This window comes from Telopea speciosissima, chromosome 1 (genome assembly GCF_018873765.1).
Source record: "Telopea speciosissima isolate NSW1024214 ecotype Mountain lineage chromosome 1, Tspe_v1, whole genome shotgun sequence".
In the NCBI taxonomy this organism is placed as follows: Eukaryota; Viridiplantae; Streptophyta; class Magnoliopsida; order Proteales; family Proteaceae; genus Telopea; species Telopea speciosissima.
This window is the reverse complement of record NC_057916.1, coordinates 30,192,662-30,251,277: the sequence shown is the minus strand read 5'-3', so window position 1 is coordinate 30,251,277 and position 58,616 is coordinate 30,192,662. Positions and strand designations below refer to the sequence as shown.

General features: G+C 38.5%; 3 protein-coding genes across 3 annotated transcripts; all 3 read right to left on the bottom strand.

The window, feature by feature from the left end:
- Nucleotides 1–2,292: 2,292 nt before the first annotated feature.
- On the bottom strand, nt 2,293–15,884 carry LOC122644849 (repetitive proline-rich cell wall protein 2-like). Its single transcript, XM_043838226.1, has 6 exons — nt 15,737–15,884; nt 15,500–15,643; nt 15,388–15,442; nt 15,237–15,282; nt 2,642–2,677; nt 2,293–2,560 (listed from the first exon to the last, which is right to left on the bottom strand). The coding sequence occupies exons 1-6, from the start codon at nt 15,840–15,842 to the stop codon at nt 2,378–2,380; spliced, it is 570 nt and encodes a 189-aa protein (XP_043694161.1). The 5' UTR covers nt 15,843–15,884; the 3' UTR covers nt 2,293–2,377.
- A 17,029-nt stretch (nt 15,885–32,913) lies between these two features.
- Nucleotides 32,914–33,916, bottom strand: LOC122643938 (L-ascorbate oxidase homolog). Its single transcript, XM_043837548.1, has 3 exons — nt 33,820–33,916; nt 33,374–33,719; nt 32,914–33,283 (listed from the first exon to the last, which is right to left on the bottom strand). Exons 1-3 carry the CDS (start codon nt 33,887–33,889, stop codon nt 32,914–32,916), a joined length of 786 nt encoding a protein of 261 aa, XP_043693483.1. The 5' UTR covers nt 33,890–33,916.
- Nucleotides 33,917–46,740: 12,824 nt separating this feature from the next.
- LOC122648664 lies at nt 46,741–51,663 on the bottom strand. Its single transcript, XM_043841883.1, has 7 exons — nt 51,512–51,663; nt 49,235–49,378; nt 48,774–48,841; nt 48,605–48,655; nt 48,422–48,481; nt 47,834–48,289; nt 46,741–46,904 (listed from the first exon to the last, which is right to left on the bottom strand). Exons 1-7 carry the CDS (start codon nt 51,633–51,635, stop codon nt 46,866–46,868), a joined length of 942 nt encoding a protein of 313 aa, XP_043697818.1. The 5' UTR covers nt 51,636–51,663; the 3' UTR covers nt 46,741–46,865.
- Nucleotides 51,664–58,616: the final 6,953 nt, after the last annotated feature.

Genomic DNA, 58,616 nt, shown 5'->3' with positions numbered 1-58,616 from the left:
CATGGGGTTGGGGAGAGAGACAGACTCAGGCTGAGCAGCCTAGCGGTGTACAATATATTACAATATAATTAAACAAAAACTTAAATGAAAGAAAAAGATTCATGAGAAAATCTATGTAATTTCAAATAGAACCCTTCATCACAAACCCTACTATATATGGCTTCAGTCCTTCAACATCAACCCTAATTAAGTTTTTGTTTTCTCCATTTCTCCATTGGTCAATGCAAACATATAAGGATGTAACAGAATACTCGAAAATCCATATCTGATTCGTAGTCGTACTTATTTAGGAAAATCCATATTAAAAAATTGGTATACATAAACTACGCGAATCTATTCGAAAACTAATCGGATGCAATTGTGAATAATGTACGTTGATCTTTTCAATTCCCCAGTCTATCCTCTATCCTACCTATACCTCCTCATGTTTACACAAACGCGGTTCAAATGTTAAATAAAAAAGGTAAGGGTTTCAAAAGCAAACCGAAACCGAAATCGAACAGTTTAAATCGAAACCGTGAAACCGTTTAATAAATGGTTCGATTATGGTTTCAAAAAAGGCCGTTTAGTTAAACGATTTGAATCAAAACGAAATGTTTAACCAAAGAAACTGTTTAACACTCTTAATTGTACATAAATGTGCCAAAATCAAACAGAAACCATTTACCGAACCAAACCGTTTTAAACCGAAACGTGAAACCATTTAATAAATGGTGCGGTTATATTTTCAATTGAGATCGTTTAATTAAACGTTTGAACCGAACCAAACCATTTAACCGAAAATGGATCGTTTAACACCCTTAAAAAAAGGGTTGTTCCTGGTCGGGATTGGCCGATGATGATGGAATGGGTTCCACCTAAAACTGGATGCCCAGTGTGAGGCCCAATCAACGGAACGGAAATTCCTTTGCTGGGATTCTAAGGTAACATGAATGCATAATCAAGTCCAGTTGTCTGCGGGACGACCCATAAAAAAAAAATCCAGATGTCTGGGTCAATGGGCTTCACCAAAGTCCATCTGTGTCCAGGACGTGGGCTTGGATACCATTCTAGAGGATAAATTGTGAAGCCAGATCACTTACCCGTATATTTTTGCTATACGTACAGCTAGGTGATGACATCTGTGTTTTTGCAGTCATTAAAAGTGCATGGAGAGGCATTTATTGTAGCGAAAAGGATTCGTGTCATCACTTAATGTGTGATCTAGGGTCATAACTGTCACCTTGTTTTAAGCGATTGAAGATTGTTGGGACCGTCCTATTGTTGAATCTCACAACAAACTATGGATCTCTACATTTTTCGATGCGACGTGCATGCTGAAGTGTCAATTGTAGTGATCTTATTTAGAATCATGTATTTTTGCGTTTATTCTAAGGGGAAAACAGTTTGACTGACTCACTTAACAAGAAGGACATGCATGCTGAAGTGTCAATTGTAGTGATCTTATTTAGAATCATGTATTTTTGCGTTTATTCCAAGGGGAAAACAGTTTGACTGACTCACTTAATAAGAAGGCCTGATCCTTGACATGTAAGAATGTTTAGTCTATTTCCACTCCATGACTTTAGATGCTTGTAATTTAGAAGTCATGTGTACTATGTGTTTTTTATCAATGAAGATTTAGTACCAAAAATTTTTAAAATTGTCGCCTTGTTTTCCAGTTGAGGGTCTAATTAATTAGTTCCATCTTTTAAGAAAAGAAAAGGCAAAACCATCCGATCCCAACTGATATGAGGTGATCAGGATCGGTATCAACAGTAACCGATACTATGAACGTAAACTATGATCCCATCCCGTATAGGCATCAATTACTTCCTCTTTTTAGTCTTTAAATCAGTGTTTGTGTATAGCCAATGCCATTTTTTCATACGTTTCATATTTCAGTCAACCTGCACAAACGTCTCTCTCTCTCTCTCTCCCCCCACCACACACCTTATATTGTCAAAATTAAGGAAGAAGAATAAGAACAAGGACCGAGGTTCCCTCTACCCACAGTGAATGGGGCAGGAGAGGGCGGGAATGGATATCGGAAGAATATTTTGGAACATACTAAAACCTAGGAGGGGTTTGTGAACCCTAGGATAGTGGGTGATCGTCTTCTATGAGTGGAAGAAAACTTCATCCTAAAACATTAGGAAAACTGCAATCTAACATATGATTTTGGGCTGCAATGGCTGGCTTACATACACATTACACACAAAAATGCAATGCTTTACGCATACTACACATAGTAATTTCCATAAAAATTAAAAAAAAAATGACAGAAGCACCTCCCTCGAGTAGGAGAAAATGTAACCAAAGTAACTGCAGCACCTCTTATTTATATAGCTCCAACTGAGCATCACTCAATTAGACTGGGTAGGGTGAGGGAGGGTAATTAATGACCATACGGAGGAGCTGGCTTGTATTTAGGTGGTGCTGGTTTCTCCACTTTGGGGGGTTTGTACATAGGCGTTGGTGGCTTATACTCTGGTGCTGGCTTCTCAACCGGAGAAGGTTTGTAGACGGGAGTGGTTGGTTTGTATTCCACTGATGGCTTCTTTACTGGAGGAGGCTTGTAGGTAGGAGTGGGTGGTTTGTATTCCACCAGTGGCTTCTCCACTGGAGGAGGCTTGTAGACGGGAGTGGGTGGTTTGTATTCCACCGGTGGCTTCTCCACTGGAGGAGGCTTGTAGACGGGAGTGGGTGGTTTGTATTCCACCGGTGGCTTCTCCACTGGAGGAGGCTTGTAGACGGGAGTGGGTGGTTTGTATTCCACTGGTGGCTTCTTGTAGACAGGTGTGGGTGGTTTGTATTCCACCGGTGGCTTCTTCACTGGAGGAAGCTTGTAGACGGGAGTGGGTGGTTTGTATTCCACTGGTGGCTTCTTGTAGACAGGAGTGGGTGGTTTGTATTCCACCGGTGGCTTCTTCACTGGAGGAAGCTTGTAGATGGGAGTGGGTGGTTTGTATTCCACTGGTGGCTTCTCCACTTTGGGGGTTTGTATTCCACAGGTGTTCTTCACTGGAGGCTTGTGACGTCTGGTTTGCTGGCTTCTCCACCGGAGGAGGCTTGTAGATGGGGTGGGTGGTTTGTATTCCACTGGTGGCTTCTCCATCGAAGGAGGAGGCTTCTTATAAACATGAAGGCTTGGTGGCTTGTACTCTGGTGGTGGCGACTTCTTCCCTGGAGGAGGCTTGTACTCAGGTGAAGGTGGTTTTCCATATGGGGAAGAAGGCTCCTCCTTGTAATAATCGGCCAAGGAGGGAGTAGTGAGAGCTACTAGTACTCCCAAGAGGAGAAACACTAGATGAGTGAGAAGGGACATCTTTGGCTTGGACTTACTACTTACTCAGATCTGCTATCTGGTGCAGAACTCAAAGACTAGGGTTGCCCTTTTATAATAGAAGTGAACCGGCCTTTATCAACCAACTTACCTACCACGTACCCCACGCCATGTATGTATTCTTTGCTTTCAGACGTAGTAGGGTGGTAGGGTATAGAAAGTAGAAATATTTGTGGTAAGATTTGTTCTCATGCGGCCCATTTAATGGAAATGGATCCAAAAACTTTTTGGCCCATTGGGTAGAAACTTTGCAAGCACATTGTTGATTGGACCAATGTGGGTCAGGTCGGTCAGGGCATCTTGCTTTTCGTTTATTGCGTCCGATGAAAGGGTGGAATCCATTTAACACGTTTTTCCTTTTTTCTAAAGATTCCATTTTTAAGCTTGTTTTGCATGTATTAAAGGAAAACTTCCAGCATTAACTTAACCCTAATATGACAATGATGAGCTTAATCACCCCATATATGCCACCATGAAAGTACTTATTGTTTGTTACCGGCAAAAACAGAAAGTACTTATTGTATAAGTTAAGCACTTGTTTCCACCTGAGACTTACAAATTGCCATACTGGGTACGACTTTATGGACACGGTGGTGTATAGTTAATGTGATTATATCGTATTTCTTGGCTAAATTGTTGCTTTATTTGCATTTTGCTTTGGATTCTACCACGTTTTATACTAAGTGCATAAGAATTGTTATTGTCTACGGTTTCCTGACCGGTGCGGTTCCCTACTGCCTCTCACAAGAGGGGGGTGGGATCCACCTGGGGCACTTGACGGAACACTCTGCCCAGGTGGGGTCCACCCTCCTTTTGTAAGAGGCACTAGGGAACCGCAAACGATAAAAATTCATAACTTATCGGTATTTTCTAAGGTGTTGAATTCTAGGCTTGGAACTTTTAGGTCAAATATCAATCAGTTTGGATTATCAGAAAGAATTTCTTTATTTACTCTCTCTCTCTCTCTTCTTGAATCAAATGATTATTTCAATGAAATATTATAACCACTAATATAGAGTTGATTGGAGAAAAAAAAGTTCATGTAGCCGAGCTCATGTAGTTGAAATAAGACTAAATTGAGTTGTATTATAACCACTTATGGTTGTGACTATGAAGGAAACTTTTGCTCATTGGTCTTTTTTATTTTTCTTTTTTTTGGTTCACAATGAATATGAGAAATTTTAAAAAGTGAGAACAAGAGGAATATGGGATGGTTAGATTCATCATACAGAATTACAGAAAAAGATGAAGCTATATTAGAAGAATCTAAATTTGAAGCTTGTTGCCTATAAAATTGTAAACAAAGCATAAGCTTGAACAGGGAGAGAATCCGTTACACATCCTCAATGGAATGTTGATATTGATGACTGTACCTCAATTTAATTTTGTTCCAAATCCTGTTCCCATGGCATATAATAATGGGAGAGATGTACAACAAAAAAATGGAGATGTAGATGGTGATGATAGTGATAATAATGCTCTTATAGTTGGTATAGGTGATTTGAACAAGGAGAGCATCCCCTCAAGAGACACCTGTTGAATCTCAATTAATTAGAAGAACTATCAAAGAACGACAACCATCTAGTAGAGTTCCATCACATCAGTATTTACAGGTAAACCAAAATTCTTCGAAGAAGCAAAGGCCGATGACTAAGTAGAGTAGTTGCATGATGAAAGAACAAGTTTTGACTAGTAATATGTCGAATTCACGCCATGACCGAGAGTCATCGTTCATTCGAGATACTAACAATTCAAAGGGTGAAAAATGAAGCGAATAAGCCGTTTGCAGTAGAAAATGAATCACAGTGTAGCATTGGCACAATGCAAGTGGATACTCCTACAATGTGAAAAGTTTGATATATGTCATGATGGAAATCCCGTATTGCAGGAACTCACAAATATTGACTTGACAGGTTAATTTGATAGATCTTTTCTCGTGAATTGGAAGGGGATTTGTTGGGATTTCACTTCCTTAGGAAGTCCTACATTAGAGGAGTCGCACAGACCAAGGCTATGAGAAACGGGAGTCTTCCACTATATTACGGTATGTCGTTATCTGATATAATATATTATTATAGGAGAGCGATAGGCACACTGCCTGTGTGGGTAAGCTTGTGGGCAACACCAATGGGAGCACGGGATGGAGCATCATACAAGAAAAGTAGGGGAGTCATTTCATAGGGAGGAAAAAAGTGAGAGAGAGAGAGAGAGGGTGCTAGCTTATGGTACACCAGTGGTGTGCCTAGCCTTTTCCCACTATTATAATACTTATAAAGGGGGAGAAGGAGGCTGTGAGTCATGGCCAATAGAAAACCTTTCTTCTATCTTGAGTATAGATACACAATTTTTTCGTTTGGTTTTACAGAGTGTGATCTCTTTCCTTTCATGGGCTTGTTTCCATGAGTGGGAATAAAGAGAAGAAAAGAAACAAAAACTTAGGCTTTTTTTGGATGTTCTCTCGTGTTCCACTTATGTGGGTTGCGATATGATGTCATTCTCTGTGTCATCGGAAAAGGACAAGGTATTACAACTTTTCTTTTCTTGTATATGTTACATTGGGTATTGAGAGTACGGTATTCTTGTGGATCCACCTATTTTGTGAGTTGTTCTGTTATCCAAGAAAGGTTATTATTCTTGATCTTTGTTTTTTCTTTTTCTTTTTTAATGAGATTCTTGATCTTTGTTAGACACTAGCAAGAGAAGATTTTGGATTCCCAATATTGAGAATAGTAGAAGGTTTTATATGGAAAAAAAACTCCAATTCCTTAAAAATGCAGTGTGGTGCAGTTCGGGACTTAGAGCCCGACACATACTGACAAGTGCGACGTCCAACGCTGCTGATCTCGAGAAGAAAGAAGAAAAAAAAAACCTGACTCAATCGGTCTTGGATCATTGGATGTTGCGTCTGCCAGGTGCCGACCTCTCAACCCCGAACTGCACTACAATCGGCAACCAAGAAATTGGAGAGAATTTTAATCCGTTTTATATGGATTAGATCTAGTGGTTTTTCCTTTTGACATTGAGAAGGGTTTTGTATGTAAAAATTGATATGTTCATTTATAGTTGGTTTGATTTGTTTCTCTGTGTTATTATTTTGCGCATACTTTGTTATCATTATATTCACCCCAAAACTGTGATATCCAACACCTACATCTCCTAGCGTGCAAGAGAATTATATGCCAATATTTATTTTCAACCCTTTCATTTTTTTATACTTACTTTGTTATCATTATATTTCTCTATTAACTTTCACGTGTAAGATTTAACATCCTTATACACACATTAAAGATCTTGTCTATTGTGTTTTTTGAATTACAAACATAAGGGAGGAAACAATGGTTATTGTGTAACGATGTAAGAGAAACATCTATACTTGACTTGAACTAGCCATAGTTTTTTATTCATCTCTCTCTGCAACGAGCAATGAAACTTCTAGATTTCTTTCTTTTGGTCTTTGTTGATGTTTTTCAGAGATGATGCCAATTTGAAACATTGAGATAGAAGGACGGCCGAGAATCTTATTTGTATAAAGTCTATAATACACCCTCCCATCAAGCTATATGATATGACTTTATTCCCTTAGTTGACAAAGACTTCGTTTTTATAATAAATCCAAGAGAAAGAGAAGGCCACCTTTGGACGCATGGTGAGCTGGCCTTACACCTAGACGTAGGGGTGTTTGGAATGATTGTCATGTCCCCATAAATTTGTCTTTATATAGGGGCATGATAGTCATTCTACTCTCATGGACACAGGGGCAGCACGTGACACACACCCACGTAGCGTTCTTTCTCCATAAATCCATTATATTAGAGATAAATTTGGGATTTTTATTTTTTATAATGTTAGGGACATATTTGGTCAATAAATTAATTGATCACGTAAGAAAACATTAGAATTAAATGATTCCTACAAATCGATCACATCTTTGAGGAAAATGTTGATTTTTTCAATGCTTCGGTTATGTACATTTTTTCCAGCTGTCGTACCTACGTCAAGATATTCGGACCTTCTAATTTGAATATTTGACCTCGTCAGTCGCATCTCCACCACAGATTCAGATTTAGGTGTGTTTCTATTCTATCTTTTTAGAGTTTAGACTCCATCTTCACTTATATTACTTTGTAGAAAAAAAATAAAAAAATAAAAGGAGTTAAGCCGTGGACTTTGAGCAGTTTATGTTGTCGATACTTGAAAGGACTTCTTCTTCTTCTTCTTCTTCTTCTGCACTTCTATATATAGACGAGACTGAAAAAGGGGCAGAGACCTAAGTTAATTACTCAGAGAGACAGTAAGTAGAAGAAGAGTTGGGAGAGGTTTAGCTGCTGTAGCAAATGGAAGGACGACAACGTTCCAATGTCAGGATTCTTAGCATGTTGGTATTTGGGTTGGTCGTATATGTTGTGAGTGCATCAGAAGACTTAATGGCTAGTTTGGACTCACACAACACTCTCTTCCTGGAGCTTGCTGATTCGGTTGAAGCTGCTAATTCCAATCGTTTCACTTATTACAAACTGAGGAGGAGAAACCCATCTGCTGGACAACCTAGCCCTACTCTCAACACTCCAGTTCACTTTAAAAGCCCTCCTCCGGCTCCCATGCGTCCTCCTCCTCCTCCTCCTCCGGCTCCCAAGCATCGTCGTAATCCTCCGCCTCCCAAGCGGGGCCCTCCTCCTCCTCCGGCACCATTGTGTGGTACTCCTCCGGCTCCTCCCATTTGATCGATATGATGTTAGGATATATATACATCAGTTAGTTAGGAGGTACGTCATCAAGCAATGATCAAGAAAAGACCTTTCAGCCTGTCAGGAATCACAAAGTGCTTTTGTGATAATTTATGATCTCCAGCTACTGATGATGCCAGCCTAGAAGAAGTTGTTGTTCTCTCTGCTTTCAGAAAGTTGTAGCACTGATGAGTTTTTCTAAGTTCTTACGTTCTGGGTTTTGATCAATTTGAATTGATAGTTTTTGTTTTTTTTTTTTTTTTTTCTTTTCTGTTCCTTACATATTTTGATTTCTGGAGGATATCAAAGGGTTTCAAATCGGATGAGAAAAGGTTTGGGATTTGAATTTCGTCTCAGTTGTAAAATTATTCAAGCTTTTCTTGTTTGGAATATATATTCCGGAAAGATAAGAGGTTTTCCTACTTTCTAATGGTTTCCTTTCTAAAAAAATTGAGGAAAAAAACCAAAATTTTCTTCTTTTTTATTTATTATATATTTTTGCTTCTGTTCTGTAAAAGTGGCTTTAATGTTGGTAGTCAGAATTGAATAAACTGTCAACAATAATTGAATTGAAAGAAGAAAAAAAAACTCATCACTTCCTCCACAATCCACATGTACGCATTGAATTTGGAATGAAGTATTCAAAGAACAATAAATGTAATTAATTAATGAATTGCATGACAATTGAATGAAGAAGGAAGAAAAGAAGAGCGCCAGCCATGGTCGGCACAGTCCTCACCTAACTCGCATAATAAAATGGAAAAATCGGAGAGTCAAGCAGCTACGGCATTTTAAGTATCGAAGAAAAACATAGAACTGAGTATACAAAATGTTTTTTTTCTTATAAAGGTGAGTTTTATGTGTAGGAATTCTGTGTGTTAATTCTCTCTTTATTCACTTGAGGTTTGTGTGAGTGAAATTGTGAGTAGGAGTTTTCTTGTTGAGTGGGTCTCACGGATATTGAGTCATTGATTAGTGAATTGCTTTTGCATTTTTTTACTTTTTCATGTTTATCCTACTAATATGTTTCAAGTTCTGTACCCTCTGCTGATTAATCTTATGTTTTTTGCTTTTAATCATATATATATATATATATGTTTCAAGTTCTTCCACACCACGCACACCATTGGTGGCACAGGGAATAAACTAATAGCATCTACATGAGATGAGGCCCACATGATCAGGAGAGGAGAGAGAGAAAAAAAATAGGAACAATTATTATCACTCCCTTACACTTAGTCTATATTTATTAAAACCACTCTACTTTAAATTTCTTTTCTAATGCTCTCGCTTTTAAAGTTTTATATGTCCTTTTACCCTCATGTTTGTAAAAACCCAGATTACCCTTTTCTTTTTTTCTTTCACCTAGTAACCTACTAATCTATTTAACATACCATTCTTCTTCTATTTTTTACTATTTTTGTCATTAAAATAGTAAAAAATCAAAACACCCACCCGCTTCTTCTCTCTCCCATTTTTTATTCCATTCGGTTTATTTCTCTCTTCAATTTTTCTATTTAATTAATTTTTTATTCAACATTTTATCCTCATCTTTCTCTTCGAAGTCATAGTCGAAAAACCAAGTTTTTTGACTCAACTCGCTTTTTAGAAAACCTGGTGACTCGGCTTAGTTAAAAACCTGGTCAAGCCGAGTCATATTCTTTTTATTATTAAAAAATAATAATAAATGCTACATTGTTATGGATTGGATGATGAAGACTGCAATGTGGAGAGAGAGATGACTTCTTTTCATTTATCTACAGAATTATAAATGCTATATGGCGATTTCCAAGAAGAAAGAGAGAGAGAAATCTAAAATGTTAGTTTTGATAAGCATTTTTTGTCTTTATTGTTTTACACATTTCGTTTTACATTTATTAGTTGTTAGTTGTTACTTATTATATTTATATTGATATATTCACTTATAATCAAGTAGTATTTATACTACCAAAAAAAAAAGTCAAGTACCATTTATGAATTTAAAAATTGACAAGACTCGCCTAGTTAAAAGTGACTCAACTTAAAAAACCGAGTCTTGCTTGACCCGGGTGATTCAATACCGAGTCACATCATTTTTCACCTTCGCCAAGTCTTCATGACTTTTGATCAAGTTTTTCAAAATTTTGACTCGACTCGAGTGACTCGATCAAGTTAAAACTTGGTCTTCCAACTATAAGTTCGAAGTAACACGCCAAATTTTAAACCTTTTAACTCCAATACCTAGATGTTTACCCAAAAAAATCTTATAATAACGGACAATAAATATATATTTTTTTGGTAAACAATAAATGCATATTTTGACCCCAAAATTTAGGGACCGGCCAATTTCGGTTGGGACTAAAAGTGGGTGTACTAGTTAGTGCATTGGGATCCAAGGCCTATATGGCTAGGTATGAGCGTAGCTCCCATCTATTAATCAGGGACTTGGGCTGATAACAACCTATTTATAGATCAAGCCCTTAAGGTCAATAACATGGCTTGGCTTCCAAACAAATTTTTATCATTTCTTCGTGAAAGCAGGTTTATACTTCAGAAGTTCAGAGTTTAGAATTCATTTGGTTAAGGGGAAGGAATTCATACACGTTCACATATGACGATGGAAGGCTTCATCAAATAGAGTTGGGGAGGGGGGGTGTTCGGTCATTTAGACCCTTGCATTGTTTCCATCGCACGGTTATATATACGACCATGTGCGGCCATACATATAACCTTTGGCCTTTGATTAAAGTTGAAAAGAAAATCTATTGTGATTTGAAGCTATGATTGAAGGTATGAAATTGTAAAATTCAAAATAGTCTTTCTTTCCTGTTCTTCTTTATTTGATTTTTCTTGTACCTTGTGGTGGAAATTCTTTTGGAAGCTTAACATTCATCCTAAATTTAAAATTTTCTTCTGGCGTGTATTACATGCAGGGATTCCGGTTAAGGATTTTGTATCGAAATGGAAACAGGTCGATCCCACTTGTGCTCTCTATGGCACTTGTAATGAGACCCTCTGGCATATCCTCCTCTCCTGTGATTGAGTTAAACATATCTGGGCAGCTGATCCACTTGGTTTGAGGACGAAATTCATTTCTTTCTCCTCTATCGGTCAATTCTGCATTGCGACTTTTCTTAGTCGCCAGCTTGATAAGATCTCCCTTGTTTGGTTTTTCTCTGTTTTTATAATAACTTGTTATGTTGTCTGGTCTGTTCGAAACAATTTTATTTTTAAAAATGTTAAGCCTGATCCCCTCGCCGCCTGGAGGAAGATTGAACAATGGTTATTGGAGCTAAATATAGCTCCCCCTCATTTTAATTTGGATCCTGCACTTTGTACTGATAATATTCTCTACTCATCTTGTTCTAATATTTGTTTACCTACTTTAGACTTTCCTGTTTTGTTATGCGCAGGGTTTGATCCCAGAGACATAGGAGGTATTGATTACTCTGGCTGGGCTTTTTGCATTTTGCTACATGGCAAACCCTTTTTGTTGGCTGCAAGGAAGATTAAATCTACACATCCTCTGAAACTGGAATTACTTGGAGTCCTCTATGGGTTGGACCTTGCCGCTAAGAGAGGTGTGAAGCTGAAAGAAGTTTGGTGCTCGGACCCGATGTTAACTGGACTTCTTCCAACTCCATTCCGTTCTCCTTGGCCTTTGGAAGTTCTGAACCTCTTTTTGTCAATAGTGGATCACATCAAAGGGGTGTCTGTTTTATCAAGTCCTCCTCTTCGTCACTGGTTAAAATGTTAGTCATCTAACTCTAATGGTTGATACTTGTGCAGTTGTAGATTCTTGTCCTTTACATTTTTAAGCTATAAAAACTTTTTCTTTTCATAAAAAGAAAAAGGGAAAATTACACTGCCACCCCCTGAGGTTTGTACTAAATACTAAGCGACCCCTTGTGTTTCTAAATTATACAGCCACACCCCTTGAGTGGACCCCTTGAGTGGATGGCATTAAGTCTAAAATTTAAATGACAATTTTACCCTTCAATTAATCATATTCTAAATTTTTTTTTCTAACATAATGGGACCCACCACTATTTCATTCTTTCTTCTTCTTCTTCCTGAACCACCGCCCCACCACCACTGCAACCTCTGTCCGCCATCCTCTACCCTCTTCCAGTAACCCCATAGAAAGCGAAATCTGTGGCCATTTCTCCCTGGGGAAAACCACCCTCTTACACGTGTAACCCCTTTATTTTTGCTTCAGTTCTGTTTTACCAGGAAAAAAAAGGAAGGAAACCCAAATAGTCTTGAATCAGAAGGGAGAGTATACGAAGAAGGAGAAACATTGTGCCTTGGGGACCCAAAATTCAGTTGGATTGAACGATGGGGGATACAAAAACTATTAAATCAAGTTAAAACCCCTATATAAATTTTCTATATAATGATCAATAGCCCTCCATAAGAAAGAAAAGAGCATGAAATCACACGGATGATGGAACTCTTATTTTCATGCTTCACCCAGATTCAGCAAATATGGATTTTTAGAAGGAGGGAATGAGGAAGGAAAGATGACAACCAAAACCAAGTTGAAACTCTGGACCGATTGCAAAGGGGATAACAAGGAATGAAACCAAAGAAAACGAAAATTGGAAAGAAGTTCTAGCTAACCAGGAGAATATTAAAAAGAGGAAAAAAAAATCCTCAAATGAAGATCGGGAATAACTAATCGAAGAAGTGAGCAAAAAATATACAAACTTGGAGCTGCTCTTGATCGTCAACGGACGAAACTTCTTCCACCACCTCATCAACGGCTTCACCTTCACTCTCCTTCATTTCCTCCCCGGATTCTCCATTCACAACCTGAACACTACCATTGGCATCTTGTCTAGTTTCTTCCCTTTTATGATAAAAAAAAACCTTGACTTCCTCAATTTCTTCTTTTCTCCTCCCTCTCTCTATCATTTTCTTGGCCGCGACTTTCTTAAGCTCCAAAGCAACGTTTTCTATAGAGTATTTCTACATCTGAAGGATCGGGATCCAATTCAATCGCCTCCTATGTATCGCAGCAAAAACCGATTCATACTTAGCACCATGGCCATCGAGTCCATCAAGTTGAGTCAGGTGGTTACAAAGAGCGTTGATAATGGCGTTGGCCACCGCGAATTGTCCCCTGAACCATGCGAAAATGGCGTCTCTTGCGAACATCTCCAACGGCATCTGTGCTGTCAGGATAGGCATCGTTGAAGCCATCAGAGCTTTATCGGCCGATGGTACTGGGCTGGTGGCCATCGCCATCTGAACTGATTTTTGTCTTCTCCTGTCCTATTGTACCGTGTCATATCGGAGAAAGTAAGACGAGAAGAGAATAGAAGTCGTTCAAGAGTAGAGAGAAAAAGAGAGGAGAAGAGGAACAGGAGCAGAGAGAGAGGACTGAGGCAAGTCGTCGGTGATGGCCTCAGCAGATCGCCATAGCAAGAACTTGAGGCAGGTCATCGTTGATGGACTGGAAGATGGCCTGAGGTTGATCGCCAGAATCCTAAACCTTGATTCAAGTAGTAGAGGAAGGGGGTGTAAAGTTTGGATTGCTCTATGGGCAAAATGGTAAGTTCACACCATATCAAGGGTATATTTGTCATTTTAAGGCATCAATGGCCAACACGTCAACAACTAACGGAATACTTTAACAGAGTGGGGCTGAGTGTAACAAATACCCTAAACTCAGGAGGTCTAAGTGTATATTTTGAACACAAAGGGGGTCGCACTGTATTTAAGGCAAACCTCAGGGGGGTGGCACTGTAATTTACCCCCAAAAAAAATACTCTTTCTAAGTCCAATCAAAAGTCAAATCTGTGGATTAAGATATTCTCTCTATCACCATGAATGGAGGAAAACTGAGAAAATTAATACAAATTTCATTTTTTTTTCTTCACCCATCATTAAGAGAAAATCTTTTGACTAATGGGTTCGGATGGTATCCAAAAGGGAACAGTAAAGAAATTATCGATCATTTGTAAAATAGGGGTAGAGAACAGGGCTGCAATAGGGCTGATTGGGCCCGGCTTTTTAAAACGTAAACTTAACCCTAAATCCCCTTAGCTGGGTCTAGGCCTGGCTCCAACTCTATACCTGAAAAATCCAACCTTGACCCATCCTCAAGGCCGGGTTAGGCTGACCCTGATTGGCCAACCATGGGGAGGGGGGAGGGAGATGCAAAGATTGGGCCAGGCCAAAAAGAAGAAGAAGAATATAGAGGCAGGCCTAACTCAACCCGAGACCTCAACCCTAGCCTAACCCGACCCTGACTCAAGGTAAAAAATTCCCATCCCTAACACACCCTCAGGGCCAGGGTATCTCAGCCCAAGCCCTGTTTGGGCTCAAGGCAGGCAGGGCGGGCTCAGGCCCACAGGGCCAAACTTGGACCCTTTGGTACAGGAAAACCTTTCCTTTCATTTTTTTCTTTCATTCGTGTTTAGATCTTTTGAATAGGTTTCTTCGAACACTACAAGTACATAATTACCCCCATGTTAGCGCTAGTTTCTCAAATTTTTATCCTCTCAATTTGCCTGCCCGTACTTGACGTTAAGTACATCTAATAGAGGGAGGTAGACCCCATGTGGACCCCACCTCGGGCAGTGTATTCAGGCAGGGGGTAGGATAGTCATTTCTGCCCCCTCTGTTAGATGTACTTGATGTCAAGTACGGGCAGGCAAATTGAGAGGATAAAAATCCGGAAATTAAGGAAGAATAGAAGAGGAGAGGAGAATGGATCAAATGTAGGCACAAAAGAGGAAAGAACATTAGGAAATCTGCAATCTAACATTTGAGCGGGGGCTGCAGTGGCTTGCATACATACACATTACACACTAAGTGCTGTGCTTTACTCTTACTTTACGGTCTCATACAGATATAAAAGCATACCACACTTTCCAAGTTAAATGTTTTTAAAAATAAAAATTGACATAATTAAGCGGCACCTTCCCCTCGGGTAGGAGTAGGAGGGATATCATTACATTACATGTTGAATTGAAGCACCGCTACGTACCACCACTGGCCAAAATCTAAACAAAGCAACAACTGCACCACCTCCATCTTATTTTAATAGTTGATGAGCATCACTCACTCAATTAGGCTGGGTAGGGTGAGGGAGGGTTACCAGGGTAATTACCATACGGAGGAGCTGGCTTGTATTTAGTTGGTGCTGGTTTCTTCACTTTGGGGGGTTTGTACACAGGCGTTGGTGGCTTATACTCTGGTGCTGGCTTCTCCACCGGAGGAGGTTTGTAGACGGGAGTGGGTGGTTTATATTCCACTGGAGGAGGCTTGTGGACGGGAGTGGGTTGTTTATATTCCACCGGAGGAGGCTTCTTGTAGACGGGAGTGGGTGGATTGCATTCCACTGGGGGCTTCTCCATTGGAGGAGGCTTGTAGACGGGAGTGGGTGGTTTGTATTCCACTGGTGGTTTCTCCACTGGAGGAGGCTTGTAGACAGGAGTGGGAGGTTTGTATTCCACTGGAGGATTCTGTTTGGCTGGTGGCTTCTGTTCTGGTGATGGTGGTTTATTCATTGGTGAAGGCTTCTTATAAACAGGAGGGCATGGTGGCTTGTACTCTGGTGGTGGCCGCTTCTTCACTGGAGGAGGCTTGTACTCAGGTGAATGTGTCAGGCATAGGGATGTGTGCGACATAGCCCAACGGCTGGATGCCCCTCTGGGCACTTCTTGAGTGCCGAGCTCCCTGGAGAGGAGCTCATTCCGTTTTCCATAGGGAGAAGAAGGCTCCTTCTGATAATCGGCTAAGGAGGGAGTAGTGAGAGCTACCATTCCAAAGATGAGAAACACTAGATAAGTGAGAAGGGACATCTTCACTTCGGATTTGCAACTTACTCGATCTATCTGGTGCACAACTGGAAAACTAGGGTTGTCCTTTTATAATTGAAGTGAACCCTCTATTAACCTGCCACGTACCCCCTTAAGCCATGCATTCTTTACTTGCTTTCAGACATAGGATGGTGTAATAGAAAAGTAAAAAGATCTGTTCTCATGCGGCCCATTTAAGGGAATTAATGGGTCGAATAAAATTTTGGCCCGTTGAGTAGAAACATTCCAAGTACCTCTTAAGGAGTTAATTGTTAATTGGACACATGTGGGTTAGGTCAGGTCATCTAGCTTCTCATGTAGGAGTAGGGGTGTCAATAAAGCCCGCTCGGCCCGAACCCGCCCTGAGCCCGGCCCGGACCCGACCCTGATTTTTCAGCCCGAAGGGCGGGTCAGGGTTTAAAAATTGCTTGACCCTGGCAGGGTCGGGTCGGGATCGGGTTTAAGCCTCGGATTAAGCCCGGCCCGGCCCGACCCGACCCTGTATTGTTTATAAGCATGTTTATATTTTTTTATATATACATAGGCAAAAGGTTTTCTGGTCGGCAGTGCAGATAAGGGAATCCATGGTCGGGAGTAATCTGATCCGTGTAAATGGTATCATTAAATCTCGTTCGTTAATTGATTTTTTAAACATCATACGGCATACGCTTTGTTTTTTTCTTTTGTATACTACGGTGTATATGATCCCAAATACGCTCTCTCTCTCTCTCTCTCCTGTCGAACGCTTGGTTCTCGGTTGGGCCTACTCTCGACTCCCAGATTTCGAACCCCAATCTCTCTTATTCTTCTCTACGCGTTCTCTCACCTGTACCAGAGAGCAATCTAGATGCTGTAGATGGTTTCTGGTGATGGCGAAACTAGAGGGAAAACGGTCGTATTTTTGTTGAATAGTCGGCGGAGTATAGAAGAGAGAGATGAATCACAGTGCCGCTATCTTAATTGCCTAGCCCCCGATCTTGCTGCCTTACACTCTCATTAGCAATTTGCAGAACTTGAGGATGAATAGGTATCCTGCCTCTGCGCTCTCTGTCTCTCACCTTTCATCTTCTCTTATTCTCTCTTTTCCTTTCTAAATGCAGTGGGTTAGGAATATCACTCTTTTTTTTTCGGGGGGGGGGGGGGGTGGGGGGGGGTGGTTAAGAATTAGGAATACCTCTACATTCATTCATACAGACAAAAGTTCACTTATTGTATGGATTACTCAAATATCTAAATACCCTATACATCCATACATATCTGTGGATTTGTCGTTCTGAATTTTTAAAATTTTTGCACATGATAATATCCAAATGTATTTGTATGTGTTTGTACAGGTCATGTTAGTGCCCAATGCCTGAAAAATCGAAATGAACTTGTTGGCAGTCTATCCCAATTTAGCTGCAGTAATTTACTTCTTGCTGATATTGACTTGGGATGTCACCAACTTTTCTTCCCCTATCAAATAGAAGGTTTTTTGCAGATATGGTAGGACCTCTAGTTGAGATAGAGTGTCCAACTTGGCAATGATACAATGGTGTTGAAGGTTGATTTGTTGTTTATAAGTTTGTTTTGCAGATCTTCTTTATAACTTAGTGATGCTCATAGTAATTGATTTATTGCATTTGGACAAAGACCCCAAAAAAACACCCTTTTTCCTTGGTATGCTGGTTCTGTATCATATTGAATTTGAATATGGAATCTTGGGTGTTCTTATCAATTGTCACAGAATGGTTACAGGAAACCAATGTTGTGCTTAGGAAACTCTTGCATAAACTCTAAGATAGAAGGGTTTTCTACTTTTTCTTTATGATAGGTAGAAGTTAGATTCAATATGCCTAAAGTGATTCTCTGCAAAATTGGGAAAAGTATGGGTCCTTGCAAAGGAGAAGCAGAAGAGTGAGGATTTGTTGAAAGATTCTAGTATTCCAAAAAGGAAAAAAGATTAGTTGGAGGTAGAATTTTTTCATTAAAATGACTTGTGTAGGTGATGAGTATTCAGATGATTTCTATAGCATTGCAAATGTTGCAAATCAGTTATTTCCTTCAGGTTGCAAAACATTGGATTGATGGAAAACAGATATGCAAAGGTGAAAATGCACATATTGTTGTTAAGAGTTTCTTGCCCTATCAAAGATGCTTCTGTTTGTTACTTTTTGGAGAGCTTCATTAGTTCTTTTTCTTTTTAATCTGACAGCCTTGTTGTTCAGAGATTGGCTAAAGCTTTCATGGCTACTGCTGCCGGATCTGCCTCTATCTCTTTCAACTCTGCCACGGTTGTGGCCAAATCTGCCCTTTCCGGTGGTCGAACTGGTCAGAGGATTGTGCAGTTTCTGCAATGGCATAATCCGAAATATAAGAACATATTTATGAGATTGAGAGATTTATTTGAGATTTAAGATTATGTAGAATTCATGAACATTGAAGAGATTCTGTTATTTTGGGGTTAAAATCTCTCTCTCTCTCTCTCTCTCTGCGAGCTACGCATCAACGACTTGTGTTTTGGATGGCTTATTTTTATTTGCAAGTGTTTTTTGTTAGGCTTCAAATTGCTAACCCTTACTGTTAAGTTAATGTATTGCATGTATTTGACCATTTTGTTGGAGTGGCTTTGTGTGATATTGGCTTGAGTTGTCATTAATTCCTATGATGAAAGATTAATGTTTATGTTGGCTTTGAATGGTTAGTTGGTCCATGCTAGATTTTGCATAATTATGGACTGTGCACATCAGCACTTTTTCCTTGTAAAAATTACATCATTTTTAATGTTCTGATATCTGATATATGTATTGGTATAATCTGAGAAGCAAACCAATTCCCATTTCACTTTTCGTAGTTGAGATGGATCACTTGGGCTGTTGTGCAACATCAGTCCAAATACTTAAAAGTATTTCACCATAGCAATGCTCGATTTATTCGTTGCCTTGGCATCTTGTATTGAACCTGAGATTCCATTATTGCCTTTCTCAATGGTTATTGAAGGCCAGCGTGGTTCCTTTGTTTCTGTCTTAAAAATGCCACTAGTTTCAATATACTGAATTTAACCCATCAACTGGAACGATACCCAAGCTGCTTCCTCTGCCTCTTTTTTTATAGATGGACCCTCTCTTTCATATGGATGGTTTTTTAGGTGTGGACCCTCTCTTGTCATTTGGATGGTTTTGTAGGTGTGGTTTCTATCATCTTCATCTGTTTCCTACAGTCCTTAATTTGTTTCATAGTATTTTAAAGAGGACTGATCTGTGCAGGTATAATTTTTTGTCAACTAGAAAATGCTTTTGATTCGTCTTAATTGCAAGGTCTAGTCATTGAATTCATTATATTCTTAGTTAATCTGGTTTTGTAGTTTCTTGTTTAAGGTGATTCAAGGACAGATGGTTTTGTTTAGGAGTAATACATTTATATACCTTCAAGGACAAATCTGATTGCTTAAGAATTATACATTCATTTAAGAATGATATGTCAATATAGCTAATGGAACACCCAAATGGTTCTTTCTGTTACATTCATTTAAAAGTTTATATCTATTGACAAGTAAAAATTTTCAGGTCTCTCTATCCTTATGTTCTTGGCTTTTGTTTTTTTTCCCTCTCCTCCTCCCCCATCTGATGGCCACTAGGCTGAGAAATTTTTTGCACCTTTTTATAATAAGTTAGTAATCTCTTGTCTTGGACTAATAATATGTCTGGGATGATGTCTTGAGTTAAAACCTGATTGACATGTATGCAAAAAGTGGTCGGTTTGATTTTGCTGGAACAGAATACAGAAGAATGATTTTCTTTTCATGGAATGCAATTATTACTTGGTGCTTATTGTCAGGAACCATGCCTACAATGTATGCCTTAACCACATGATTTTTGTTGATCTCTTTCATTGATTGCTTGTGGACTATCATGTTTGACATGATTTATATTGATCTCTTTTCATTGTAGTGGATGATGCACTATCTCAATCTTAGGTGTTAACTCTATTCAATTTATGAATTGTGGTATATATAATTAATGAATTCCATTTTCAGTTCTCTAGACTTATTTGTTATTTTTGTAGGGCAGCAGGATAGTAGTTGACTAATGATTTATGAGAGTAGCTGAGGATTGATGATTTATGATAGGGGCTGTCTTAAGACTTTCTTTATGAGATGTATCATGCGTGGCTGCATTTGGAATTGATAATTTTCATTTCAGTAGGTTTTAACTTATCAGTGTTGAATAGTGGATTATTCACATTCAATGGATGAATGGTTCATGGACGCTTTACTGCTATTTCTTATTTGAGATATAGATCATGATGCAACCACATGATCTATTTTAATTGACATTGTAAAACTGAATTAACATGAAACCGTTTCAGTCATCCAATTCAATGTATTTGATGTTTGGTGACTTGTGAATCTTCTCAATGATAGTTGCTCTCTTTTGCTTTCTTATATGAGAGTCTTTAGCTCAAACAGGTAGAGCACTTGGGGATTCCCCAATATATGGTGGTTCGAATCCACCAAGACTCATTTATTGTTATTAAGTCTAGGGTAAATTACTTTGTACACCTGCAACCCCCCCCCCCTTGCGTGAGATCGAGATGCATAACAAACGGATATCGATCAAGGATTGTGGTGAGTAGCTCATAATGGAGGGGCTTCAGAGTCTTCCAGTGTTGAGCTTCAACAGCGTAGAAGGATTTGCAGACTATAGATAATGATTTCTTGTCAAGAGGATTTTCATAGAGGAATTCAAGAATCACATAGAGAATTTCTTCAGTGAGGAGATCAAAAGGGTTGAAGCCCAAGCCTTTCATGTTGAGGCATCATAAGATGCACAGTATATGACATTTTGGTTAGTTCCCCTCATCCACACATCAACGCATGTGACAAGTGTCCTCCCCCTCCCCCCCTAATGGTGGAGTCGGACAACAAAGAGCTGATCACTTCATTATCACGTAATGAATCCTTGAATCAGATTCCAACGCTGAACATAGTTGGGGATATCCTCCATCTTGCAACTTTTTTAACTTCCTGTTCGTTTCACCATATTTCTAGGAAGATTAAAAACGTAGCTGACTCCCCGGCTCGGAGGGTGTTGTCCATAACGTGTAGGACTTCTTGGCCCATTTCCTCCCCATGAATGTCTGATATTTGTACTTTGGATATTGTGTGTCGTTCACGTTTCAATAAATAGCTTCCTTTATGCAGTGTTTTCCCAAAAAATTCCATCAATGTTTATTTTAATGAGATCATAGTGGAGGCAAAATAAGATCGATTCAGGTCATCATTTGGATTAGTTTCCATGTTGACATGCTCGACACTTAAGACAAGTGGGAAAATATATATTCCAAATCCAACAAACCAGGTCAAATTGTTTGCCCTGAAAACCAATCAGTGTTTAATTTTGCAAGGAAGTGGCAAAAAAAATAAAAAATAAAAAATTGGACATTTAGTGAAAGGAATCGGTTGCTCTAGTTGACACATCAATGAACATTAACCATTTTATTCCTAAGATTGACAATAGAGTCTGTTGTCGTCGGAATTTGATCTGATGTCATGGATAACTTGCAAAAGATGAAGGGCACAAGGGGAACTTGGAGCGGACTTCGAGGCCTAAGTCAGACCCGAGCAACAACAATTATGAGGAGGGAATTCAGAAAGAACAGTAGTTGTTGAATGAATGTATCTTGGCTCCCCTTAACTATATAAAGGACAAACAGTTGCAGAGTCTAGACTCTAGACTGGAGTAAAAGTCCATTGGTGTTTAGTACTTATTTTATTTTAATGTGATCATAGAAGAGGCAACATAATATCCATTTGGATCAGCATTTGGATTAATTACCATAGTTGACAAGTTAGTACTTGTGACAGGTTAGAACAAAAAATTCCAAATCCAACAAATTGAAAATTTGGAAGGGAATGAAACCAGGGGAAAATTGGTAACTAGACTCCTCCAGTAGGGGTAGTTTTTGTAATTTTTAGAAACACAAGCAATTTTAAATTTTGAGAGGTAATTTTGAATTTTGAAGTGAGCTCCGTCTACCAACCATTGGATAGACATGGAATTCGATGTCGCAGCTTGGGAGTGGAGCACATGATGACTGCTCAACCCCAGGCCATAGAGGATCTAAATATCGTTAACCATTTGAGTCCTTAGGTTGACAAGGTCCATCGATCATATGATTCCAATCACCATAGAGTCTATAGGGCAAATCTTCTACCCAAAAACGAGAAAAAAAAGGGCTAGTCCCTGTTGATGCCACGTGGAATCCAATAGACTAGTGTGCATTATTTTCACATTTGATATTCAAAATCAAAACCTGTAGAAAATCATGGAAATCCCGCCAAGAGAATCCCTCCAAGAGAGTGAAATCTAATTGGAATCGGCACATTAATCATATTGGACCGGGCATTCCTTCCCCATCTAAATATGAAACCCTTTCCACTTCCCGCCCGTTTATTTTTCACCCTGCTCAATCTTCGCTCCATCTCTTTCTTGCTCTTTGAAGGACGAAGGCCGTCATCTTTGCAAAACCTCGGCTACGCATCCCCATTTCCTCTCCACTTCCTCGTCAACCCTGACCTTCTTTAACAACCTCCGGCTGCTGCTGTTGCTCTGCGATACGGCTCTTTGAGATCTGCTGCGCATTACCTTTGTGTCAAATTTTGGTGGAAACATGGTGAGAAACCCTACCCTCTCTGAACTTGGGATGAGTATACACTACAAGATATTCTGGTCTGCGGCTCTGCGCAACCATCATTTCTTCTCTGCTACGCATTGCTACGGGAGGGCAAGTTTTGGTCGGACTTGAATTTGAAATTAGTAATTGCATCTATTGCAGGTATTGTTCTTAATTTTCATTTTATATTTTTTGTTTTACTTGTTTTTCTGTGTAATGAACAAATTCCCTAGCGGAGTTCCTTGACATTGCGATTGATGCAGGGAAGAGAGCCGAGAGGTCTTGTCGAAAACATTGTTTTTTATTTATTTCACAGTTATTCGTTTAAAGGAGACACCAAGTTTCTTTTACAACACCTCAAACCTCGTCCTTCTTTTCCCTTGCTTTTCAGATAATTCGAAAAGGATTTTACGAAACTAGCGAGTCAAGCATAAAGGTCAGGTATCTTTCTGCCTTTACAAATGCCCTTTGGGATTTTTTGGCCATTTCTTATACGGGTTCTAAAATTAGGAGGGGGGGGGGGGGAATAAAAATTTCTAAAATCCAACTATCTCCCGCATTTTCATTGTTCTTTCCATTGAAGGGAACCTAACAGAGTTAGTGTGGAATCCTGAGAGGATAAGCCAGAGAGGAGAAGAGCAGTAGGTAGATTTAAAAAAAAAATTCTATTTCCAATGTTGGTTGATTTTTTCTATTTAAAAAATTTCGATTTCCAATGTAGGTACATATTCTAACTAGAGAGCTCTCAAGGTGTGTAACTGTGTATGGTGATGTGAGATTGCAAATAGTTGTTTTCTACCTGTATCAATGAGATCATTTGGCATTTTATTTTCTACCTGACAATGTACATGAGACACTTTCTCTGGATTCAATATTCTAGACACCTCTTCCATGCAGCCTTTTATTTGAACCGTGTCTTTGTAATTAAGGATCTTTCTGGAGTCATGGATTCAATATTCTTGTCCAACTCCAATTTCCCTTTTGCTCCAGTACCCCTGTTTCTCAAGGAATTCATTTCTTTCCATGGGATTTCTCTGTTCTGTTTCTATTGCTTGCTCTATTCCTCTTCTCTTTACCTATCCCTCTGTAATGAATACTTACACTGAATCCATTAGTGCTCATTTAATCTCTGTATTCTATTGTTCAAATAAAGGGACCTGAAACCTCACAATCTTTTACACTGAATCCATAGCTTAATGATGGTTGCAGAAGGGCCAGGTGACAGAGGATGATGGCGATCTTCTACTTTGTAAGACTGCTACCACATGTCTTAAGAAGTTGTCTTCTCCTTTGTTTCTTGTTTTTCTTGGCCTTTTTCCCCCCCTCCTCCTCTCCCATCTGATGGCCACTGGGCTGAGAACCTGTTTTCACCTTTTTATAATTAGTTAGCAATCTCTTGTCGTGGATTAATATTATGTATGGGATGATGTCTTGAGTTAAAATCAGATTGACACCTGTTTGCTCATTAGCTTGAAAGAAAAAACCAGCATAAACAACTTGGTGATTTCGTGTGTTAATGAAATTCTTGCGTTTCTTCTGATCTGTTCTTACAGACCAATCTCAAGAGAAGGTGATGACTTTGCAAAATGGCTGTTTTGAGAAGGTTTCTAGTTTTGATAGTTTCTTTTTCCAACATGAACTCCACGGTGATCAATCTCTCTCTCTCTCTCTCTCTCTCTCTCTCTCTATGTAACCGTTGCTTCAGATACATGGTTACTGCCGTCTTAAAAATGTTATCTATGACAAGGAAGAATTGCAGAAAATATAGTCAAGAAAAATGAAGTGAATAGTCCCCATTGGTTATGGAAAACTTTCTTGTATAAGGTGCACCAACATATAGAAGAATTTGCTATATTTAACAAACTCTTTTGTTATATCAAATATTTTGAAATTTGAGAGGTTGGTGGTTCTTGTGTAAGAGATACAGAGGAAGATGAAACCTGAAATTCACCCAACAGGTAAATCACAAAAAACGACATTACAAGAAAAACTTGGTGGGTTCTACCCATGCAATCCATGCCATGAGCAGACCATCCTCATATTCTACTCCAAGGATGCCTTAGATTTCCTTATGAAAAAGAACTCCAAAATCTTTCGAAACTACTATCCGAACCGAGTCTTAATTCTTATGGATGAACAGGTGAATCATTCTGTGTAAGATGGAATCAGATACAAAATGCAAAATAATCCTGCCAACCATTTTTCGCCTTGCAACTCAACATTGTGAGTCTTTCTTCGTTTTTTTTTTTTTTGGGGGGGGGGGGGATATGAAAACAAGTCAGTAGTTACTACTTAACCAATTTTTTTTTTGTAACTTAATCATTTGAACTTAATGGATTTCATTTTTGCAGGGAATGGAGAAGAGAAAGTTGGAAGGTGGTTCAACTGAACTCATTTCACAAATCCTTCTCTTACTAAAATTCATTCTCTTTTAATCTTTATCTCCTCTTTGTTACCTTTCTTTACTAGTTTTGTTACTTCAGTGTGTATGTGTGTGTGTGGTGATTAATAAAATGATGATGGTTGAGGGGAAGGGGTGGTGCGTTGGGGTTATTGGAGAGGAGTAATTGGCGGTGGGATTCAGCAATTGAGGTACAACTCAGGTGAGGTTAGTGTAATTTAATTAAAATTTTTTTTTATATTGGATTAAACTAACATGGTTTTAATTGATGTAAGTGAGTCTTTAGCTCAAAACGGTAGAGCAACTGGTTATTTACCAGGAGATGATGGTTCGACTCCATCTCGACTCTCATATTGACTAATTAATGAATTTTATTTCAAAATTTGGCCTTGGTATGAGTTAGTAAGACAGTCTAGAAGGTCTACAAGGTTTCTATTTTGTTCAAAGAGGAATGAACTTTTGGCTAGGAATTTGTAACTTAAGGAGTTTTTATTTTTGTCCAAGCATTATGGCCTATATTAAGGGCAACACTGCTGACTAAGCTAAATAGTTGAGTTGTTGTGTTCTTAATTAAATTGGTGTTGAGTTATTGCCTTTTGCTGCAATTGTGGTTGTTTCCATGAGTCTTTGTGGTTGTAGCTTATGTGGTTCTCTCTCTCTTTATTTTCTGCTCTTTGCATTTTGGGCCTATTATGTGGCATAAGTCCTTGCTAAACTACATCAAGTCTATGTGCCTTTTTTGTATGAATGTTACATATGTGACAGAATGAAATAAAAAAGTAAGAATTTATAGGGGTGGTAGTGAAGCATTTTCCCTTGCCAACACTTATACACAGGTAAGTATATTGGCTAAGCACAGGTCTGAACACAATATGGAGTTAAACAGACAGCCACATAAAACAAAACAACAAGATAACCTACATTGTCAGCAGAGGAGGGTCTCTACAACTTGGAAAAAGGCCATCACCCAAACTCAAAAAAAAAAAAAAGAGGGTAACTCTGAAAGGAAAACAGCAATTAAAACCTTGTTAGTACTGGTGTTTTCTTTACATGTTTTGCCTCATTTCAGGCTCCTGCTTTGTGGATTGTTTCAGTTCTCTAAATGATATGCAACTGTAACTTGGGGTACTGCTATTAACTTCTTTCCTTCATATGCTTTCTGCTATAAAAATATCATCTGCAACTGTAACTTGGGACCTTTGAATCTTTGATTACTATTAAACATAAAAAAGAGCATGATTTCTACATACAGTCATGATTTCGAGAACTATTGAGCCTAGTAAAAAGGGAGAGGCAACGGACACTATATAATGCTCATGATTGCCTTAACTGACAATGCTATGAACAGTTCAATAAAAGGATCTCGGTGGATTCGAACCACCATCCCCATGGAACATGCGCTCATGTTCCAAGTGCTCTACCAATTTGAGCTAAAGACCCAACAAGTAGAGTTTGAGATTTACAAGTAACCATGAGACTGCCACAAACCATGTTTCAAAGATCACACCCAATGGGGACCTTGCCACAAACCATGTTTCAAAGATCATACCCAATGGGAACCTTGCCACAAACCTTCCTAATGTGTCTCACATGTATTGAAATGATAATGATGGACCATTCTTGCAATCAAAGTCCTTTTATAATGACATGAATATGGTCAACCACTTATGGTTTTCAGTCCATGAATCTCCAACAGATTTGATAGCATTATAGAACTTTCATCCCTAATAGTATGAAAGTACAGCAGCATACTTTCTATAGACCTTTCTTCCCTAGTAGTATGAAATTGCCATTATATAATCCTAATTCACAAAAGGTTGAAGGTAGATAATTTTGACTTGCAAAAAATTAAGAAACAAATGGCAAACAAGCATACTATTGGACAGCCCCTTTTCTTATTCTCAAAAGGTTTTTAACATAGACATATAGAAGGAAGTAGACAATCAATGAACCAGCAGATAATCTCCTAAAACCAAATCACCTCATAAAAGATAGAATAGTGATGTTGGAGCAGAATTGTAAGTTCAATCCCAGCATATGCATTTGCTCCAGGGGGGAAAATAAAACAGAGATGAAGAGGATGGAGTGGTGGAGGTACCAATAACTGATTTCTGATATTCGATGCACTTGCATGCTACAGACTGCTTTGAATTTTCTTCCACTAAATTTGAAGATTTGTAGTTACCCCACTCAAGTCACAAAGTGACATCATCAGAATAATATTATTAATAAATATACCAACTGTCAAGAAAATCAAGGTGAAAAATTTCATAACTCCAGTAACAACTTGGCTCTCACAAATCCCTCCTCAATTATGAAGTCCTTAGTCACCCCTAACCAATAAGTGGGAAAAAAAATTACGTGCAGAGGCTAGAGCATTACAAATCCAAATTTAAACCATAAATTTACTGTTGTCAAAACAATTGAAACAAGTTTGAGGATTCAGATCTTCTAAATCATAGCACAGTTGGGATACTCATAGAAAGAACAAAATTAAAGAGACAAGAAGGGAGCAGCAGTCATTCCAATTGTAACCAAGACCGGCATCCAATTAATGCAATCTTCCCTTATCAAATTTATTCAAATTTCTAGTTCTAACTTCCAGCAGACGCGAAAACATTGCAAAAATCAGAGGATCAACAAAAAAACCAAGATAAATGGGAAAAAATGAAGTATCCAGAAACAAATTGCAGAAGCTGAACGAGTTAAAGCTAACATTCAGATCCAAAACAGTCAACGAAAACAGAAAGCTGATTGCTCTGCTCTTAGCCACTTATGTCTCAGAGAGATTCAGGTTCAAATAATCTGATCTCCTTATCAAATTTATTCAAATTTCTAGTCCTAACTGGGAGAGAACTCTAAATCCTAAACCCAAATAAAGAGGAAAAAATAAGAAGAAAGAGGTGAGCGTACCTGGTTTCCTTCTTGGTCGTATTTCCACAACAATCTTCTCTGCTCACTCGCACAGGGAAGAAGGAAGAAAATGGCAACGACGGAGAGGGCTCATGCGCCATGTGTGAAGCAGACGAGCGGAGTAGTTGCAGCGGGGGAGGAGGTAGTTCACTGTTCAAGCAGGGTTTGGGTTCTTGCGAGGGAGGAGCCGAGGAGGCAACCTTTCCTTCAGAGTTTGGGTTCTTACGAGGGAGGAAGCAACCTTTCCAAAAAATTCTCGATAACATTTTTATTGGGAAACCAAAGAATGTAAAGCAACTAACAGATCCGTGGGGTGAGCCTCACCTGAGCTGCACGGAGTCCTCTCCTTAGAGGTCGCGCAGCAGGGTTCCTCTTCCACGGCGGGTTCTTCTTAGCAAGGTTCTTCTTCAACGGCGGGGCTACGTCTAGGGTTCGCAGCCAGGTTCTTCTTCCACGGCGGGGCTACAAATGGGATTCGCAGCAGCAAGGCGGCGCTGGTTGCCGTCTCCGAAGGATATTCCGGCAGCGAAATAGGGAGGAGTGGAGAGAGGAGAGACAAATGCGGGAAAGAGGATGTTAGGGTTTATTTTTGGAGAAACCCTCTTTGTAAATACGTATATACGGGTATATATGATATATTCGTTATTTTTATGTAATACTTATTTTATAATACCGTATATTTTTTAATTCTAAATCAACATATTAGATTTATGTGGTCAGATCCTACGGTGTAAAAATACCCCTCAAAAGATTCCTATCTGAGGTGAACCGACCAGAAAACCCCAACCCTACAATATATACTTATATAGATATTTATATTATACTTTTTCTTTATCCTAACACTAAAGAAATAAAAAATAATAAAAAAACACTCAAAACCCTCAAATCCCTATCACATTTCACTCACCCCATCTCTGTTCCTTCGCCGTTTCTGCAATCTTCTCCAAATCTTCTTCAAACGAAACAGCCTAAATGGCTAAATCCGTTCTCTTTCCCTTCTGTTTCTCTTCTCTTTCCCCCTTCTCTTTCGCTTTTCTTTCTTTTCTCTTTCCCCTTTCTCTTTCCCTTCAGCCTTCCATCTTCCCATTGTGCGATTTCTGCAAATTATCCCCACATCGAAAAATAATAGGGAAGAATCGTTGAACCTGAAGGAGTTGAACATCTGCAGCTTCAAGGTGACGCTGGAAGGGAAGTTGTAACAGAACCCTTTGTGATGTCTGGTTATCTGGAATGCTGGATTAGCTTCATCTATCGTTCTCGTTTGGACTTTGGAGGAGAAGGCTGAGGAGGAGAACTGCAAGCCGAGTTTGGACCCATTAGGTATGTCCGATTGTTCTTCTTCTTGTGTATTTTCTCTTGGTTTTGTCCCTCGCTCTCTTCTCTTTGCTATTTCTCCTTTTTTTTTTTTTTTCGTTGGGTTGAACCCTAGAAGGGTTTAATCGAAGTTTTAGAGGAAAAAAAGGGGTGGTGCCGTGGTGGGCGTTTCGCTGGGAATCGACAGTGGTTTTTTTTTTTAAAGTCAAATGGGTGTGGTGATTTTCAGTGAAAATTTAAGAGGTTATCTGGTTTGGGGTCAAGTAATTAGATGGGAATGAGAGTCGAGGGGAGGAGTGTTTTGCTATGGAAGTCCAGGGTTTTTGTTTGCTTGTTTGTTTGTTCGCTGTTATAGGCTTACAAAGCAGGGGTAATAAAAGGAGAATAGGTTGTTACTGTTGGAATCAGAAGGGGGTTGGGGAGATGGGGCTGTTGTAGATAAATTTTTTACAGCTCTCTGTGGCAGAGGCCAAAGGCATGGAGGTGTAGAATGTAAAACAGAGATCTCTTGAACTTTTGAATTAATGGATGGAAACGGATACATACCAAATCCAGGTCTTTTCTTAGATAATTTTCTTTCTTAAATTTATTTTGGATTATTGAATATTTTTTGTGTGGCTTTTAGGAACCCGACTTTCGGGTTAGTGTGATGGTATGAACATGTTTGATTTTATTACTGAGGACTTGTAGTACTGCTCTTATTTTTCTTCTTGTAATCCATCTTCTATCTTTTGATTTTCACGGTTTTTCTTTCCCTGTTGCATTTGTACATAATTAAGCTTAGAAAGGAGCAGAATGGAGAGAAATTTCAGATCTCAAGCTAACGAGAATACGAGATTCATTGAGTGCACTGTTTTCATTTTTACTGCTTTAAATTAAGTTAAAATATTTTACTTGCAAGAGGTGGAATATGACAATCGCAGTGCAGACAATTTTAAAATCTTACAATCTGATCAACTTTGGCATAGTAAAAATTACAGGCATAACAACCATTTAAAAAAATAAAAATAAATTAAAGTCAAGTCAGTTCAGGGACAAGGTCAATCAGGGCCAACCCGACCCTGCCCGACCCTATCAGGGTCGGGTCGGGCCGGGCCGGGTTAGGAAAAACCCTGGCAGGGTCGGGTCAGGGTTGAGGATTTCTTGGCCCTGCCAGGGTTGGGTCAGGGTCAGGGTTTAGGTTAAAGCCTCTAGGGTCAAGGTCAGGGTTTAGGCAGGCCCGGCCCAACCCGACCCATTGACACCCCTATGTAGGAGATTTGCGTCCGATGAAAGGGTAGAATCAATTTAAAACTTTTTCCTTTTTTCTAATGCATCCATGTTTAAGCTTGTTTTGCATGTATTAAAGGAAAACTTCCAGCATTAACTTAACCCTAATTTGACAAAGATGAGCTTAATTAATCACCCCATATATGCCACCATGAAAGGACTTATCGTATAAGTTAAGCACTTGTTTCCACCTGAGACTTACAAATTAAATTCCCACACTGAGTACGACTTTATGGACACGGTGGTGGATAGTTAATGGGATCGTGATCTTCTACGGTGAGCTGCCCGTAGCGGTCTGTGCGGCTTAGATAGAACGCCGTGCGCAATGTCCGCTTTATCCTGCCCGAGCTCCTTGCCAGAGCAGGGGTAAGGTGGCAGATATTGCGTGTGACGCTCTGTCTGGGCCGCACAGGCTGCTACAGGTAGTGCGCCGTAGAGGGTGATTATATCGTAATTCTTGGCTAAATTGTTGCTTTATTAGCATTATGCTGTGAATATTCTACCACTTTTTATAGTATTAATTTGCATTACTCTTGCCAAAAAAAAAAATTTTGCATAACTTACCAGTATGTAAGGTGGATGAATTTTTAGGCTGGGAACTTTTAGGTCAAATATTAATCAGTTTGGATGAACCTAATTTTCTCAGAAAGAATTACTTAAATTACTCAGATCATTCAATTAAGCTGAATTTCGCATGAATTGTAGGAGTAAAAAAGATCCATGTAACCAGCCTCATTTAGTTGAATAAGACTGAGTTGAGTTGTATTATAACCACTAATGGTTGATTCACAATATTGTTTATGGAGGCAGTTCCTGCCCATTGGTTTTTCTAATTTTTTTCTTTTTTGGTTAACAATGAATATGAATTTCTACGGAGGAAGTTCATATTGCAGAAGTACCCATCATGGGAGATCGATTGGGTTTGGAAGATGAGTTGCAGAGTTGAGTGTTATTAATGAGGGCAATTTGGTCATTCTACCATATCAAGGGCATAATGGTCAAAAAAATCCAACCGCTTGAGCATAATGTCTCAGACTAATGGATTAGACAATTTAGACCAAAGTGTTACAGTATTTTGAAAGTACGGGGGAGTTTGCAATTTGAAAAGTTGTAGAGGTGCATTTGAATAAATGAGCATTTTCAAAAGGGCATTTGTAAAAAACCCTAAATTAAATACAATGTGTATATGAAGCCATGGAAATGAACACCAACAAGCCGAGCTCAAGATCAGAACTCAAACTTCTATCATATGCAACTTTGATTGCTAGAGAGATGAGATTTTTATATTTGCAGTTTATTGTGTGGATCATGTCCTTGTACAAGTATCTTTCGATTCCATGTTAGGGGTGTCAATAAAGCCCGGCCGGCCCAAACCTGCCCTGAGCCCGGCCCGGACCCGACCTTGATTTTTCAACCCTGAGGGCGGGTTTGGGTTTAGTTATACCCTGGCCCTGGTAGGGTCGGGTCGGGTCAGGGTTTAGATCCCGGGCTTAGCTCTGCCCAGCCCAACCCGACCCTTTATTAATTATAAGTATATAATATTGCATATATATATATACTAGTAAATATGCCATGTGTAGAGGCAGAAAAGATATTTTAGGAACGCTGCATTAAACATGAAAATTTCTCCTGAAAGAAAAGGAAGAAAATTTACGTGCAAAATTAGACTACTCCATCTGTCATTCCGTCAATAAAAAAGTGAAGCATCAAAATGGTTCTTGTGCTGGGTTTTCAAAGGCAATCTTTTGGTTTTGGAGAAACTGCTCCTTGCATTTTGCATCTCACCTTTAGGCTCCATTTATTTTCAGGTAAAAGGAGAATTTTAAGGTAAAGTCCGTGGAACCATGAGATTTACCTGAAACTTTACCTTGTACATAATGTCTGAAAACCAAATGAATCCTCAAACGCAAAAAAAATTCAAACATGCACGGACCAGAAAATTTTAAATAGCAGAGGAAAGCTAACATGGGATAGATTTTAGTTGGCAAGGATGTTGAGCAACACCAATATAAAAAAAGTAGATTAAAAATAGAGCAATTTAACAACTATACAAAACATAATTGTCCCGGGTATTAGACGACCTAAGGCATTGGAGGGGTGTCTAGGCGATGAGGCACTCGCCTAGACATTGCCTAGGCGCCAGTATGAGTATATGTAATATAGCCATGATAATTTTATATAATTATGCTTATATGCAAAATAGAAGCCATATCAATGCAAACATAATTATGCTAGTAATGACCTAATATGAGAAACCCAACATATAATAAACAAAACATAGGACAATGTAAGCATATTCATCAAAAAACCAAAAAAAAAAAAACATAAATCATTGTAAACTCATTAAGTGTCAATAAGGCATGATGCCTTGCACCCAAGAAAGAGACTGGCCGTCAAGGTGGCACCTAGGCGATGCCTTGACAACTATAAGAGAGAATTCAATTTGTTGAATCTGGTAATGTACCCCAAATCGAGATGAACCCACAATAAGGAAAGAATGAATCTTTTCATGGCTTATAAACCTTACCTGACTACAAAAAAGGAATAACCATCTATGTGCCATGATTGTACAGTGTCCGTCCAATCCTCAAACACAATCTCAACATAAGCCCTGAAATCTGCAGCCATGACAGAAGTCTTAAGGTCGCATCTGCCGTCACCAGGATATTTATCGGGAATGCTTCCAAAATTGAAGACGCCAGGGATCTTGTAATCTGCTAGTTTCAATGGTGTGTCTGCTGGAACGAAGGAGACACCATTAACAGCATACCTCTGCTTGCCATTAACGAAGTTTGCATTATTGGCAAGCTTGATTGTACGGGCGGTGTTTACCAATCCATAGTGATAAGAGCCTAGAGGATTGGGTCTTGAACCACTTGCAGTCAAATTCCATCTGTTTCAACAGATGCAGAGACAATCATACTAAGAACAGCATAATTAGCAGAAGTAGGATTTGATTGATCGATGGGATATGGGTGAGTACCGGATAGATCTGGCCTGGTTGAGAGACGAATCGATTTGAGTTGTTGGACCACCAGGAGGAGGACCAGAAACTCCTTTAACTGAGTTACTGTAATGGAGAATGGCTGTAGTTGTGAGAACTGGGTTGGTGAAACGTGAAGAAACAACAATGTAGTAATCCTGTACAGGCTGATCGGCAGTAACCAAAACAGAGTAAGACTGGCCCAGATGGATATCAAGGGAAGAGTAGGTGTTCTGAAGTGTGTGAGACCCTTCCACCTTTATCAGCTTCAACTTGTGTACCTGAATTCTGAAGTTGATGGATGTGGTAAGACCCACATTTGAAATCCTGAACCTGTATGTCTTACCTGCCCAATATATATAGAACAGTGAGACTATACAGCCAAAACAACTTGGAATTTCAGTGAGTGGCAGCTTGAGTTGCAGAAAATCATGATTTATGGTTACCATGATCAACATTGAATGTGTATCCATTCCAACCACGGCCATTGATGAGAAGCCCATCAGCAATGGGCATACCATTCCCAGTGTCTAAGATTGCTTTCAAATCATGTTAATGACACGGAAGCTTATATCAGTATTTAGGAAAAGAAAACAATCCAAAGCAGAATCAACAAGGGATCAGAATGAATCAGCAAGAAATGGGATCGAGCTTGGGCCAATTAGACGGATTCGATTCGAATATCTCAATGGATTTCTCTCTTTTGTACTAAAACCAGTAACTATATGTGTTATGATTCTTTAGAAGAACCCAATTATACTGTTACTCTGGTTTTTCTTGAACCAGTCACCAGCCAGAACTGTATGCTCTCCAGCTGGGTTAGGAAAAGGAACAGGAATTCTTGGGAGGCTAAAGATCTTGATTCCACCAAACCCTCCTGCTGCCTTGTGGAATGCAAGTGAAGGGAAGTAGAAGAAGCTGCCTATTTGATCCTTAGCCTGCAGAATATAAAAAAAAAAAAACAATTTTGAGTTCCTGATTCGTTATCACTATAGCCACGTGGGTGCATGTGTAAAGCTGAATATAATCACTTCCCCCACTGGTTCCTAAAGGGCTGCCATGACAGAACTGTCAATGTCTCTAAATTTTGGTCTATTCTGGACTAAGTACTGATGGAGATGTTAGATGTGCCATTCTCACATGAATCCTCCAGATTGTCTTGGATGGGCCTCACCTAGTCTTGGAAAAGTCTTGACATTTCTTTGTTCCTAGATGGTTCATAAAATGGACATAACCTTGAAGAGCACTTCTCTAGGGCAATTGTGATTGAAGACTAATGAATAAGGGGAAGATGAAAAGTATAGTATAGAATTAATGGAGCTAGATTGAATGAATGTATAACATGATATATTCATGACCCTAGGCAATTGGAATAAGACTAAAACTCAAGTTCAGGACCATGCTCTTAATTAGGCTTAGACGTACATAGCGGCTTTCAGCCTTGAATAAGCTACCTGCTAGGCCAATGATACCTGCATTTCTGAGGACAGCAAGGCAGTCTAGGTCTTCCTCCTTCTCACATTTCAACCATGCATAAGCTGCCATATGTGATATGTGCAACTTAGAATGCTACCACTTATAGCATGACTGGGGTAATATCAAGTCGTGTCCCTCATCAGCAAATGCTACTAAACCCAGTCCGTTTGGATCATACCTGCTTCGATTAAAAGAAAACTTGAAGGTTATAAAAGAAATAAAGTTCAGAAGAATAGCTTACCAGAAAAGTCTTAATGCACAATGGGAGAAAACTTGAAGATTATAGCCCCTACATATGAAAAAAAAAAAGAAACGATTAAAGCTCAAAGCATGTAAAGTCAAAATTGGGTCTTAAACATCATTAACTACCAAACAAGGGAGGGGTTCTTTTTTTTCAGAGAAAAGGAAAAGTGGAAAGGTAAATGCAGAGAGAAGAGGAGGAGGCAAAGGGCAGAGTGGGAGAGAGAGAGGGGGGATAAAGGGAGGGGGATCTCCGGCCGGGGAGTGGGGATAGAGGGAGAGATGGAGAGAGAGGTCTTACCAAATCTAGAAGGATTAACAAAAGGGCTGTCAGCAAATTTTCCAGTTTGAGAGAAGATTCAATAGGAAAATAGGTCGAGTACTGAGAACTGACCAGAAGCATTGATGCATCTCCACTGTAATGATCACCCTGCCCCCCGGAGTGGCAGGCCCATGTGTCTGGGCGCAGCTTGCGCCCATGGCACAGAGAACATTCTCCCATAAAATAAAACAAAAGTACACTTGAAATTTCATCCTCACTAATAATCTAGGCATTGACCAATACTCTTGGTTGCTCCAATGGTCAAAACCTTTGTGTGCTACCTTGGAAACCAAGGTTCAAGTATTGGTTTGGTGAAAACCCTCTTCTCTCAAAACCTAGGCATTGAGAAAGATCTCCCTTAGTAAATATCTCAACTTACTCAATTGGTTTTACATCAATTCTTCCTAACAGGCATCTGTACTTAGCTTCACTTTCCATAGAGATTTATTTATCAAATACATAGAAATGAATATTTTTAAAGGGTAAAGCATTTCAAAGGAAATAAGGAATAACAAATTTAATCTGCTAAGCCCCAATTTTAGCACTGTAACAATAAAAAAAAGAATTAGGAGCAGCTAAGGATGTTAATGAGTGAAAGTAATCTATGGTAACAGAAATTCCAAGATAATAAGGCCAAAAGAGACTAACATTTCTATAGTTTCTTCCAACATTGGTGTGCTAGCCCCCTCTCTCCCTACCCTTAGCTGCTGCAGACAGTGTTGTGTGAGCTCCATAAAATTGAGAGCTTAGACTATACCCTGAATCCCTAACCTTACCCCTCAGCCCTCTACAGAAAAGGAATGACAAATAAAATTGTCGAACTATACTGAAATGAATGGAGTTGCACAATTAAAGCCTTCTTAGCTGACTGGAAAGTCCATCATATCTATAAACCAAGTAACCAAGACAACACCTAGAGGCACCTATGAAATCTTACAAGAATCATAATGATTATTACAAACCTGTAGATTATGCAGAGAGATGTTCCATCGTCTTAAGAAAGAAAAAAATTTAAAGGAACTTGTAGAGAAGGATAAAATTGGCAAATGAAAATTGAAATTTAAGATAAGAATGAAGGATAAAAGAGGCAATTGAAAGATTTGCTTTAAATAATAATAAATATTATTAATATTAATATTAATATTAATTAAAAACAGTAATTAATGCTAAGGGTACCTAAGATTATGAAATTATAAGAAAGAATGACATAAAGATTAAGAATTGAAGAATGGAATTTTAGATAAGAATGAAGGGTACAATAGGTAAATGAAAGATTTGCCACTAATTACAAACAGTAATTAATACTAAGGGTACCTAAGATTATGAAATTATAAGAAAGAATGACATAAAGATTAAGAATTGAAGAATGGAATTTTAGATAAGAATGAAGGGTAGAATAGGTAACTGGGAGATTTACCACAACGTGCTTTTACCTGTTCGAAGGGACGAACATTTTTCCTGCTAAACGATCGAATCCCATTATCTTTAACTCTGTACCCCCTAGCTGAACCATCAAGACTCTAAAATTGGTTCCACCAAGATCGAGTGCATAATAAGTTCCTTCTTCATTCCTGAGGAAAAAATTGTAAAATCCATTTGAGCACTGATCAACCCAATGCAAACATACAAACACAAACAGGGAAAGTATGAGCTAGGTAGAAAACAGCAATCAAAGCAAAGGAGATATACAGCTAATAAAGGAAATGCAGTACAACAATGAGAAAGTATATGACAAGATCCTAAAAGTCTACACAAGTGACAAATCGTTCTTCGCTCATTTGCTTCAAGTCAACCAAAGTAAACAGTGGAATACACAGAACACAGATTTGCAGTTGGGTGGAGGTCTGGGAATCTGCAAGAGGTACATTCAAGAACAATGCATAAAAAAAGAGTGAAAATAAAAAGTAAACTCATATCCCATTTAAAGAAAAAAGGAAAAACAAGAACAAGAGACTCCAGTTTCAGAAAGAATAGCACCGTAAGCAAATGCAACAGTAAAATGCATAAAAGTAATAGAGGAAAGGGGGAAAAAAAGAAACTGTACTTCAAACCCAATAATTACCACAAAGGCAGTGAAGCAACATCCTGAAAGAGGTTCACATTAAACGGACAATAGTCCGACTAACACCAACGACAGCTACACACCACAATAGCAAAAAAATGCAAAAATAAACCTCCCAAAAAAATAAAAAGTTTACCGTTCAGAGAGGGGGAAGATAATAAGAATAAGAAAGAACAAACCATTCCAATGTAAACTCAAAACAACAGGAGAAATATCAATCAATTATTTATAAACTAAATAATATCTTAAAAATTGATAATTACTACCAAATATATAAGGCTAGTATCAACATCTCGTGGGGAGAAGGGGAGGCACAACGAATGTGAAGGCTTAATACAGAAACAACATAAAGCATTAAAGAACCAACACCTAACTTACCCCCAAAAAAAAGAAGGAAACGGATACCCAAAACTAAATATTTGATAAAGTATTAGACGGACCGGAGAAGAACAATGAAAATAAGTTAAAGAAACCATTCGATAAATCGTCTCCATGTTCAGAACGAAACCCACAAATCAGAAATCCAGGCAAGAGAGAAAAAAAAAACTTAGTACATCTAACATAATGAGACCAGATTATTACCCATCTGGGAGTTTGTCGACGAATGGGAGAAGCATCTTGAGTTTACTCCCACCTTCAGAAGCCAATCCCGCATGCATCTCAACAGCCATGGCATCAACTATCTGCCTCAACCTCGCTATCGGCGTTGAACATCCTTCCTCCAGTTCCCTCAATATGCCCACCACACGATTTCACTTCCGCCTACTCTTCACTCTTTGGCTCACCAGTATAGCCGCGATCGCACACGACGCCACCGCACAACTCACTGCCAAACAAAAACCTACCTTCCCCATGTCTCTCTCTACCGCTCTTACACACACACTCCCCCACTCACGTCATCGGGAAGAGCAGACAATACAACACTCCATCCTATCCCTCGTCTTCTTCACTTCAGGATCAACACGACTGTGTTTTCCGGCGATAAACTCGGTAAGCCTTAAACGGAAGTCCGGTGAAGACCAAGTATTCGACTGAATGCCGGGAAGAATTGTGCTTCTGCCGAGAAAATCAGAGAGCGAAGGGAGAGTGAAAGAGGAAGAGGAAGAGTTCTTCGGTGGCCTTTATGTAGTGTTGGAAAGGGAATTGCCGTCAACATATTTTAAATACACAATGACTGATTTGCCCTTGCTTGAATTTCGAAATTCTTGATTTGTTTACTATTCTCATCCGTCTCTATCGATTGTTAAAACGGTGAGAATTGACTTGTGTCGGTTTTGATTAGAGAGAGTGTTTTTTTTTTTTTTGGGGGGTAAGAATGGGATTCCACAGATTTACGGTCATAAAAAACGGATTTAAGAATTACGAAAAAATAAAATAAAAAAAAAACTAAGGATACCAATTTTAAAAAAGAATATACTAACAAAAGACGGGAGAAAAAATGAGAAGAAGATGGAATTATAGATAAAAATGAAGGGTAGAATAGATAACTGAAAGATTTGCCACAACGTGCTTTTATATAATAGTATGATATATATATATATTTTGATCTAATATTTATTTATATATATAGTCTAATAAAAAAATTAAAAAGCAAAAGACAAAAAAAACCCTAAAGGCACATGGAATTACAGACAAAATCAAGGTTAGGGTCAGGGTCATGACAGGGTCAATCAGGGCCAACTTGACCCTGCCCGACCCTATCACGGTCAATCAGGGCCGGGTCGGGTCAGGAAAAACCCTGGCAGGGTCAGGACTGGGTTGAGGGTTTCTTGGCCTCAGCAGTGTCGAATCGGGTTAGGGTTTAGGTTAAGGCCTCTAAGGTTGGGTTAGGGTTTAAGGTAGGTCCGGCCCAACCCGACCTATTGACACCCCTATTCCATGTTAGTGGCCTTGAGGACCTTGGATGGTACTTATACAAGGACATGATCCTCGCTCATAATATATTAAGGAGCTTCCCCTTCCAACATCTGACTTATATACAGGTATTAGACTTAAAAAAATATTAAAACATGAAGAAATATTTAAGAACCCAAAAGAGAAGGGGATTATTCCAAATTAGGGTCTACGATTGGGGGCAGCGGGAACATGGCTGCAACCCGGGCAGCAGCCAAATTTTGTCCGTGATTAACTGGGTTTTTCATCGTCATGAATTTGTCAGTTTCTTAATTCAATGCCACTGCATCTTACGAGAAATTAAGCAATCACCTTCATTTTCAACCAAAAAAAAGAGAGGAAGAGAGAGAGAGAGCTAACACGTAGAAAGTTTGACTACATTGCAAATAGTGATCGAGCACCTTCAGTTACATCCTCTTATTAAGACCTAGACCTAGCTAGCTATCTGTCTAAGACACGACACAGTGATGCAATCTACTCAGAATCAGAGGTGGTGGATAGTAGTAGCAGATGGAGGTTTGAGCTTGTAGAGTGGCCTGTGAAGAATTGTCCGTGGCTTCTTGTAATGCGGTGCTGGTAATAAAGATTTCAACTTGGGTAGTGGTTTCATCCCTGCTGGTAGGGGGAAGTGCTTCAGTGAGGGTTGTTTAAAGAAAGGATAAGGCAGTGAAGGCTTGTGATTATATGAAGTTGTTAATTTGTGGGCGGTGGAGATCCGTTGTTGTGTGTCGTCGCGGGAGGGCAACAAACCTTGCTTTGGTGGGTAGCTGGGTTTGTGGCCATGATGATGCGGCAGCGGCAGCGGCAGCATTTCTAGTGGAGGAAACTTCTTCTTATGTTGGAGTGTCATTGTGGGGATTGATGCCTTGTGTATTAGAGGCGGTTCTTCAGTACTGGTGAAGGAAACCTTATCTTCCATCGATGACACAGGACGACTGGCGTTGGAGAGAGTAACGGCAACAACCAGAACTCCAAGGAGCATCAACGTCAAGTGTGGAAGTGGAAGAGAAGACATCTTCTTCTTCTTCTGCTGCTGCTGCTGGTTGAACTATCGATGGTGAATATATGAGCAGAGTGGAGTGGGTTGCCACTTTTTATATATGGATGGATGGATTGGCATCCAAATTCCAAACTGTACCGAGTGAGGGAGTCCCACTTGTTCAACAACTCATGCATGGTGGGATCCGGTTTAGTAGTAGGTTGGGAGAAATTTTAGCATGACGATCTCCAGTGCTAGCTCTCTCGTGTATGTGCATTATATGTTTTTTTTTTTTTTTTTTTTTTTTTTTTTTGGGGTTAGGTATGTGCATTATATCCATGTATGTATGTATTTACCGTATATATATGCTTGTACGCATTTATGTAAATATATAATTATGCGTCTATACTATTAGAGCTAAAGGTATAGATCGATTAGATAGAATTAGGCCCGTAAACGGATCGGATGTGATCGGATAATATGCCTTGGCTGAAAACAGATACTTATAAACGGATTCGGATGGATTTGGATGCAGATCGAATTCAGATTTTCCACTATCCATTTACAACTCTACCTTGTATAACCTAGACCTTCCTCCCCCTAGCGGATACAATTCGTTCTCAATCCATATCTCTTAGGTCATGATTCTCTTTTCCTAATATTCTACAACCTGTTGAATCTTCAAAAACCCTCAAGATTATTATTCACTTAATTTTTCATTATTAAGTATTCAAATTCTTTTTTCTAAATGAATTTTTTTCCAGATATCTCTAAACGAATATGGATGGAAATCGAATTCGGATTTTCGATTATCCATTTACAGCCCTAATTAGAATTATTAGAAATAAAAGGAATTTTTTTTAAAAGAAGTTCCATTGTTTACATAGATCTGTTGCCATCATTTTTACAAAGTCGTGATTTATTGTCATAACTCATATATATGGGAGTCTTCGAAGTACATTTCCAGCTTTTTTTTTTGGGTGGGGTTACAAGTACCCCCACAAAGAGAAGGAATTTATTCCTTTATCCGGGCAAAAATTGCTTTCCAAAACCAAGAAGGTTCTTAAGAAAAGAAGACCCCCAAATTCCACAATGGGGAACATAGTCGCCCACTTAGAAATTAAGTGGGTTGAAATTGAGTGGACCAACATCAGGGAGAGAGGGTGAAATTGAGTGTATGTTTGGCCTTGTGAATCCGAGCTTGGCTTGAGTTCAAACAGGATCTGGGCTGGGCTTTTTGTCCTGCAGGGTGGGCTTGGGTTAGGATTTTCAGGCCCGAGGTCAGGCCAGGCCAAGCCAGACTGGCCTAGGCTGAAGCCTCGAGCTGAGCTCAACCTCATTTAGATAACTATATATTTTTTGTTTTTTGGAAAAAAGGATAATTTATAATAATAGGGAAAAAGATAGGGATTTACATCCTAAAGAATTTCTTCCCATTGGCACATCATCTCGTATAAGAACGGAGAGAGCCTCATGGAGACTATCTATACAAAAATGAATTTCCTGACATGAATGAAGGAAGCTAGCCAAGAAATCCGCACACCCATTCAACTCTCTAATGCGATGCGCAAAGATGCAGGATCTAAAACGCTCCTGTAGTTCAAGAATGTCCCCATGCCATTAATCAGCCCAATGGTATACCATGGAGTCATGCACTTGCCCAGCAGAGTCTGAATAGCCATCATGGAATCAGACCTCACCTGGACGGGGCTGAGATAACCATATATTGATTAGTACATATTACGATTAAAGCTTTAAGCCTTTATTATTATTTTAAAAATGATTAATATTGATGGTGTCTCATTTTTTCTTTTTCTTTTCTTTAGTGCACATAAGGACAAATGGTAAAAAAAATTGTGCCAGCCAGCCCAGCCCAATCTGACCGGATCAGGGTCAATCAGGGCCGAGTCGGGCTAAGCTGGGCTAGACTGAGATATCTCAGCCGGACCTTAGGGTAGAGTTGGGCATGGGCTGAACTAAGAGGACTCAAAGCTGGACTGGGGTTTTAAAAAAACTAGCCTTGTTTCACCCCTAATCTAATCTTTACCAATCGTCCATTCTTTTGCACACTGATTGTTCGCTTTGTTGAGAGCCAATCGGGGAGATTTCTTGAAATCCCCAAAATAATCCCCGGAGTCAGAATTCTACAAAAGTTGTCATAAAAGCGTCAAAATTCCGCCCAATCGACTAGACCAAGCCCTTTTTGGACAAATAAGTAAGTTTCCACACCCTCCTTTATTTAATTTTTAAATGTTATTCTAGATATCATTTCTAGTAGTCCAAAGTCCCTTATATATGTCGTTCTAATGCCAATTTAGGGTTTTCAAAATAATAATATGTTTGCTTACATTGAAAGGTTACCTAAATGATTTTCAAAATGTTTTAAATAACTGTCTTGCATATGCCATTGTACTGCCCAAATGAAAATATATACTCTGGTTACCAATCCGGGTCCCAAAAGGAATCTTTATGGGGATCCTGTTACACACATGGTCATCGTCAACGAATTCCCCCAATCACCATAGTAAGTGAGATAACTCCTAAAATGTCTAAAGCTACGCCCAGTTTTCAGTACGCTTTACTTTACCAACAAAGAGGGCCAAAAAAGAATCTTTTGCCATGGGTTTACGATCAAGGTATTTCCTAGATTTTCGAGTTTCCAAACGAAATATGTAGGTTTATATTATTTATTTTTAGTACCTTCCCATGCTAAGTATAACATATAATTGTTTTCAAAATGCTTTTGAACTACATTCAGCTTGATTCCTAGTAAGGGTACTTAGGCAGTCTGGGGCCTCTGGGCAGTAATATGCCCAGGTTCAATCATCTCCCCCCCCCCCTCTTTTCCCCCATGTTATATATCTAATACTCAGCCTAGTTACCTAGACTAGGATTAGACTAATTATTACTTTATGATGCATGCTAGTAATAAATAATATAAATGTGAATGGTCTATATAGAAAGAGACCGGCCTCCGATCGAGCAGGGCTAGGTGTATAAATGCTTCCAACACATAACTTTGAAACTACCTAAAAATCTAGGAAGACTCTTGCCTTATTTATTGTGAGTAAACTCTCTCTCCCCGAGAGGAGAGATATGTATGAGTCCTAGACCCTTATCTAGGTGGCGACTCCTTAATATAAATTGAAACCAAATTCCCCTCCCGAGAGAAAGATCAGGAGGGGACGGAGGTGCGAAAATCCACCCCCTGGCATCTACAGTGGCGACTTTATCTAAGAGACGTATGAGTCCTAGACCCTTATGTAGGTAGTGACTCCTTAACATAAATAGAAATCCCAATCAAATCTCCCTCTTGAGAGAAAGACTAGGAGGGGACAGAGGTGCAAAAATCACCCCCTGGCACCTACAGTGGCGACTCCATTTGAGAGACGTATGAGTCCTAGACCCTTATCTAGGTGGTGACTCCTTAACATAAATAGAAATCCCACCCTCCTGAGAGAGAAAGACTAAGAGGGGACAGAGATGCGAAAATCCACCCCTAGTACCTACAGCAGGCCACAAATTTTATTCCACTTGAGGAAATTAGAGGATCCAAAATTTTCTCTAGTCATGAGTGATTAAAGAACTTTGAAGGATGGGTAACCCAAATGTTGATGCTTTATTGTTGTTGATGCTCTTTCTCCAAGAAATGTCATGAAGCTTTTCTTTGGGGAGTCCTATGTTGCTAGTACTGTGTAGAGATCACCCCTAATTAGTCCTTATAAAAATTTCAGTCCTATTTGTAGATCCTTTGCTCAGAAACCCCCAAAAAAAAAATTCAACTGCACAATTATTATCACGAGTCAACTTGGAAACTGATATCAAGTTCTTAGCAAAATGGGCTACCACAAACACATTGTTGAGTGCTAACTTTGATGCAATATTGGACAAAGTAGGAAAGGGAGGAAACAATATGTATATCAAACAGGAGCTCTAACATGGCGGACTATCCAAAGGGGGACATGGGTGGATAAATAATTTTAATACCTGCCCTCTCCCAGGGGGATTCGATAACGTGACCCCTGCCTGTTCTGATACCATGTTGGAACCGCTTCCTCTAAAAAGCCAACCTTATAAGAAAAAGAGAAAATAATATGTATATCAAACAGGAGCTCTAACACGGCAGACTATCTAAAGGGCGACACAGGTAGATAAATAATTTCAACATATAGGAATACTCTTACCATCACCAATGTAGACTTGATTAGAACCCGAATAGTTTGTGGACTGTTACAGCACTGAAGGATCAAAGGTCATATGAGAGTTAGCCCCTGAATTTGGGATCCACTGTGTGTCCATATGAAAAGGAGCTATGGGTTGAGATTGTCCAATAGGATTGATGGGAAGACCAGCAAAGGTCTAAGTAGTATTGTTCACATTGTTGTTTCTGCTCTCCAAGTATCTGAAGTAACATTTGTTGGCAGTATGTCCAAATTTGGCATTTTATGGAGGAATGACATTGAGGATTAGAGTGAAAAATTTGGCACATAAGTTCGAGAACGAGATGGGGGTGGTTGTAGCTTTTGATAGTGATGATGAAAGAACCGTATTTAGGTACTAAGCCATTAAGAGTATAGGTCTGAATCCTTCACTCGTTCATTAATGGCTGCAATAGAATCAGCTAAATATTTGAGTTTATGGATGTACTCGGTGATAGAAGATTATCCCTTTTGAGTTGATTGAAGCTTATTACCTAGGTAAGTTTTTATGGCTATGGATTATTGTTGAAAGAGTTTAGCAAGAGTATCCCATACTTTCTTTGAGGTTTTGAGTCCAAGGATGTGAAAGGAAAGCGACTCATTTAAAGTAAAAATAATATATGCTCTAACAAAATGGTTTGTGCTAAAACAAACACCAACAAAATGAAGAAATAAAACCGAGCAAGCAAAGATGACATACAGATGTAACGTGGTTTACAGTCCAATTTGATGTGCTACATCTATGGGCGAAACTAACTGAATATGATTCAGTATGTAAAAATGGAAGAAGATTACAATAGAGATCTCTTAAGAAAACCAAAATGGCCGCAAGAACTCTCACCCAGAAACCCTAACTTGAAAATCCTCAAATGTCACTTATTTCACTTGTTTATACAACAAGACAAAAACATATAAATACTCTTCTAAGTGGGTCGATGCATCAGGTCAGCTGGTCGTACCGTACTGTGAGGCTTTGCCACCGTACCCCCGAAAATCCCATTCCGATCGCCACCAAAAAACTGTTGGAGCGGGTCAATCTTCGAGATAGCTACAAAAATTCGAGACACACACAATAGTTTGTTTTTCTCCACGTATGAAAGGTAGGGTTTGGGGACGCAGTGGTGATATTGTAGTCATTTACATCAGAGGATGAAGAGAAGGTTGATAGTGGGGCTGTTGTGGAACCATCACCATATGCTCCATTAGATCCCGGTTGATGAAGATGTGTTCGAGTTGTTCCTTCCAAATGAGATAGTTGGTGCCATTAAGTTTGACACCAACCTGATTGGAAAGGTTTGTCGTGGGACAAGGAGACGAACTCGCCATTGAGGGAAAAATAATGAATAATGGACCTTACTAGAAAGACAAGGCCTGTGGCTCTAATAATACCATGAAAGTTTAACAATTTATCTTGTATTTATACCGTATGTTGAGGAAGAATAATTGACTCCATGATTTCAATCATTTCTTTAATTTGGTTGAGATGGTCTCTCCATGATTGTAGGATCGGTTTGCTGAGAATCTGAAGCAGTAATGTTATCAAGAAACTATCCCTGTGTAAGAGGTTGGAGTTGCTAAACTTGAGGGGTTGCAAGAGCGTAGCAGATCACCGGTTGATCGACCTCAATTTTACCTCTTTAGTGGATTGACTACTTTGAATCTCGATGGGTAGATATTCTGACAACAGAAAATTCACCCATTGCCTTCTTGCGTATCCGAGACTGTAAGAGAGGGGAACTGACAAAGGGTTGGCTCTTCTGCTTCATGGTTGAACCACATTTAGTAAAACAGCACTGCCTGCAATTGATTTGGGTTACATTTCAGGGTGTTAATCGTACGGTTGCCTAGGCTGGTCTAGAAATTACAGTTGTGTATTCGATACTGCTACTTTGTCATTGATGCTTCAATTGAGGTTCTGACCGGCTTCAAAGTCTGGGTCTAAAGAAGAAATTTCAGTTCTACCAGTGAGTGTACCTTTTGTTCTTTCATGAACTTAACTGAAAATGCATTAAGGAAAGCAAATACATCAAGTCTCATACATACATACTCTCCTAATAACTTCTTATAATTTATTGTCTCCACAAGCTTGAAACTAAAAGGCATAACAATTAAATAGACTAGGATCCCCGTAGAAAATATTGTGTACAACTTCATTTCTGGTTCCTCAAGAAGAGCCCTCAACAATTGGATTGTGACTTCACCTGATCTCCATGTGCAATGCTAAGGAACAAGGTCCCATTCAAACAATGGACTTGAAGCAATTCATCCCCAATAATCGATAACAATATATGAACCCATTGATTGTTATCACACATTCATACTTATGCTGGCTTAATGCCCCTAATTGCTGTCGAGAAAATCTGTATATTCAAAGATTCCGTCAGGAAGCAAGTACAATCTCAGTTGTCAAGTGTAATAATACAAATCTTCCAAAAAAACAAAAAGTGTAATAATATAACATTCTCATATGATAAATATAATAATAAACATGACATTTTATAAATGTTTTACAATCTGATCTAAAGTAAGCCTAGCTACCGCCATTATCTTTGACCTCTAAGCAACATGCACTATCAATCTTAGCTACTGTGACGAGGAACTTGATACTCTCACATATGACACATTTGTCAATAATACCTTCATTGTTTAACTTCTTGTTCCTAAAGAATTTTGTATGCAATCAGGGAAAAGTCTTTGAAGTAATAAATCATTGCACTAGATGGTCTAGCAGGTTCTGGTGCAAAGGATCCCATAATCAAAGGTTCAAAACCCCAAACACTATTGTTGTAAGCAACTGAAAAGTGCATCACTTATATGACAATCAGGTTTTGACTAATTTTCTCCCTTTCCAGATGCTCCTAGATGCTGCTATGGGGGCCAAAAGAAGTTATTGCTATTACTAGCGGCTCTTGTAGTTTAACAGATGCAATCAGATTATATTTGGGTTTTGTTTGGTGTAACCACGGTTGCTTACACCGAGCTTGGCACCAAGAACTCTCGGCTCGAAGCCCCATACTATAAGGTATTTTGGGTAACGATAAAGTTACCCTCATTAATGACTTTTGTCTTATCTGGGATTGGTCTTTGTTTCTTGTGTCACATAGGATGGTGACGACTTATTGTCACCACCCTGGTTACACCAAGATTATCCCTTACATTTTTTATCTAAGGTTCAAAATCTACGAAATTTTTGGCATGCATAGTTATACATTCATGGATTTATTTTATGTACACAAAGAATGAGGGCATTAATATGCATGGATTCAAGTCCAAGATTCAAAGAATTGACCTTAGAAGCAGCTATGGAATGTTGGTTCGAATCTCTGATAGTACCATTACTTTGGTTGCTGCTATTTCCTTTATAATCCATGTTTCTAATCCGTTTTTTGTAAGTGTTTGCAGATGATTCCTCATTAGATATTTCATCTCCAGATACACTTCTACCCTCTTCTATAATCTTATCCTCTGACTGACTTGTTATTGTGCATTCTGATGCATCTTCTTTCTGGACCATAGAAGCTTCGTACTTATTCTCCTTCTTTGAAAACTGTGTAGCTGCTGCTCGTGCACCAGCTATGGCTGCAGTGAGACTTGGTGTTTTATCCACAGTTGCTTTTGAACCAACAAAGGATGCAGTAAGTGATCCTGGCTTCAATGAAAAAGGATCCCGCGGATCTGGAAGTGGGAACTTTACAGGCAGTGGACCATCAACTGGACGAAGGCCTCTAACTGCTGCCTCATATATCTATGACAAAGCCAAAAGAACACAGAGACTAAGCATCACAATTCACAACCATGGAAACACAAGTTCTCCTGAATTTAACACTATTATAGAAGGACAGAAAAAGACAAGCATGTCAACCAACAGCCTAGATACCTTCTTTTCCAGGTTATAAACTCCTTGAAAACCTCGCATCTCAAATGGAACTACCAATTTCTGTTTCAATTGAGAAATGAACCACTCAATCAAAAATGCACATGCAGAAGAAAAAAAAAAAAGGATTCTCAGCATAAAATTATCAACTTATGTCAGTTGTAGAACTTTAGTTTGCAAATATACCTGTGGCTGTTCACACAGCCAACAGAAATCTGTTTGCCCTTCCAACCTCACCTGTGAACAACGTTAAATATTAAGTAAAACTAGAGAACAATAAATGAGATCAAACAAAAACGCATTATCATATTGATATATTGAAACGTAAATAGTGCAATTAAAGAATAGCACACACCCCTTCAGGAAGTTGCTCCCAGCTCACCAGCTCTTCACATTTGACACACCCAACTACTTCAACACAACCTGTCTCAAGGATGTAGGATTAGAAATCCTTAGAAATCTAGATATTTAAATAGGAACTTCTACTCTATAGACTTTCCCCCTTTCAAGTTACCCTACAGTTAGATCCTATTTTACAAAATTTAGAACATGTTTTTCAAAGAACAAACAGTAAGTGAAGACAATTTTTAACATATGAAGAGTTTGAAAAATATACATCTTCCCCTCCACAACCATAAACAACCAAGTTAACTTTTATTAGAAGAAAAGCTCAACTATGATAGCTGCTCGAAATTAATGTATGCGTTCTACAATGAAGAACATCAGCATTATATAGTCCAAAAAAAGCATAAAAAAGAGAGACAGAGAAACGTATTGTTTTAGTTGGTTCAATAAAAAAGAGGCTATTTTAAATACCTAAAAGTCTTGAAACTGGATAATGCTCAGGAAATTTGAGGTCTGTAATACCATTCACTGCATAGATTTCTCTGTAGAAGTCCTCCATTGCCTTAATGGTAGCTGGTTCAGGAACCTTACTAGCAGCATGAATCCAAAGTCGGCCTTCAAAAGACGAAATTTTAATATTCAGTTTCATCTCAAGAAAAGAAAACATGTAGAAAAGTCTGAATTGCAAATTTAAAAAACAGAAAAGCAGAGAAACTCATGTGAGCGTACCCAGTGCACGAGGCTCCCGCCACTGCGGGGTCTGGGGAGGGTCATAATGTACACATCCTTACCCCTGCTTTAGCAGAGAGGCTGTTTCCAGACTCGAACCTGTGACCACTTGGTCACAATGGAGCAACCTTACCGTTGCACAAAAGCAGAGAACCTCATGTAAATACAATAAATGGAAAAAGAAACAGTAAGGAAACAAACAAGGAGGGCTTGCAAGATGCCATGCCCTGGAAAGCTTTGCAGCACACTAGTTATAACTGCCTTGTGGCAGTGCAGTTGGCAGTCAAACTCCTTGGATACGGAGTTCTATGGCTGTAGTGTTGTAGCTATACAACAATGCAACTGTTTGCGGTTGTGGTTTTCTTTCTCGCTGTATCATTTTCTACAGTAAATCCCTACAAATGAGAAACTGTGTTAATTAATAGTACTAATATCTAAGAAAAATTTCATGTTAACCTCCAAGCTGTTTGAAAATTTTTCCCTGAAACTTGTTCTCTTTATTAAATTTCATATTTTCTTTACTTCTAAAATTCAACATTATCATAAGGTTGCCTCAACTCATTCTTTCAGACAATTCAATGAATAAAGGTTTCTAGTGTATAAATTTTATCAAAGCTAATTTGTCTATGTTTCTTAATTATCAGATGGAAAGATAACTTTTGTTTTCTATTAGACAATACTTCTGACTCATTCAACTAAATTCGTATATATCATGATAAATTATTGCCTTTTTTTCTCTACATATGTAATATTCATCTTTTTCCTGGCAAGTTTAAAGTAGTTTTAGCTATCTACCTTCAAGTATTTGAAATGTGTATGCCTATTGGATAAGAGGGGGGGGGGGAGAATACTGACAAAAGTCGTTCAATATTTTGGTCTAATTGAAATGGTGATTGAAAAGGGCAATTCAACTCACTAAGCAGTAATTCAACAAAAAAAACACACTTACTAAGAAGTAAATTGGGGCTCCACAAGGAGGGAGAATATTCAGTATGTACCTAACATACCAACTACCATACCCCCAACCCCAAAAAAAGAAGAAAATAAATAGTCTACTCCCCTGCTTACCCTCTCTTTCCTATTTTCTTTCTATCTTTGGGTAATGTGGTAAGTAGATTAGTGGGTAAGGAATGTTTTTTCCTTGTTTTGGCAATTGCACCAATGATAGTTTTATATTAGACTCAGAGATGGCTTTCGTGTGAACTATGAGACGTCTTTAGGCTGCCACATGTTACTTGTATGTGATCTGTTCCACTGTCACAAATTCTGCTCCCTGATTAGTTAATGATTATATGGAAACTAATCCAGGAGCAGATTTAATATCTGTGGAAACTTGAAATGTAAATGAAAATTTTGTTATTCCTTTTGCCTATGCCTGCTGATCTTAAATTCTTAATTCAGTGCTTGATGATAAAGATTCTAGTGGTGGTAGGTATAAATTCCAAAGTCCATGTTATCTCAAAATTGCTGGTTGGTGCCCAAACTTACCTTCCACTCAATCCCAGCTTCCCTTAAAAGAGAAACGATGAAGGAGCTCAATGATAAGAAAAACCTGTAACTAAAAGGCAAAATTTCACATGGGCTAGTCATGTCATACTCCTATCAATTTCCAATTCAAAGCAATCCATATACAGAAATCAGCATAATTGGGAAAAAAAAAAGACAAATTCAGAATGGAAAAAGAAGAATATACAGGTACGGGCTATAAACCACTAAACCAGACCTAGAAAACGTTCGCTGTCACCAAAACAGAAAGGCTAAAACAAATGAAACAATATTAACAAACAGGAACAGCACAAGTGGAGTGTGAAACATGTTCTTCATTCTAATAAAGAAGGCATGTCTAGTTCGAACAAAGTGCAACCCAACTTTCTAGAGCAGTCCTGGTTAAAAATTCCCAAGTCACTGATATCCGGACTTACCACCGAACAAGAACTACACTTAGGAGGCTTAGCAATAGCTCGAAATTCGAAGAGAAATTATCAGTTCTAAGCTTTTAAAAGGTTACGCCGCCAGTACCTCTGATGGGAGCAGGCCATGATCTTCCTTCGATGCGCTTGATGCCGTGAACGAGAAGCGAAGCCCAAGGTTGATGCATTGTCAGGCAAGGGTTTCTGTATTTGCCATGCGTACCACCCCTCATGTTCTCTGGAGAAGCAAATCTTTTTTTTTTCCCCCTTAAACGATTATTTCAGATTTACAACTAAAGTGAGGGGGAAAAAAACGAAAGGGAAACAATGGCAACTGGAAATTGGGCCGGCCAATAGAACAGAGAAAGGACTTAAATGATCAAGAGACAAAAACCCTTTAGACGAAGAATATCGATGGATTGAAATTTAAGGGAAGTTTCAGTCCAGCTCGATCCTGATTCCTGAACACTTTCCTTTTCCTTCTATGATTGAGGAACTCAGATGACTCAGAAATTACGAACAGAGCAGATAGCCCTTTTGAGGTATTTGAGTCTTTGACGGCTTTACCCCTGCGAGAATTTCGAACTTTAGTGCTTTCTTCGCACGCGCAAGTTGTTTCTTCTCTTTGTTTTTTTTGGTAAGTCATAAGTGTAGAACACGCGCAAGTTTCTTCAATTCGAACTGCAGGGCTGCAGCATCTTCTCTCAAGTCAACGAACGAGTGGGGGAGGACGGACCCAGTAGCGCCAACGGCTCGATTGAATGAGTGTTGAATATTATTCCCACCCAACGGAAAGGGATTTTCCACCCTAGAAGTGATACCGTTATGATTTCTTGGCCTAAAGAGATTTTTGTTGTTTTTTTAAAGGGACATAGGGGTTTTTTTATTTTTGTTTTATTAAAAAAAAAGGGTAAATCACTTGAACACACCCAAAGTTTGAAATTAAATTTTTTTTTTTTTTTTGGTAAATTTGAAACTATTAGTTGAAGCCCCATGGAATTGACAATGTTAGTCTGTTGTTAGTAGTTAAAGTAGTCTAATGTTAGTAAGTGAATGAAAAAATCATTGATCTTTTTGAATTATTCAAATGAAACTTTGAAAAGTGAAAACGACCAAGTTACCTTTTAAGAATGCAACTCAAAAAACCTCAAATCAATTCAAATAGGATTGTTGGAGAAGAAACTTGGCAATGCTCCATATCGATCACCGACACAGGTGAAGGAGAAGAAGAAACCAGTGAGACTGAGGAGAGGACATCATAGATGGATGATACCTATGAAATCTCTTAACAGTATTAGATATTGATGAAGATCATGCATAATACTCTGCTTCAAAGAAACCTCAATATGGGACTTGGGAGTGTTAAAAATTGGAACTATATAGTTCCACTCAACATCTCCATATCAGACAACAAGCATTTATAGTTTTGTTTAATACTCAGAAATCTCAATGTGCTTTTATTTCATCCCATATTAGAGAGACGTCTTGCATAGTTTTTTAGGGAGCTTTTGTTTAATGTAATGGGTGACAAAAATACAAAGATCCTAGTGTGGTGATCAATAAAGGAAAATTTTAAAGTTTACATCCGTAAAATTTAAAGGAAAAAGAGTACAAATAAGATTTTATTCCATTCCCCATTGTTGATTAATTCACTCACTTTTGAAAATCGTATGTTAGAAGGTATTGGCATAGGGACACAATAACCATCAATATAAGAAATCCAAGAGTCTTTCCAAATAGAAACATTTTGATTATTCGCAACTTTTCAACAAAAGGTTTGTCTTACCTTTTCAATGTTTTGCCATACTCAAGATCCATTTTACTTTATAGAAAAAACTTTAAACTTGGATTTTAACCTTTTATCATGTAAAAACCCAATTCACCCACTTCCTGGGTAATGCCACAGGTCCTACAAGATTAATAATATGAAATAAAATTTTATGTGTTCCTTGGCTTCATAGTTACTTCTTTCTTTGTAAAAAAGCAAATAAACATATCAAAATAAAAAATTATCTACATTGTCCCTTATTACACCATATAAGGTAGAAGTTTGGGCCTTAAAAGTAGCCCTATAAGTCATAGACATATAGTTTGCATCCCTAACCTAAATAATTACATCTACCAAGACTAACAACAACCTAAGTAACTCTGACGACCAATCTTTTTGATTCCCTTGAATGAGTCATCTAACGAGCCTCTCATCACTTACCCATATGTCTATTTTGCAAAACCCTTGTTCCATTGCTTGTTTCAATCCTTGTATGATGCTTTTAGTCTTCAGCTCCAACATGTTCCCTGTAATACCACAACTCATCACGATATGATGAAATTTAAAGTTAAAGAGAACCACAGTTGCATAGCAGGCAATGGAAGTATACGGATTAAAGTATCCTTCACAGATCAAAATAGATTAATCCTCAGAAGGCACAACAAGATACTCACTTAGAGAAATATGCCCCCTATTCATATCGCAATGACTGTTTTCGAAACCCAAAAAGGTAAGACATTGTAAATCAAAAGCCCACTTATTAATAATTTGAACCACATGCTTAGTGGAAAAATTAAATTGGTTAAAAACACATTTATGTACTAGTAGATATTCATAACAATAATAGAAATTAAACGGACTCTATCAGATTTTAATAATACAGAATCTTGAGATAAGGAGACAAACAAATCAAATAAAGGAAGAACCATGGAGCTATTATGTATGAAACCCTAATGGCACATTAAACCAAATACATTTAGAACTAAGACAAGAAAGAAACAAGTGTCACAAAGATTCATTTATATTTTTTGCAAAAAGGACATCAGTAAGAGGGAGAAATCTTTCTAACTTATCCCCAATAGCAACCTCATTACAAATATTTTCCAAAAGAAATTTTGAACTTAGAAAGAATCTTAGGTTTCCAAACCGTACACCAGAATGATGCTGAGGTATATTAGATGTCAGAGTCTCCTTTATAACAAACTTCACCACCCCTTAGACAACAGACAAAACCACTCAACATCCCTTAAAGAAAAGGAGACATGGACTTTAGTTATAGCATGTGTAATGTGAGAGGGGAAACATAGAAAATCAAATTATAGTTCCAACGTTCTCTCCACAAAAGCTTCCCAACCTGATTTAATCCATCTACTCTAATACAATGCAGAGGGATTTGAAACCCCTAATAGAAGAGACCCATTGATCATCCCAAATAGATATAAGAGACGCCCATCCACAACTTTGAAGCAAACAAGTTTATTTAATAAAAGGAAGAATCGACATAATCCCTTGCCAAATTAGAGAACCCTTCTTTTTTTAGAGTAACTTAGTCAAAAAAGTATACACTAGGGAAGCACCATGCCTTCAAAATTTGGGACCATAAATCACAAGGTTTAGTCAACAAACACCAAGCCAATCTGACTAGCAAAGCCTTATATGGATTTCATTACACAGAAAACCCTACCCCCTAACTCTTTAGGAAGATATAATTTGGTCATGAAATAAGAGAACCCCCTTTTTCAGATCCAAACCCCCCCCCCACCAAAAACTAGCACTCAAGGGATCCAACTTCATACAAATTTAAGAAGGAAAATTAAATCACGTCATCCATAAACATGGAAATAAAGTTTAAAACAGATTTGATAAGAACAGAATGCCCAGCTTGGGATAATAAATGAACCTTCCACATCTCCTATTTGGAGTAGATCCGATCAAGAAATGGGAAAAATGGGATTCAATTGTCAACTGAATATTACTCCAAATTAATTTTTTTTTTCTTTTTGACACAATAGGACTCCCAAGATAAAGAGAACTCTCAAACATAGGAACCACCACCAACGTCCTAAGCACCTTCCTTTTTACATCCTCAAAAGTGTCTTTACTAAATAATACAGTTGTATTCTTTAAAAAACCAACTTGTTGACTAGATAAATCTTTTAAAAAATTAGAATAGTTTTAATAGTATGGGCATCATTCTCATTAACACAACAATAATTATAAGCGTTGCATCTGCAAAAACTTAGGTGAGACACTTCATGAATAAACCTCCCCACTTTGATCCCTTTAAAGAGGTTTAACTCATGGTGGACTTTAAGCAATCACGACAAACCCTCCATGGCAAGCAAAAATAAGTAGGGCTTCAAAGGTCACCCTTGCCTAATCCCTTGTGACAGTTCAACAAACAAAAGCTACTACCTTGAAGTTTGAAGAAAAGGAATCAGAAAACAAAAGATATCTGAACAAATCACATCAATGTTGATTATAAATAAGAAACTCAAAAATTGCAAAAACCCATTCAATCTGATCGTAGGCTTTACACATCTCTAGCTTAAGAGCCATCAACCCCCTTTTACCCTTATGATTTCTAAGAAAAACAAAAAGATAATGCACAATGACAATATTAGTAGCAATCCGCCTTATCCTGCACAGTTGACCCCTTAAAGGGAGAAATACACCAAGACAACACATTCCTAAGTATACAAACAAGAATTTAGCCACGATTTTGCATAACAACGTACAAAGACCGATAGGTCTAAACTCATCTACTAATAACACCTCATCTTTTTTTTTTTTAATGAGAAAAGGAAAACCATTGAATTAATAAGATGGCAAATTAGTATAGATTTCATCAATCCAAGGTACATTAGTAGCCATAGTTTGTTGAGGTAAGGATTTAAACCATAGTAAAAGAAGGGGATCCATCAAGGGTTTGAACAAAATGCCTTCAAAACGATCCAAAATCTGCAAAAAATATTCCAACACTTCAAAGGGCCAAGGAGAACGGGATGGAATTGGAAGAAGTCTAGGTAACACCTTGTTGGAGCACCAAATTTCTTTCAGCTTCAAACCTCTCGATTTAGCCGAATCAAAGCCGTTGAGAATAGTCAACAACTCTTGTTCTAGTTCATGGTTGCTTTTAATCCATCCTGCATTTAACAAAATGAATTTGCCATTTAACAAAATGCCAAAAGTCCATCTGGAACAGTCTATGTCCGTGGAATCAAGCCCTGCGCATAACAAAACAGAAAAATCTAAAATAGGTAAATGAAACCTAGGCAAAGCATGCATAACTTGATTATTAGATAACACAATATTCGACTCAACAGAGGGGTGGCAATATGGAGGTCCTTCATCTAAAGTTCAATCCTCTTTAACACATTGAGAGGATGGGGTTTAACAGAACAGAACACATAATTGTTTCTTAAAATTCAAATAAAATAACAAGTTATAATAAAAATAGAAAAGAACCAAACAAGAGAAGGCTTATCAAGCTTGCGACTTAGAAAAGTAGAAATGCAGAATTATTTCAGAGATGGGAATTAGATGAACTCTGTCCTCAGACCCAAAGGACCAGCTGCCCAGATATGTTTAACCCAGTCGCAAGATAGGAGTAAATGCCAGAGGGTCTCATTACAAGTGCCATAGAAAGCACAAGTGGGGTCGATCTGAGCCCATTTCAAAATAGTATTCTTAACTGGAATCCCTGCATTTAATATACGTCAGAAAAAAATTTTAAATTTAGGATGAAGATTGAGTTTCCAAAAAAATTTCCACCAAGCGGTAAGAGAAACATCAAAACAAGAGGAACAAGAAATGAATTTAGCCGTCTTTTTAGTGTTAAAACGCCCATCTCTAGAGAGAGTACACCACCAAGAATCCGGAGAATCAGAGCACGGGATGTTAATGATATTAGAAAGATAAGAGGGAGCAGAATTCCTCAAAAGTTCCAAATTCCAGCTATTGGTGGAGAAAAACAGACTAACTTTTTCAGGGTAAGACTTCTGGGACTCCTCGAGTTTAATAGTGAAGGACGGTATGGATGGGATCCTTGGGTCAGTCCAAAAATAGGTGTCAAGCCCATTGCCAATTCTCCTAAGACTAAAGGATCGAAGGGAAGGGAGAATCTTAGTGATATTGTTCCAAACCCAAGATCCTTTCCTCATTCTAGTTTTGGGGTCAAAGAGAGAGGAATTTGGAAAGTATTTGGCTTTGAGAACTTTAGTCCACAGAGAGTTAGGTTCGACTAGAAGTCTCCACCCTAGCCTAAGAAGAAGTGCATTATTTTGGATACGGGAAGGTCGGAAGCCTAGGCCCCCAAGAGCCGTAGGCAAACACATACGTTTCCATGAGACTAAGGAATTTTTCTTTTTATTCTCAGAGCCACCACACCAAAAATTATAACAAATGGAATCAATTTTCTTGCCAACAGTAGAAGGAAAATAAAAACAATCCATCAGATAAGCCGGTAAGGAACTTAAAATCGATTTAATAAGTACACTCCGTCCTGCAAAAAAGAGAAGGTTAGCTTTTCAAGAAGATAGCCTACAATTTATTCTAGTAACAAGGGGCATCAAGTGTTTAATCTTCGATTTAGGATAAAACAGTTTAGCCCCTAAGTACGAAGCATCACTAGGCATTTCAGATATACCCAATAGGGAGATCAATCGAGATTTCTCATCCTCAGGGACAACACATCATCTTTTTTAGAAATCATAGAAAGGAGGGTGCAATTAACACCAAATGGGAGAACATTATTGGTGAAAAAGTATGCACAAAGTCAGTAACATCACCCTTAATAATATCCCAACACCTTTGAAAATAAATAACAATGACACAATCATGACCTAGGGATTTATAAGCCACAATACTGAAGACTGCTTCTCTAATCCCAATTTCATCATGAAGGATAGTAAGGAGCTTACGGGTTGCAGGTAGTGTATATAAATGAAAGCCTATTGTCCTCATCCAAAATAAGTGGGTCAAATAAGGATTCAACAAAAGAAGAATCTAACTGGTTGCAGGTAGTATATAGAGATGAAAGATGTTGGGATAAAATATTAGCAGTTGAAGGTAAGTCACAGTTGCTTTATAAAAAAGACTTTAACCTTTGATTTTATTCACCCCCTTCTTGAGTTGCCGTTGATTCTACATGATCAATAATATGAAAGAAAAATTTGTGTGTCCTTGGTTAATGAAGTGAGTATTGCTACTTTGAAATTAATAAGCTAGGGTTCTAAAATAAAGTAAAATACACACTTTTGCTTTTTGCTAACTAGAATACAAACTCTGCCATCAGTATCCAAACATTACTGATTTCTCCCAATGTGGCCTAGAGGGCTTTAATAAAAAGGTTGGGACATAAATGATATTATCAATGATTGATTTATGTGTCTATATCTCTCCTCAAATTCAAATTTTTTTTTTTTTTTGAATTTCTTCTTTTCTT

Coding starts and splice junctions, on each gene's coding strand:
- LOC122644849 (XM_043838226.1), bottom strand. CDS start 15,842: ATGTCCCTTCTCACTTATCTAGTGTTTCTCATCTTTGGAATGGTAGCT. Junction 15,644..15,736: donor TTCTTCTCCCTATGGAAAAC/GGAATGAGCTCC, acceptor CCCTATGCCTGA/CACATTCACCTGAGTACAAG. Junction 2,561..2,641: donor CAGTGGAGAAGCCACCGGTG/GAATACAAACCA, acceptor CCCACTCCTACC/TACAAGCCTCCTCCAGTAAA.
- LOC122643938 (XM_043837548.1), bottom strand. CDS start 33,889: ATGCCCATTGCTGATGGGCTTCTCATCAATGGCCGTGGTTGGAATGGA. Junction 33,720..33,819: donor CACATTCAATGTTGATCATG/GTAACCATAAAT, acceptor TATATTGGGCAG/GTAAGACATACAGGTTCAGG. Junction 33,284..33,373: donor AACCAGGCCAGATCTATCCG/GTACTCACCCAT, acceptor CTGTTGAAACAG/ATGGAATTTGACTGCAAGTG.
- LOC122648664 (XM_043841883.1), bottom strand. CDS start 51,635: ATGAGGGGTGGTACGCATGGCAAATACAGAAACCCTTGCCTGACAATG. Junction 49,379..51,511: donor ATGGCCTGCTCCCATCAGAG/GTACTGGCGGCG, acceptor CGTCTTTTGAAG/GCCGACTTTGGATTCATGCT. Junction 48,482..48,604: donor GGCTGTGTGAACAGCCACAG/GTATATTTGCAA, acceptor CAATTGAAACAG/AAATTGGTAGTTCCATTTGA.